This window comes from Anopheles merus, chromosome 2R (genome assembly GCF_017562075.2).
Source record: "Anopheles merus strain MAF chromosome 2R, AmerM5.1, whole genome shotgun sequence".
Lineage (NCBI taxonomy): Eukaryota > Metazoa > Arthropoda > Insecta > Diptera > Culicidae > Anopheles > Anopheles merus.
Window position 1 is genome coordinate 24,338,144 of NC_054082.1, and position 60,948 is coordinate 24,399,091.

Below are 60,948 nucleotides of genomic sequence, written 5' to 3' on the forward strand. Positions count from 1 at the left end.
ACGTTGTGCAGCCCCGCAGCAGCGGCCAACCTACCAAACATGCTCAACAACTCCGTGATCCGGGAGCCAAATAATTTAATAATAGTTAATAAACTTACCCCCACTTTACCTACTCTTCCGCTCCTACCATCCGGGTGGGTTGGTGGACGCCAACTGTTGAATCGGTGGAGGTCAGCCTGCGTACGGGTCTCTGCCGCGTTCTATTATTAATCATCGGGAGAATTATATAATCATTACCCGTTGCAGCAGCAGCAGCAGCAGCAACAGCGGGTTCCGTTTCCGTTCGGTCCAGTTGGTCCAAGACAGGGGCACCCCAAGCCCCTGTGACTAATGAAGAACGAAACGCTCAACCAAACGCGAGTCATACAGTAGGCGAGCGAGAATCAACCATCAACCAGAAAGGAGCGAGAAGGAGATGAAGAACAACAACAACAAAATCGTCGACCATGCACAGACGCAAGTCCAGTGGCGGGAAGATGTCGGCAAAAATCATCAAAGGTGGCCGTGTATGTCTCACACATGTTTGCCGCCGCACTATTCATTAGCGTCCCGTACGCATTGCGTACAACTGGCGTACGTTTTGGAGGCAAGAAGGAAAGGAATGCGCAGAAGCTACCCAACAGGAAGATTATTGTAATGATCGATTATGCTGAAAGCATGAAGGAATCGACACACCCGCCACGATTTCCATTCGGGGAGTGATTTCATTCTTAACTCGGTCCGGTTCATTCATCACGCAGCAAGTGTTGATGCGGAAGGTGTTAATTCGGCCCATTGATTGAAATCCTTTTTGGAAGTACATTAAGAAATGTTGTTTAGTTGAAGAAGATCTCTGATTGTAGAACGATCAATGCCATGCGTTCTTCTCAAACCATTTCACTTCAAACATCGGTGACAACTCTAGAGATCTCTCTCTCTCTCTCTCCTTCCACCCCAGAAAACAATGCAGTTCTAATGATGCGATGACGCCTCAACTTCTACAGCCCAACCTTCTGAAAAGCAATCTTCCCCAGTAACAGTAAACTTCATCAAATGGGCAAACGGCACAACAAAAAACCTGCCCGCCCAGTACCGCTATCAATCTGCATAACTTGCCAATCTGCATTTTGGATTTTGCGATTGCACTGAACACATTTCGCTGGTCGATGGTCGATGACAGCCGGCCTTAATGGACGATAAGATGCCGGCCGGCCTGGTCGCCGCTTTATACGGTTTGCCAGTGCCAAATTTCACATTCGCTTCACGCCACCCGCTTCATCCCCGTTAGATGGGTGTGGTGGGTTGTGGTGAGAGCTCCCTCCCCATCACCAAACTCCCCCGACCGCTCCTTCCCGGCGAAGAAATGGGTCCCAACGCGGGTCTTTAGCTGGGTCGGGCGGGTGCGCACCCGCCCGGTTAGATTTTTCTGGCGCATAGTTTGATTTGAAAGTAGTTTCGTACCCGAAGAAGTGCATTGACCTCGATAGCGCGACGCTTTTTGCCACCGCGGCACAGGCACAGACGTCTTCGGGCTCTCGCACCCAACCACGGGCCATGGGGATCCGGATTAACTATTTCTTCTCGCCCGGTTGTCTTTTTCGCTTGCGCCCCGATGAGTCTATTTTGTGTTTGCGAATTTTCGACATTTGCCATTTTTTGGTCCTTCTACCTCGGGGTGGGACCCTACCCGTAGTCTTCATGCAGTTCGGCGAGACCTGTTTGCCCAGCGGTGTCTTTGCGTTTTGATACCCTTTTGTGCAGGAGGGTGATGATGATGGAGGGAGGGGGGCAGGGTTCGTTGTTTGCAGTTTTGTTTTCCTGTTCGCCCCATCACCGTGGCACCACTCGAACCAAGCAAGGTTTGCAAAATCTCGTCCCATCATCTAGCTAGCCCAACTGCAGGAACCAGCTTTGTGGCCGTGCGCGTTGGGCGAGCTTTTACGACCCTCTGCTACGAGGGTCCCGGGACCGTTTTGATGAGGATGGGACAGCCGGTCCCTCGCGCACTGGCTGGCAGCCTTTCTAGCCAATCCTTCCGCTTATCGCACCAGTGGGTCCAGCCCGCGCGTAGAGAGTTCGCATTTGAAAGAAGAACCAGAGACGGCACCACGCGCCTATCGCCACGATATCTTACCGATCCTATCGTCCGTTCTGACGCGCCGAGCAGGATACCGCTATGATTATAATTTATCGTTTTCGATTCCGAGACCCCCTTGCCGGTGGTTTCGATTGTGCGGCTACAACCAAGCCTTCTTTAAAAAGGACTGCTCAATCCGCATGCGCACTTACTGGGTGCGCAGGTAGAAGAAATTGGCAAATCGGGCGTTTGGCCGCATGCAAGCGTGAAGTTCCGAGAAGTGCTGGCTAGTTTTGCAACAACAAACCACCCTTAAGTTTAATCGATCTAGTTTGGTAGGGTTCGGTGGGTTTGCATGGAGGCGTTGTAAGCTTCGAATGTGAAGGAAATCGGATATGTTTTATGTCTTTTTACGCCTTAAACTTATGGAGTCTCCATTTCCAATGTGCCCATTACTTTATAGTGGCTACACTGACTATTCTTATTTTGTAGACTCTGAGACAGGAGATATCTTCAAAATGCCCTCAGAAGCGTTACACTCTTGCCAAAATAAAACTAACAAATGGACTGTAAAATACGTCAAACAAAGATGTTTATCTACTATCTTCTATGATGGATATGTAGTCATTTTTCTAGGCTCTAAGAAGACTTCATAATTTCTCTCAACAACCTACTGTAAGGAAACACCCAATAGCTCTTTTGTCCCATTCTTTTGTAATCATTTTAAATGCGCTCTAAATCTAATAACTTCTGACATAAATAAGCCTTTATTCACATGACAAATCGCAACAATAACTCCTTTCATGCTTGCGATATAAAAAGGAGCGACGGATGTGTTGTCCCCCGTATCAACTAGCTAATTGCAACTGACGACGGTGCGAAAACATCCCAAAACGGGAAAAAACCACACCAGAACAAAGAAATTGGTGATTTCCTATGACATATATGTACTGCCTTTTTCCACAAAAAATAAGACCTAACCTAACCGCACCGTCTCGTATCTCCGGATGGCTTTACATCACCATCCAGTGCGCGTGTGTAGCCCCTTCCTTGCCTGTTCAAGCTTACCCCTATCGGATCCGGAAAGATTAGCCCGAAGAATTATCCTTTCTTTCCATCGACGGCGCGCCATCCACAATGTAGACCATGTGCCACCGCCAATGCAGGCCATTGTGGTGCTACCTTCGATTAAGGATCAATCGGTCCTGCCCATGGGATGTAGGGTTTGCTGTGAGGCTTGCCTTTCTCGCACTCGCAGCCCAAAATGAGGTGACGGTGAGCCACACATCCCGGTGCCGCAGGAACAAACGATTGAAAAGAAATTAGCAAATGAAAAAAAAGGATAACTAACGGAAAACGGGAGCACAACAATATACCATGCCTCGTGCACGTAAACGGAGAACGGTTTGACTTTTTATTTTTTCACCCTTTTGTGTGCTGTTGCTTCCACCTATTGCCCCGATAAAAGCCCGATAGGTGGATTATTGGTTGATCGATATTGAACGGGTTCGATTCGGGAAGAATACGAAACACTGAACACTCCCCTTTTTGCTTGAATCTTGTCCCGATCTGGTGCAAGGGAACGGATTTAGGGCCTGGTGTGAGTGTGTCGTAAAGAATAGCGACCGCAACCACAAACCCCATTGTGTTGTGATTTTTCATAACATTTTTAATAATTTGACAATCGCATAAAAGGTAACAAAGAGAGAGAGAGAGACAAAGAGTATCGTTTGTGTATCGCTTGATAAAAGCGCAACATCCGAAAGTGGTTCAATAGAGGCGTGCGGTGCGCGTGCGGGGACGATTGCTGATTTGTTTGTACGGTCAGGCACGTGGATGGAATTGTTCCATTTCACTATTGAAGATCATTATTGAATTGATTTATGCTTTTTAATTTTAACAGAAAACGATAAAGATAAAAACGAACAGCAAAAAGATGAATTTCACAGCACACATGCGGAAGCATCTTTTGCTGTCACTAAACAAACGCCAGCTTGTTTATTATCATCTGTCCGTTTTGCTTGTCCATTCCATTCCGAGCAGCCTCTTAACAAAACTAAAAAAAAAGCAACCCCCAAAACAGTACTTCACGAGCGTACTCTCATTACTAAACAAACTCTTCGCCACGTCCTCGTCCACGCGTCCAGTGACTCCGGCAACACCACAGCAATCACCCCAACAAACTAATTTGCATAAATTTGCCTACGAGCTATTGACAAAACCAAAGCGCAAACAAAGCAGCGCTGAAACGATGGAAGCACGCCACAAGCGATCAAGCAGGAGCAGTAGGCGGTGGATAATGTTTTCGGCCCGAGATCTCGAAAGCCACTCGTCCTCAGTGTGTGGACGCTACTTTGGACGCGATTGTGGCGCGTGGGTCGGACCTCCGGCCACTTGACTTGACCCCTAGGTGGCACAGATGGGGTTTTTTTTGCAGGAACTGTTGCCGGTTCGAAGCGTGCACGGTCAAAGCATTTGCAAACTGTTGCTGCACTTTTCCTTTCGATTTTGTGTCTGCTTTCTTTCACTTCCAACAAATCTTCCGTACTTTGGCTAACAACTTTTCCTGTGCGCCATCTTCGTTTTGCACAAGAAAGGATGTGCCGTACAGAATCCTCCCACGATCGGACTTGCTTCCTTCGCGCGGCATTCTCTCACTTGCAATCTGATCCTCTTCTCGCAACTCGCTTCGTTGCATTGCTAACAATCAGAGATTAGTTTGCCCTAATCTCGTTACCGTCTGTGTGTGTGTGTGTGTTTGTGCGGGTGGAGGGTAACGCCGCTCAGGTGGAACGAGTGTTGTGCAACAATGGCAAATCTCAGAAGGTACCCGGGATGGTGATGATTTTTTTTCCCACCGAGACAATGCAAAATTTTGGAACAGATTTTGGACGAATGGGAAAAAAAGGTGAAGGTGAATCCATTTAGAAAATCATCCACACACACACACACACACACACACACACACACACACACACACACACACACACACACACACAAAACCTGATCTTGTTTCGAAAGTGAAAATTGAACAGAAACACGAGAGGAGCGTGTATTTTTTTTTATTGTAGGGAAAGCGAATTTGAGAGAAATGCAATTTTTGTGCAACAGAAAGCCAGCTTGCGGAAGCGAAGACTTCGTTAAACGGATCTGGTAGCTTAGAGAGGATCATTTCATTATGTTGAACAAAACAAAGTCCACTTCAAACCTTTTGGTGGATTTTTGTAAGCGTCGAAAGGGGAAATCAAATCTGAAGTTGATTTTGAAGGGTAATTTTTGGGTAATTTTAGTCCAAAAAACTATTCGCAAAAATGTACGCAAAAATCCATCCCTAACCAGCACAGAGATGCCAAACGATCCACGATCGTGCAGATCGCGCGTCTTTGCCATCACGTTTTACATACCCCAAACGGGTTCGCAGCGACAAACGTGCACCTGCCTGGCAGCGATATGCAGCAAACCCCGGCACAGTTGCTCGAACCACCCGAAACAACGCTCCGCAACAGCAGCAACAGCAGCAGCAGCAGTACCACCACAAAACCAGTTCCAGTCCGCACTCGATCGTCAAATCACGATAGCGACGCTCATAAGCGTTTAATTAAAACATTCTACCACCGCTACCGGGGGGCGCTGGGTGGCGGTGTGTGCGTATATTAAAACATTTCCATCCCGTCGACGGTGGGTTCCCCGTTCGACACCCCATTCGATTGGATCTTTATTAATTCACTTAATGGAAGCATGCGTAACGAACGCGAACGCGGAGGTAGAATTGCGAGCGCGAAAAACGCGCAGAAGAACCATTCTTCTTCTCTCCGTTGCGCCACTGTTTCGCCACGCGTGCGTTTTGCTGTTTCCCTTTTTCTTAACCCATCTTTGCCTTTTCGCATAGAACGCTCTACTTTCTTTCGCCGACACACAGCGCATCGATGCAATCCTGCCCAACTTTCATTTCCTGCACAGCTTCGGGCAATTGAGGTGCATTTCCCGTGAAATGGTCGAGCACACTGCTATGCTCTCGCTGTTGCCGCGATCCCGCAGATCATCCCTGCACGCCCCTGTTAGTGCGGTTAATCTTCGCCCACGGTCGTAACGAGATCTCCCGCAAACCGAAAGGAAGAAAGTTCCGGGGATCGAGGTACCGAGCCCGATTTCCGATACTGTACGCTCATCGGGGTCAGGAGCGGGAGCAGTTCGCGCAATCGCCGGAAACACCTTACGATCTGGACGAGGAGGATCGGAGGCAGTGTAGAAAAAAAGGTCTTGAAAGGAGATTGGACTACGTTACCGCAGGCTTCAGGATGTAGAATCGTGGGAAAGCAGCAGCAGCAGCACCGAATCTTTAGGAGGAATTCATTCCATTGAAATGATATTATTAATGATATCGAGCTCGATAGAAGGGAAGGGAAATTTACATCTGCAAGGATGAAATGGCAGGAAGTGTGATCAATATGATTGAGCTAGAAAAATGCTTTGAGTTTTGTTGCAAAGGATGCTCGGAGGGTGAAGAAGTTAAGAACTCTATCGTTAAAAAGAAGATCCAATATCTCTGGATTTAGATGACTAGAACAACGAAGTTCAACGTTACACTTGGTATATCAAGAGTTTCAAACAATTTTAAACCCAAGCTGATCATCACTTCGACCTGTATAGCTCAATACTGTATGACACCTTCAAAAACGATCAGCTTCCCTCTTCAAATCTTCAACTCTCCACCGAAAAGACTGATCAAATCAAACTCACTTGACTATGAACCCTTTCTCCCGGCCCTTGGGCTTCTTTGATCACGACGACCTAACCTGATTGTACAGTCCACCGACATCATCGGACATTTCGGACAATCGCATCAGCTATCAACTCCAGATGCTGACGAACCTAAGGACCTAAGGGCTATGGACAAGAGAACACCAGCGCATGCAACGACCCCGTACACACAAAAATCGATGCCAACATAATGCGCACAAATACGTAGGCACACAAAAAAGCAGGCTCAACGAGATTGTGTCCGTGCGTGCGCACATGGACGAGCACACGTATCGCGCCACTGCCACCAGAAGTTGCCTACTTCTGTGCTGGACCGGTTTTTTTTATTGTTATTGCTGCTGGGTCCTTTTTTCTCGTTTTCGGGAGTGTGTATTTTTTCGTTCAAATCTTCTTCTGCCCAACACACACACACGCACACGCACAGTCCATCACTCCGGGAGCGCTTCATGGTGAGTTTTTCTTCTGCTGCTGCAGACTACTACTGGCTGTACTGGCCCTACTGATGATGCAAAAATTCCGGCAGCAAATGTTCAAGGGCCCCGAACGCAGAGCAGGTAGGGCGAAAGGTTGCCAGTGGTCTGCTGGATGGCTGGCTGGCTCAGTAGAGACGGAAGAGAAAGGGTCCAGAGAGTGAGCGAAGGGAGGACGAAAAAAACGTGGGAAAATCAGAATGGCACGAAGCGCAGAACAATCGAAACGCGTCGAGGGAACCCGTAGCAATGAGCAGCAGCAGCAGCAGCAGCAGCACGCAGGTAGATAGCGCACCCCGGCCGAAGGGACGTTGCCTTCTTTTGCTTTCCCAATTCCAGGACTCGGTCTCCACGCTATTCCTTCCCTTTGCTGCGCTGCTGAAGATCCTTTTGCTGCGAAGATCTCCGACGTCCGATTATGTTATTACGGTCGTATTGAGCAATGTTGAACGCGGCCGATCGTGCGTCCAGTGCATCACGTGTACTTGTAACTGAGATGTAAAACGATTTGCAAAACGTACGAAATCAACCAACATGGGATGAATGGGAGCATTCACGATATGATGCGGGCTGTCAGCCCGCAACAGCAACGAGCATCCTACTTCATGAGCGAGGTATCGCATTCGTAGTAGGCCGTTTTGTGGCGCAACATTCCGTTACTTCCTCGCCAGATGATCGATCGACCCGGTCCTTCCAGAAACGGAGAAAACGTCGGTTGGCGACCTCTGTGACCCCCAAAAATGACGCTCCCTTAGGATTCGTTCGCCCAACAGCATCATCCCCTATCATCCCAGCTCGGGATGCAGCCGCACAAACGAAGTGATGCAGCATCTTCTTCCCCCTGCGGTGCTGGACGCAGCCTGTTCTTAGAAAACAAAACACTTCCACAGCGCAGAACCCTCGCGTAACGGACGCAATCCAAAAGCAAGAAATCTGGACGTTCCTAGTGCTGCAGTTTCGCTCGTTGTTCGCTTTGCCGCGTTCATCCGGGATGGTCATAATTTGCAAACGAAGAGAAAAGGGGCAGCCAAAGATTCGCAAAACGCCCCGAGACGAACGCTGCGCTCGTAATCACACGTCTGTCACAGTCCTTTCCTGGGGTCCTTTCTGGTACGAGCGTTTTGCATACTGCGATGAAGGAGGCGACCCCTTCCAAAGCCGACCGTGTCTCGGGGAAGGGTCTCCGCGTAGAATCTGCGCTTTAGTGCCATTTAGCGACGGAATGCCCGCTTTGTGTGTCGTTCACCGCACAATGGTCGACGGCGTTTGTGTGCTCCTTTTGGTTAGCAAATTTGCAGAATTTGAACCTTTAATATCGGCAAACATGCGCACCGCTAGGGATGAGCTAAGGATAGGGAAATGGCAATTTATCTTCCAGCAACCGATCCTCCTATTTAATTAACGAATAAATCGATCTTTTAACGTTAGAATTACCACGACGACGAGGCGTACGATTAAGAGAACAGAGTTCTGCATGCGCATCTCACATAATTATGTTTTGTTTTTGATAAACATGATAAACCTTTCATTTTAACTTCAAAAAAACACGGACTCCACGGGCAACGGTATAGCACTTGAAACCCTTATTTCGGTGCTGCCCCATCTGCCCTTGACTTGGCTACACTTTCTCCTCGCAACCCGTGGTAGCTCTCTCGTCCCGAAAAGTCCCGTTAGCGAAAAGGATCGGCGTGCTGCCTACCAAACCCATGCGAGATATGTTACATTCGTCCCGGGCCAAGAAGGAAGCCAAGAAGATGAGGAGAAAAAAAACGCCACACACTTTGGCAGCAGCATCCACCCGGTTGCACAGCGTTGTGGCCCGATCGGCGCGTGCTATCGATCTCGGTTAACTCGGCAGTAGAAGGGCTTTCGCCACTGATGTTGATGGCGTTTTTTTTTTTTTTTGTGTGTGCAAGTTACAGTTTTTTTCTGTCCACTTACTATACCGGGATCCTTGTAGTCCGTTCGTTTTTTTTCTGTTTGGTTGTTCTGTTTTGGTTTGTATGTCTCGCACACTCCAAAACATCGCTGCACGAGCTGCATAAACCAGCAAACGGACCAGAAAGGAGAGATCGACAGCAGGAAAAAAAAGAACATTCCCTGTGCCTCTGAGTCTGTCCCTCCTCCGAGATGCACTTTTTTGTGACCAACTTTTCGGAAGTTGAATCGACGTTTTTTTGTTCTCTCATATGTGTGCAATGTTGGGAGGATTGTTGATAAAAAATGGGGATTTTTTTTTGGTGATGATGTTACCGGCGGCATCCCAGCTCAGCTGTCGCGTAAGCATCATTACAATTTGTTTGTTTTTATTTTTTGTATTTATTGTCACACCAAACAAGTGCACCGCAAAGTGTTCTGAGGGTGTCGATGAAAGGGCTTGTGGATAAATGGGTAAATAATGTAAAAAAAAGTAATTCAAGTATAGTTTGTTCCATTTAACCTTTGCCTAAAGCCATTAACTGTTGGGCCGGTCCTGAGGTACAGTCGTCAACTTGCTCGTCCCGTACTCTCCACACTGACTATCCTGCTTTGGGTTATCAATAAGTCACTGATATCAGTGGCTCAGCCAGACCTAGACCAACGACAGTCGGACGCGCCATATAAGAAGATAAAGCAGTTGGCGCAAACATCCATTTCATGCAACCCGTTAACCCGCTAATTCATGCGTACTACTGACAGGATGTTATCAAACCTGTGCCATTGAGCGGTTCAGTTTCACAAAAAATAGACATGTTCATTCAGAAACATATGCACCAAACAGACACACACACACAAACAAAACCTTGTTGTCCCTCTCTCCCATCGTCGTGGAATTATATCAGCTTCCCCTTGTCTCAGGTTAGTGGCCTAGAGCGATGCATGATGCAACGAGCAAACTGTAACGGGGCATTACCGCAAAAGCACCGCAAACTCACGTCCCAACCAGAAGATGTGACCCCATTGGTTAGGCGGTGTGCCTCTGCCTTCCTTTTTTTTTTTTTTTTTTGCTCCATTCATTTTTAGATAACGGAAACGGTATCCAAAATCCAAGCCTGAAAGAAAAAAGCTCACACGAAAAGCTCACCCAAAAACGGACATGTTCACAGCCGATAACGTTTCGGGCAGGCGTCGGTCGGTCGAGTGGCCATTTTCCCAGAGCTGGTGGCAAGTTAGGATTTGTTTTGGGAGAAATAATCACAAGCACCACAGGGCACAGAAGCCCCGAACCGACCTGAACCTCCGTCTGGCTGAGCGATTCCCTGCAATTTCCAAAACTGCCACCGACTCAAACGTTGCCGGCAAGCGTCAAAACAGCATGGGATTGTATAGTTTGATTTGCAATTTTCATACCGCAATTGGCATCGACAATCAAACACCAGCGCGCGTACGACAATGTAGCTGGAAGGTGCCACACAATAGCTTTTTGCACCCACTAATTGACACAGGCGTTTAAGCTGTCCTTTCTGAGCTTCCCTTGCTTTCTTGCTTTCATTTTCAGAAAGGTTGTGGGGGGAAAAAACAGCAACAACAGCCTGGCAAAATTCTGTAAGCCATTGCCGAAAGTTCAAAACGACAAAAAACGCCAACCTCCTCCCCACCCGGCAGTGGACGGGATTCGGTCAAGAATCAAGATCTATTTTCAGACCCCCTGTTCGTGGTCGAATGGGGCAAAAACCCGACCCCAGAAGTCACCACAAACAAGCCACCGGCCAAGACAAAGTGGACAGGTAAGCAGTTAAAATAAAATACCAAAAAAAAAGAAACAGACACACACACACGTACAAGACACCTTCTCTGGTACAATTTAATTCATAATTTAACACAACGTTACCGGCGCGAACGTGTGTTAGCAACAGTGGCCGGGCGTCTCGCCCGCGGAACGGAACCGATGAGGCCAGCAGAACCGCACCAGCACGTCCCTTGGTGCGTTCATTCACACATTTCCTGCCCGCGCAAGGGGGGGGGGGGGGGGGGGGAGGTGTTTCGGGGTGGGTAGGTTCTGGCACAGCCCTAATCCACCCCTCCGGTACATGGCGTGGATGACGGAGCGTGAGCGCGATGAGGGTGGGCCACCCGGCAGGCGCTGGGTTTCAGGGCTACATGGGCTGCTTCATGGGACGGCGCGATCGCGGGGTCGTGTTATGTACCCACTGTAAACAACGGTGTTGTACGCGGTGGAGGACGCATCCCATCCCTGCTCCGCTGACCGGGTGACAGGAAGTGGACAATGGAAAACAATAACACTTCTTGTTAAAAAAAAACGTGATTCTTCTTGAAAAAGAGATACAGCGCTCCAGCGTGGAATCAAAATGTGCATCCCTTAATGTCTTCATTTCGGAACCGTACGTTTCATTGTGGTATCTCTTTCTCCCTTACCTCTGCATTCCCGATCGATCCACCAACATCGATTGTGGTGTGTGTTTGTGTGATTGTAAATCACTTAAACCCACCACCCCCCCCCCCCCCCCTGTTTTGCGCTGAACCACGCACAAATGGGCTGTTTTCGCTTTCGGATGCACTTTCGGTGCCTCGGTTTGCGATTCCGGCTGTCGCAGCATTATTGGTGTTCTTCTTTCTTTTCTTTTTAGTTCCCAGTTAGCGCGAGTGGCCAGTGGCCGGCGAGTCAATGGTCCGAAAAAAAACCCGGGCTTGTTTTGATCGTACGACAGTGTGGGGTGCGCTGACTCGAACATTTAACATGCTGCTGTACGAGTGTTTTTGTGGCATTTATGTTTATTTAATTTACTTGCAATGATCAGTGTTGCTTTTTCTGTTTTTTTTTTGTTTTGCTTCGGTTTCTAAAAAAGAGCATAATAGTGATTTTATTATATAATAATCAACAACAATGAAGGTGGATTAAAAAAAAAAGCATCGTTTAATTCATTGACCGTAAAAGGTTGTTCAACTGTTGAAGCCTCTTTGGTCGGCGTTTAAAAGATATAATAACGTATCTACAAATCGAAACCAAGGCTTCATCTTTAGATTGAACCCGACAAAGGGTCGTTTTCTAATCGTTTAGTATCTTTTAAAAAAACATCTAAAATCAACCATTATGGTGTTTAACGGTAAAAGCAAACTCTCAAAATGTCTGAAGATGAGTTTGTAAGATATGCAATCAACCTTCTTATTGTTCTACAAGACGCCATTGCGCTGCTAAATCGACAGTCGACTCGCGTACCCACCGTTGAATTGAGCCAACGATCGGAATTCACTTCTGCCCGCGACAACTGACATCTTCGTCCATCCTTCTGCACCCTTTCTCCCCAGCGCGCAGAGCGCAGTTCGAGTTCGATTAGAGGGCTGCATGTGCACGGTGGGGGAGGGGGGGGGGCTGCTCAGGATGGTACCGCACCAACCAAACAAAAGAAAAAGAAAAGGAAAAGAACAAAAAATTGCCTCCAAAGCCCATTTAACGCGGGCAAACATTAAATTTTCATTTCTATGGCGAAATTTAATAACCCTTCCGCTGCGTGCTGAACCGATCCCGGTACAACACCACCACCTCCCCACCGCTCCGGAACCCAGGAGCAGCTCCGGGCCCACGCCCGTCAAAGCCAAGCGCCATCTTTCTTCGGATCCTTTTTCAAAGGCGAAATGAGGACTGAAATTGAAAGCAAAAGAAGTACAGCGAAAGAAAAAAAAACCCACACACACACCTAAATGAAAGCCTTTCCCGAAGGGTGCGAGATGGGAAGAAGGGTGGGTGGACAATTTAGTGTGTGCAGGCGATGGGGGAGAGGAGGAGGCGAGAGAGAGAGAAAAAAAACCCCTAAATTAATCTCCAAAAAATGTAATCAGTTTTCCACCGCCGTTTCCTTATCTTGCACCCCCACCCCCCGCTTCCCACCCCTCTTGTGCTTGCTTCAATATCGGACAGCGCGAACCCTTCATCCTCAGACCACCGCCAGCACCATCACACTGCACACCCTTTCCACTGCGTTGGGCTATCTGTTTAAACTTTTCTTCTCCAACAACCCACACATACACACGTACACTTAGAATCCTCCAAAGAATTCGCCCCCATTCTTTTTTCGCCGAAAAAAGGATGCTGCTCGTGGCCGGCAACAGCGCAATCCAGCAAGAAAGCCGGCCGAGGCAGAAGAAGCGTTAAAAAAAACTTCCTCCCATCTCCACCCACCAAAAAAAAACGTTCGAAACTCATCGTCAGCTTCAGCTTGGTGGGGAGGTGTGTGGTAGGGGGGGGGGGGGAGGTCGTGAAAAACGGAAAGACCACAGTTGATCAACGACATAAATTCGACCAGCATGCTTTCCATGGGAGAACAAGGGGCTAACGGGGGGGGGGGGGGGGAGAGAGAGAGATGGAGACAGAGAGAGGGAAAGGGGTGAAGGACATGAAGGGTTCCTTGCAGGATGCAAACGATTGGTGGATGGAACGATGAAGGATGCAAATGAGAGGAGAGCGAGAGAAGATGAAAAAAAAAATAAGGAGACGGGGAAAACCGACGGGGAAAAACCAACACCACGCGAACTGTTAACGAATTAAAAGCAACAAACGCGAACTGAAAAAGAAAAAAACGGTGTGTCCTACCATCCCTCTCCACGGGCGCGTTGCTAAGAAACTCACCCCGCCCCGGGCCTCCTTGGATGGGTCTTGAAGAAAACACCAACAGGGCTGTTCGGTTCTATTTGCTTCGATCAGCCAGCCAGTCAACACGGCCACTGCACTAGGAGTAGGTTGTTACTCGTTGCCTTTTTTAATTTCTTCTTTTTCTCCTTCTTTCCAAACCCAGCCAAACCCTTCCACTGGGGAAAAGTGGAAGAGGAAAACGCAGGGAGGGAGAAAAAATTAAAATCTTTAAAAAAGACTCGCCCATCAACTCTCGCTCCCCGGCAAGTGAAAAAGGGTTCTTTCTAGACAAGCCAACTAAAGAGTGTGTGTGAGAGAGAAGGAAAAGGACTGAAAAAAAGTGTTCGCGACGACGCAGAATTATGCGTAAATTTTTCGCTTACGCACTCGGCAGGATCGCTCGCTCTCTTTCTATCGCCATCCCTTTTTTCTCATTTGGTCTATGCAAGATACTTTTTTTTCTTCTTCGGCCACCCCTTCGCCAAAATCGATTGTGGAAAGGGGATGGAAATTAAAACACCCAGCCTCAGCGCCATCAACCACAAAGGGAAAAAGTTTTTCCTCTCCTTGCCTAAAAGGGGCGTAAAAAGAAAATTTTGAGAAAAACTTCATCTGATCACTTTTTGATACACTAAATACTTTTCTCTACTTCCCAGCACGAAACTTCTCAAACACTGCACACACATGCAGTCCATGTGTCCAGTTGCCCAACTCACACGTTTGCAACGGCCACGAAAGGCATTCGCGGCGTTTGGCGCGCTTCCGACTGCAATCATTCCCCAGTGCCGCGTTTCATCATCCATCATTTAGCGCCGGCTCGAAGCAACGCCAGAGCTCGGCACCGACACGCCAAACCCTGATCTCCTAGCGCGTTCTCTTGCGCGTGAAGGTATGCAGCATGAATGCTTCGAACGAAGGGGAAGTAATGACGATGGCAACGATGATGATGATGATGGTGATGACGGTACAAGCATGCGGTTGAAATCGATTGCGTCTGTGTACGGGGCAGGGGTGCACGATCGGGCGCTGGCGTGTGTGTTTGTGTGTTGGTAAGCAGTGAAGGAGAGGGAGAGACAGTTGCGCTCACCAACCCAAGGAAACATTTTGGACCTAGCTTGAACAAAAACTGGGCTGTCTTGCTCTATCTTCTATACCGCACCTGCTTGCACTCATTTGCAAGCGTTAAAATATACTCTCCCGATTTCATGTTCTCGCGAATTGCCAGCTGCTGTAAGAATGTATGAGTGAATGTGCAGCGTTTTTCTCTGTGCTTCCTCTTCTCCTCCCTCTTTCGTACCCCCTTCTTCCATCGATCCGATGCGCGATTCCTGATTCGACCGCGCAATAACATTTGTAAGGTTCCGCCGCAATGAGATACTGTACGAAAATATATACAACGATTTCATTTCGCATCAGTGGTCCACACGGAACGCCGATACCCCAAACACCACCGGCCAAAGTCAAATTCTCGATATTGGCGGTGACTGATGAATGCGTCCCTCCCCACTCCTTGTCAACTTTAATTCACATGCTACATCTCCTCCCCTCTCCCCTTCACTTAGCACTCATACATATGAAATTCTAGAGAGTGGGAGACCAGGGAGAGGGAGAAGATCAGCTTTTTCGCTCTCTCAAAAAATAAGTCCAAAATTGTCTGCCTTTGGGTACCAGTTTGGGTACTGAGATAGGGCCCCATCTCAAGTCCATAGTTTTACCCATTCATCGCGTTTTGGTCGTTTGGGAATGTGCCAATGTCAAGGAGAGGAGAACGCAAAGAGAGAAAAAAATGCGGCTGAGCGAGAGAGAAGCTAACGTGCCAGCGGTGGATAAAAAAGCCGAAAAAAGGCCTGCAGTGCATTTGTATGGGCAAACTTTTTTATCGATGCACCAGCATGTAAACGGGTAGGCAAGGGTGTCTTCTACTGGGAAATTTGTGTGTTTTTTATTGATTTGTTTCTATCGAATCTGCAAATTGTGGAAAGCTTGTTTGTAGGAGCAGACCATAACTCACTGAAATGAATGATTTTAAACAAAAGAAACAGATTCTTCATCAATGAAAAGAACCAGGACACTAACATTATTGTAGTATAGTTTATTTTTACACTTGATCCTTACAATTTTATTGATTGGACAACTTTTGTTTAAAGTCAGCTCAATACTGCTTCAATTGCCAAGGGGTTTTAATTTTACCCTCAACAGAACAGCTGGGTGTTTTAGAAGCGCTTTTCGCACCAAATAAAACATAAACAAAATGAATTATAGATAATTTGAAAAAAATCAATCAAATAAGACACAAAAGAGGAGCTTTAACGTATCATCACAACCATGAGAAAAAACATATAAATGTAAATTTCAAAAATAACTAAAGCTTCATTCAGCACTGACAAAAAAATACACTCTCATAGGACTATTAAATCAATCCAATGCAGACAATTACCATCGAAAAGCCACACCAAAGAAAAGGTAAATAAAAATGTAGCAAAAAAAACTAATCACACTTGTTAACATCACTTGCAAACAAATTGTTCTTTTCAATTGTTTTTTTTATAAAATAAACAACAAAAAACTTCACAAAAACAGATAGTTACAAAAAAGTGAATCTTTTTTTTAACAAAAAAAAGTATCAAAACATTGTAAGTAAGGTGCCACTAGAGCGGATTAGAAGATGTTTTGGTTTTTTTGAGTACGCACGTTATTCCCCTTTTTTAGGACTGCCGAGTAGTGCCAGCCCTTGCAACGATCGTCATCGGTTCCACTCTCTCTCTCTCTCTCCCTTTCATATTCCCCCTCTCTAATTACCACACTATTAAGCGAGAGATTTGCTCTCAAAAATGCACGTAAAATTAAAAATAGAGTGAAAGAGAGCAAAAAGGCACATTTTTTACTCTCTTCTTCGAAGTGTTTTCTCGGCAAATGAGCACTCACACAGCCAGTAAAAAAATGTCAGCTTTCTCTTTCGCTCTCGCTCGCACCTAACACATTTCTAACCAGCATGCTAACTCGCTCACTCACTCATAGCCATGCCGATAGAGAAAGAAAAAAAAAACACCACACCAGCAAAACAATTCGTTCCCTCACACACGCGCTCTCTCTCTCTCTCTCCCGTGCTCGACAGCTTTACACATACACACAGCGACCAGAGATTCCTGAAACGTGATGCGAGATTAAAAATGTGCGTGAATCGTGAACCGAAAAAAAAACGGAGAGCGGACCCCTGCTACCGACCGAACGAGCGAGAAAGACAGAGCATACGTGTGTGAGAGAGAGCGCGCGAGCACGACCAAAAAAGAGAGAGGCCCAAAACGCTAGCCGAATTTTTTCCAAACCTTTTGCCCTCACACACGCGCGTACACTAGAGCACGGTGCGGTGCGAGCACGCTCTAAACGCACACTCACACCGTACCTTAGGCCAGCAGCAGCAGCAGCAGCAGCACCAGTGGCAGTAGCAGCTTGCGCCGATCCCAACACCGGGAGAGCCCGTTTGTTGAACAACAACTGTGCGATTCGCAGCACGCACCACCTCTGCACGGAGCGAAGCCGTCGTCATCGTCGTTGCCGTTTTACCCGCGCCGCCAATCATCGTCGTCATCATCGTCGTCAGCCGGGACGGCGCGAGTTCAGCTTCATTTCGATGTAACTTTCCGACTTTCATGGACGTGCGTGTCGTCGTCGTTCCGGTACCGGTGTGCTTTGCGGGAAGCTGCAGTGTTTAGTGTCTAAAATTGGTGGTGTGCAGCGCGTTTCTACTGTTTTTTTTACTTTCGTTCAGTTTAGTTCCCAAAACATTTGGCCATATTTTGGCCCTCGCTCGGAAAAAAAGGCAGAGCAGTTTTTATTTTTCGCCCTCTGTTTTGGGTAGCAGTTTTTCGTCGTTTTTCGTCGTTTTTTTGGGTTTCGTTTTGATTTTGATTTTCCCCCGCGTGTGCTATGTGAGTGGTCGTGAACGGTGTAAAGAGTGTTTTTTTTTTGTTGCTTTCGCCCATCGAAGCATACCTTTTGCTGCATTTAAGGGCCATTTCTGTCAATCGATCGAAGCACACGGTGAGTTATGGGTGGTGATGTGTGGGTTTATTTTTTTAAAGCAGTGCGTGTGACAGTTCTTCACCTCACCTTAGCGCGTTTTCCCAACCAAAAAAAAACAATCGAGAGAGAGAGAGAGAGAGAGAGAGAGCGAAAAAAACCCTCCGATAGGCAACAGTGAAACTACGAATAGAGCACTAGGGAAATGAAAACAAAAAAGACGGACAGAGCGCGGCAGCGCAGGCCACGATGGACACGAGGGAAGGCTTTGGATTTTCGGCCAGCGCTCAGCGGTCAGCAGAACCAAGTGCTTTACGCTTGCGTGAGTGCAAAGCGTTCACCGTTTTACACAAAGTGACATTTCGTGCGCGCATCCCCCTGCGTGCTCGTGTGCGTACGTGCGTGCGTGTGTGACTAAAAATCCGAGTGAAAATGCATTGCTAACGGCACAGTGCGTTATGTAGTTCACTTTTTTTTGGTGTCAGAAGACAATAACAACAACAAAGAAAACCCCAAACACGTGTATGTGTATGACTTTTTGAATTGCGGAAGCTATGTGCGTGTATGGGTGTATGGGTGTCAAAAATTTCGGGGCAAAAAGTTTTTCCCATTTTTTCCACCCACCTTAAAAAAAAGAAGAAAAAAAAATCCCCCGTTTTTGCTCCCCGCGTCCCGGGGACCATTTCGAAACTCGGGCTCCTCGAAGGGGGTGTGTGTGTGTTGCATCGGAAGTGTACCGTGACTGATAATAGAAGAGTGGGGGAGGCCGTTCGTTGGGTGGGTGGTGGTGAGGGCCGTTTTTTCCGCCATCTATCCATTTCGTTTCCCTGGCGCTCTTTTTTTTTCATTTTCGTTCGCTCTTCTCTTCATCCCGAGTCATCGCCAGCGGCTTTGTTAGTTTTTGGCAGGTTTTTTCGCCGCTTGTCAGTGGGTGGGCCAATGGATGGGGGAGGAGGAAGGGTGGGTTAGATTTTCTGCGTGGAAGTGAGCGGGGAGAAAGGGGGGTTTAGATGAAGCGACTTGCACACACACACATACATATACACACAGCCAGCGCACCCCCGCAAGCCTCTGTGTGTATGTGTGCATCGTGTCGTTTTTTTTCTGTGCAAACTATGTTTATGTGTATGTGTGTGTGTGTGTGCATGGGATTTTTTAAATGCTGCCCGTGCACCGCGGTGGAAAATTCGGGCCCGAAAACGTGCCTCCCGGCTGCCCCTTTTTCCGTCCCTCTCCGCGGCGCACGCACTTGTCGACCTTCCCGCTCTAACACCCAACCCAATCTCAGGCACGTCTTGTAGAGTAGTTGTAGCAAACTCTTTCTTTCCCTCTTTCTCTTACTCACGTTCGGAAAATACCTTTTGGTAGAAAAAAAAAATACGCTGGTCGCCGTTGACGCCGTCAGTGCCAAGCTGTGCGGGCATTTTCGGATATGTCATTCGAGGTTTCATCATCATCGTCATCATCTTCGGCGTCCGTTTGCTCGTCCAATTCCACAACGTCCCGGGCGAAAAAAAAGGTTGGGGAAAAGGATTTTCCGCAAAACCACCCAGCAACCAACAAAAAAAAAATGAAAAGTCGCCGAACACACGATCGGACACACTTTATGTGCAACTCCTCGTCGTCACATAGGTTTCCCCGTCCGCGTTTCAAATTTGCCTCAAGCATCCGCTTTACCGTTTCCTGGGGGGGGGGGGCGACCCAGGTAACGGACGGCATAGTAGGCTCTGCTTTTTAGCACCCTTTTGCTTCGTTTGCTTGCCCAATGGATGAGGTAGAGCGCTGAAGAGGGGGGCCGTTTCTGCTGGACCGGTTTTTTGACAATTTTCGGTACGGGCTAGGGCTGGCTATGGCCCGTCCGATCAACGCGGGAGTCTCGACTCCCCCCCCCCCCCGCGACCCCGTCGATTGCTTCCGGAAAGTCAAACTTTTTGCGCGCGCGACCGAAAAAAAAGAAGAGAAAACCCTCTTCAAAAAACCCCCCCGACCACACCACCCACTCAATACACACACACACACACTCACCAATTTGCACACTCCAGCATCGTGCACACACAGAGAAGGCAGGGAAGAGAGAGAGAGAGAAAGAGAGGAGCATGCAGCGGCTGCTGCTGCTGCTATCTGTATGTGTGTGTGTGCGTGTATTTTAGACACCGCGTTTTTTCGATTTTTTGGAAACTCCACCAGATCTAGCAACCAACGGTGTGAGGGCCCTCCGCTCCCTCCCCCATCTAGCGCGAACGAACGAAAGATAGAGAGGGGGGGGTGGCATCGCACCTGCCAAAGTGGGATGGCAACAAACACTTGGGCACACGGGAGGAGGGTCTAGGTCGTCGCGCGGGGTGAAAAAAGGGTCTGCCCCCAGGAAGGAGAAGGGAAAAGGAAGGGAGGGCGGGGGTGAAGAAATAAAAACCCAAAATTCACGCAACCCACGCGAACGACCCATCTCCTCACGGGTTGGCGCGTGCATTTTTTTTCGGTCGTTTGGCTCTCTCTTTGCCTCTCTCTCTCTCTCTCTCATGCTCTCTCTCTCTCTCTCTCTCTCTCTCTCTCTCTCATGCTCGCTCTCGTGTGTTTAAAAAAAAAGGGAAATAAGGGATGGGTACCAGGTAGGATGGGGTTAGACGCGCCAAAAAAAAAAACACGCAACAGCAGCAATGGTTAACGCGCGCGCAGAGGGTGACGTCGTGACAACGCGCGTTTTTTTTTTCTTCTTTCCTGTACGCGCTATGAAAGAGGCAGGCCAGTAGGGCACGGGGGGGATGGGGAGCAGGTTCTCCTTCGACAATTTCCGATAACACACACACACACACGTATCCCCCTGTCTCAAAATAACGCCACTTTCTTCTCTTTCTCCCCCTTGCAGACGTTTGATGAAGAGACGCAACGCCGAACATCATCGACACACCCGCGCTGGCAAATAGCCGAAAAAAGAAACATTCGTTTTGAAGAAAACGAAGAAAAAGAAAAACGTCCTCCTCCTCACTACACTCCGCCGGAAAGTAGTGAGACGTACGTTGTGTGTGAATTTGTGTGTGTGTGTACGTATGTGACAAGTTAGTGACAAGAGGTAAAAAACCCCGTTGTGCCGCGGAAAGAAAGTTTGATGCGCCGAAGACAAATCACGTAGCAAAGGTGCAACAACAACACTAAAAAAAACCAATTCATAGCGGAATATCATCCCTCGAAGGGGGTGGAAGTAAGAAAACAAAAGGCCGGAAAAATTGACATTTTTGTTTTTGGAAACGTTCCTTGACAAGCGCGCGCGTGCGAGACGTTAACCGTTTGCACAAAACATTCAGACAAATTGCAGGGAAGGAAATTGTAGTGAGTTTTGTGCGATTTTCCTCATTTTGTATGTGTTTATGTGTGTGTGTGTGTGCGTGTAGTGTGAAGTAGTGCTTTGCGCTTGGTGGTGAAAAGGTGCGTGCGGTGAAAACAAACCCCGGTGGGAGCGGTAGCGGTTTTTTTTTTGGCGACACCACGGATCCACGCAACGGCTCCAAGATTCTCTCGCTACAGCATCCCTACCACCACCATCATCCGAACGCGGGCAGCACGCTGGAGGGCAGAACGATCGAGTACCGGCCCGGTGGCGGGCTGGACTACCACAACTCGCCCCTGATGGCGGAGATACCGACCGGGGACTACAGCCACATCCACCGGTCGATCGATCAGCTCCGCTCGATGAACGAGCGGGGCGTGCTGGGGCAGCTGAACGCGCTGCAGCACGCGGCCGCCGCCGTCGGCAACGGGACCGACCTGCGGTCCGCGCTCGTCCACGACTACAAACCGTACATTAGCGATCTGCGCGCGAACGCCGCCAACGATCGGCTGATCGACTATGCCGTCGTCCAGAAGCACCATCACCACCATCAGCAGCAGCAGCAGCAGCAGCAGCAGCAACAGCAGCAACATCAGCAGCAACATCAGCAGCAGCAGCAGCAGCAGCAGCATCCTCACCAGCAGCAGCAACAGCACCATCAGCACGCTCCGCCACATCTGCTGGACGATCGAACGGGCAACAACAACAACAACAACAACCATGAAACCGATCTGCGCATGGTGGAGGACCACAAGCCTCCGCACTACAGTGCCCCGTCCACGCCGCCCACACCGCTAGCGATCGTCGAGACGCAGATGGCAGAGCCGGTGAAGGTAAGAAGCATCTCCTTATTGCGTTTCCTCCAGTGAAGAATCCTTCCAGCAACTTTTCAAACGCCAATTTGAGGTCCCCCCGGGAGTGGCGGATGTGTGGATTACTCTCAGCGCGCCCAAAACTCTAAACTCTCCCCTCCCCCCATTCTGTCGCAAGCGAAACGTGTCGTTTGCGTAATTAACACCATCTCAGCGATGGGCCAGTTGGAAGGCATCAGTAATATAGATGCCTCCATCACCAGCTCGTACCTCAATTAAGCGGAATAATCTCCTAAGAGAGGAAAGCCGAGCTCCGTGTCGTTGCTGAATCGATGCTTTTTAATAGGGTGTGTGCACAAGTGATCTACTTCTTAGTGGGACAATCTGAAAAATGATCACTCCACAGAAGTACATTCATTAGCGGGCACTGAAGCAACCGCGGCTGACCCATTGAGCAGCAGCAGCAGCAGCGGCAGCAGTTGGTTTTGATTAATTAACATTCACCCAACTGTCCGATTAAAAGAGTTTGGGGAATGTGTTTTTTTTTTCGGAAATAATTACCCATCGCACATTCGTTATCATTCCTCTTACCGTGGTGTAGTAGTAGTGCTGCCCCCCCCGATCATGATGGGATGAGCCTTTTTGCTGACGTATGTGTTGCTTGTTTTGCTCTGTCCGCTTGCGTAGTTTTGCTGTGTGATGCTTCACTCGTGCAATTGCGTGAGTGTTGATTGATTTTTTTTCTTCTGTGTTTGTGTTTTTTTTGGCCGGGTTCATTTTTCATCGAACCCACGAACATTAGTTATCAAAAACCCCCGGAAAGAATGAGTGTGCGGATTCGGTTGGATGCTCAGCAGCGCATCACGTGCACGTGCGGTGACAAACGATCGGAGACAGTGCATACGGCCTTTTTCTATCAAAACCACGGCCAGTCCCGTACCCTTGCAGCCTAGTGTATGACGCAAACTGGCGGGCAATTGAGCCCGAACCTTTCTTGTGACGGGTGACTTGTTGTGCGGCTCCGGGCCGCGGGTGTGTTTGGAAAGAGCTAGGGAGCAGCAGCGCCAAAGATCTAAGGCCCCAATACTCACCCCCAAAAATGCGTGCTGTTGATAATGAGTTGAGTACAACTGTCCCCGGTTCAAATGGATCAAACCGGATCGCGCTGAACCACAACTTGCAACGGCCCTCAAAAACAGTCCCCGGGGGGTGGGAAAATGCCGCCCGATAAAGTGATTAGCAGCGCTCGCAAACCGGGCCGTGGAAAATCCATGCATGGCGGCCACAGTAGCTCCTCCTACAAACGCTCCACACGAGCAGGCTGCGTATTGTGGTCGTATGCCAAGCGCGCCCAACCGCGCGCCATATTTGCAACCAATGCACCCCGATGCTGTTTGCTGCGCTTTGCGCGCGCCTGTGTAATGTTATGCACTTCCCCCCTCCCTCCCTTACTCTTTCGGGGTGAGAAAACAGGAGGGACTGACCATCATTGCGCAGTGTAGCAGACGCACGTATTAAGACGTACTTATTGTAAGAAATAGGGGAATGTTGTTGTTGTTTTTTTTGTTTGCTTGCCTTGCAGCCTGCACTTCAATGTATGCTTTATCGATTTTCATGCTAATGGAAGCCGAAGCATGCTGACTCGAACTGTTCTAGCAATAGTGCCCCACACACACACACACACAGCAAGGGGGGAAGGCCTAGGCCTAGCTTTAGTGCGGTGATCGTGCAGCGGTAAAAGCGATAATTAGCATATTTTAATTATAATTACCTACAGCGCCAATTCGCAACAAACGCTCACACACACACAAACAAATGGAGGGAGGGGGTTCTGTTTCACAGTCTGCTTTCTTCTCACAGGCCCAGGCCTAGCGAATGAAACAATGAGTGAGAGTTTGTGCGCATGAAAAGTGCAGGCGCCCGCGCGATAGAGCGGGAAGGGCAACGCAACAATGCGCAGCGCCCTGCCACAATGCTTGGAGCCATTGCATCGGAGGGCACTTGTTGTTGGGGGGAGAAAAACAACAATGGGCGGAGTTCCTAATCCTGTGGTCCAACAACAACAAAAAACCGCTTCCTGCCCCTACTGCGTGGAAGGACACGCATTGCTCTGCTTTGCGTTTTAACTGGCGCTTTAATCGGTGGCTGGTGGGCCCAACTCGGGCACAGCATTTTTTCTCCGCCCACTGGGAAAAACGGGCTGGGAAATGCTGCCTTTTGGAGCACAAAACAAAACAAAACAAAAAACAAACCATTTGAAATTTCCCATCCCAGAAGCCTGCACGAGCCTATTGTATACTTAACCGAGCCATGCTTGGAGAGGTCCTTCGGTGCCCGCTCTCTGACGCCACCAGAGCCGCCCGCTGAGATCCATCCATGCGATGCGGGGCTGCGGATCTCTCCCCCCCCCCCCCTTCCCCAACGGGGCACAGGGATGGGGAAGGGCGGAGTCCGATGATTTGCACGCTAATTAATAATCCAAATCCCGATATCATGCAATCGGCCATAAATCTTTGCCGGCCGAGTGTGTTCCGTCTTTCCGTTTGGGCGGCCGTTCTTTCGCCGTCACGAAACCGACTGCGCCAAATCACGCGTTACTCGCTAGGCTGGAGCCTTGGTGGTGTTGTGCTTGGCTGAATTAATTAGCTTAAAACGCCTGGTTAAAACAGAAATGAGCTTCTCCAGCCCATTCCAGGGTGGCGCTCCTCTAGGGGAAACGTACTGGCGTGGGGTGTGGTTGCTTTGTAATGGCCATTGCGTGTGCCCCCGATGCGTCAGAAATGCGTGCATCTTCCGATAGAGAGTACCTTCACCCCCCCCCCCCCCCTCTCACCGGGGGCAGTGTAAATCTTCATGCCGGAGATCGTGGTGTGGTGATGGTGTGTGCGAACGCACGTTTCGACCAATCTGCATATTACGATCCCTGGTCATGACATTTCCCCCCGCTCGTGACATCGAGGAACTCTATGTCGAGCGCACGCTTTTTGGGGGGTCCTTCCAGCACACGATGGAGCCGATGACGACGGAACACCCCGACCAGGCAAAAGAGAAGGGACGCTTCTCGGTGCGATGATGTGTACATCCCCACGACCGGCACACAACCCGTCCCCGTCCAATGCCAACTACGGCTAGGAAGTGAAGTTACGGGTGCCGAACGCACGAACGCCGCGAAACCCACTCGACCAAACACTCCTAATCAACGTCAATTTTCGGTGGGAGAGAGGTAGGGGATGATCGTGTAGATCTCTAGATCTCCCCGGCACAGTGTCACAGCCAGCGCTCGACAAAACCCGGTCATTAATGGATTTTGTGGATCTCTAGGTCACGGCGAATTGGAGGGTTTGGAAGTCGCAAGCCGTCGTCCCCCCGAATGCAGAGAACGACACGACGCCGTCTGACCTCGCCGTTTGGCGCGGATTTTTGGAGATCGTTTGCAACACGCGATCGGCGTTAACGTTGTGCGCACCCGTGAACGCATGCGGAAGTGTGAACTTGGAGACTTGGGGCGGGGGGGACTAATTTAGCGCCAAAGGTTAGCGCAGCCGCGCTGCATGCTGTGCGCGAATGCTCTGCTTTTGGCAGGTTTTTGGGGAATTTGATGTAACCTTGAGATGGACTTGAGCCGCCTCATCCAGACGCCGATCCCTTACGCAACGGAGGCACAGTAGCATCACTGTCTTCCCTCCGTTTGAAGCAACACTATCGCACCCTTTTTTAACTGTGTTTTTACCGAACCGAAAGAAGCAAACAAAATCCGGCCCTTTTCAGCAAATCGTGCCCAAGCAGACTTCAGGCGACACGGCTTCGTTTTCCACGCCTTTGCGTCCCTCCGATCCGGTCTGCTCCAACGTCTGCTCTAATGCCACCGAAAAGTGAGCGCACAAAAAAAATAAAAAAACGAAGAAACAAAACCCTAACACACACACATCTACAAACAGAACCTCCGAAAACCTTCTCCACAGTCAAAAGGGAATTGGGCATGGCGGCTTGCCGGCAGTGAACCGGTCCTTTCAGGGTCAAGATGTTGGGATCACAGCGCTGCCGCCGCCGCCGCCACGGCGAATTCCGCTGCTTAGCCGAGGTGTCACGCTCGTGCGCAGTAGTTTCGGGGTGCGTATAACTGTGACGCTGACCGTCGGTGTGCGCGCGAACATCGGGCCCAATTCGTTCTAATCGTTGTTTCGTTTGAGGTTTGAAGAAGTAGTAAATTCGGTTTGGTTGACGTTGTTTTAAAGATCCGCGTAAAGACACTTTTTTCCGCACGACTGTCCACCGTTACGTGCCAATGCTCTTCTACTCGAGCTTTCTAACGTGTTCCAGGAATTGGTTTACAGAGAATAAAAAGATTACTGTAGATTACAACCCCGTCAAACAATGGTCCTCCGACATGATCGCTCCCTCCCCACACCAAGTGCTTCAGGGTGCCCCCGGTTGCATCATCGCATGCACCCGAGCAGGGCAAACCTTGAACCCCCCGCCCATCTTCAGCTGCTGCACTTTTCGGGGTTGCTCGCTGCACGCTCGACCGGAAATTGCGCACTGATTTGGTGACAACAATCTGTGCAAGAGCGTAGCAGTGGGTGCTGCTGGCCAGCTCATTAAACGCTAAAAGCCGCTGCAGAGGCACGAGGGAAAGAAAAAAAACCCCGACACACACACACAGATTAAATAAATTTCGCGACAAACGGTGACATTGTTTCGGTTGACTGATAGCGTTGTGCATTTCTTTGGGTTTCTTTGGGTGGAAGATGGTAAAGGAGTCGGGTTTTTTGTTGGACATTTTTAGAAATCGGACCCTTTTTTTTGCAACGCTCATCCGGAACTCTATCAGCTGCAGGTTCAACACTCGCGGGTTTATTAACTTCGGAAGTTTCTTGCGTTCTTTTGCGATCAGAGGGCAAAAAAAACGAGAAGTTGTACACGCCGGTGTCGGTCCCTTTTGTGCCAATATAATTAAGGCCTCACTTGTGCCAGCGTGTTTGTTTTATGTGCTTCCACTGTACACATATTAAAGTGCAGCTTTAACAAATCGATGGTTCTGTGTGTGAGTTTGTGATTATCGCTTTAGAGTGAGCGCTTTCCTTCTTTTTTTTGTGTCACATTTTGCTTCTGTTGTTCAACCGCTCCATCAACAACCACTGGCGATTTTCAATCAACCAGAAAGCCTAATCAGCTTTGTTCTGGTAACCACATGCACACACACACACGGACACACACGGAAAACGCGCAACAAACTACAAATGCGCGCTGTGGGTTGGCTGCACCCCGGGGGCGGTGTCCCCGGAGACCCCGGATATTTGATTTTTATTTTTAATGTTTTATAATTTACAATTTTTGCTCGGCCCAAAACCACGGGGAAGAATGCGCGCCGGGGTCGGGTGGTTGGTTTTGTGTTGCCGCATGAACGGGTGAATGCATAAAATTTTAATTTCCCGCAATCACAATCGCATGAAAAATCACATGCTCCACCGAGCTCTCTCTCTCTCTGGCTCGGGTGCGTGCTGGCCAGGCGACGACATTTGGCTGCGGTTTTAGGACCCCGTTCGGGCATGACATATCGGTTTTCCCTGGTGGTGGTGGTGGTGGTGCTGGCGAGGAAGAACAAATGATGTTATTAATAAATGTAGTGTTCTCTACGCCCCATGTCCGGCTGCTGCCCCAGGCTTTGCCGCGTGCTGAAAATGAAGCTATATGTTATTATTATAATTTTTTTTTCTTTGTGTGTGTACCTCCCGATCTCCATTTTCTCTATATGTTTACGCGTGGTTTGCGGTCATAATCGGGGTGCTCCCCCGCCCCCAATTCTAAGCTTTTTAATTAAATCAATTATGAAGCTGGCTGGGTTGTTCGTATCGATATTTATTGTTCCGATTGATGATCGGCAACCAACCGGGCGAGCGAGTGGGTTGACTTTTTGTGGTACAGTGTGGGGCTTGCTAAAAATGCATCCAACTTTTTTTTCCTTTTTTTCTAATTGCTTGACTAGCATTGTGGTTTAAAACAGCAACGAAATGCGCAACGTGTCGGAAAACAACTGAACCATCATCGGAACCAATCGCCAAACGTGAGCAAAATGCAACATTCAGTGTTGCCCACGGTAGGATGCGTAGGAAAAGGGACCAAATAAAGAAGTAGAAAAAAACACACACAAAACCACCACCATCACCACACTTTGATGCACACGTGCAAAACACGTTCCCGGGCCGGAAACGAAACCAACCGGAGCCAATCTGCGGTCGAAAAAATGCACCCACAGGTCAAAGGTTGCATTGCTGCATGCGGTGGTGAGCAGCATGGGAGGTTGATGAGCAAACACAGAAAAAACAAAACAGGATTCTGCATAAAAGTGCGCTGAGGTGTGGTGCGTGTGGTGGTTAAATGCATCAGGTAGTGAGGTAAAAATACTATGTGTGTGTGTGTGTGTGTGTGGTTTGGCGAGTTTGATTCCGATCCCGGTGATCGGTGGAAGGAGGGAAAAATCACACTCATCACCATTTTTATTATGTCGCTCTAGCCCGTCAGCAGCAGCAGCAGCAATCACAGCAGCAGATTTCAGAGGGTGTTGTGTGGTGGAAAATGGAAAACAAAACAGACAAAACAGACCAATTGCGAAAAATAACTCCACAGATGCCAATGGTGGTGATGACCAGTGTGCGGTGTGTGTGTGTACATCATTATTGTGTTTTAGCATCATCAACCGCGATACAAACATTTTGTGATTTTATAACACAACACAAAGCAAAAAAAAAAAAAAGTATGACAGCCCAGGGTGGACAGGACACACCATCTATCACACCTGCCTGGGATGATTGTCCCCCCCAGGCGTGAAGCGAGAAGGCATAATTGTGATCTCTTCTTGTGAGCAAAATATGGAAAAATCGTATGAAAAATGATCACCATCAACATAATGGTCTGATTCTTCACATTAAATTGCTTGATATTTCGCATTCCAATGCAATTGAACATTTTCTCTTCTATTTGCAACAAAACACTGCTGCACACACACAGTTTGGGCTGTATTTTTTTTAGCAAAAAAGCGACTGCCCGCGATGGGCCTGATTAAACTACGCGAGCCGGGGGGAAAAATGGTGGTTCTACTCCTCTAACCCCACACCACACCAAACCATAAACGAATAATAGAAAAATCTATCATTTAAAAATGCACCCCAGCCGCCAGCCAGCCTCTCGGCTTGCATATCGCCATGCAGCGAATGCAAAAATACAAATCAAATAACACAGAATATAACTAGTCACACACACAGGAGGCTGCATAAAAAAGGGAGGAATCACAGCAGCATAAATGCATTCATTTCTAGTAGTTTTTTTTTTCCTTTTTTTTGTTTCCGCCATATTCACGCAACCGAACTGATTGAACACATATCACAAACCAGGCGTTAGTAAAGGTTTACTTTTTTTTTAATTGTTCCGCCGCTTCATGTGGTTAGCGACAACAAAATACTGACGAGCGTGTGTTTTTTTGCACGTTTGGCTTGCGCAAACAACAAAAGACAAAAAAGTGCAATCTTCAAACATTTTTGCCCACCGTGCGGGAGGGAAAGGGGATGAGCATAAAAGGGGGGGGGGGGAAAGAGCGGAAGGAGCAGTGTGTTGTGGTGAGTGATAATGTGCTTTTATGTTTGATGGTTTAGCAAATGCTGTATGTAATCGATTACTGGGTATTGGGGCGGGTGCTTGTGCAATAATTGATTCTGGGGGAGATTGTTATGCAAAAAAAACCTCTCTACCACAAACACACACACGCACAAACGACTATTGTATGATTTTATCCAGTAGCGGGGGGGGGGGGGGGGGGGTTTGATAAACAATTGCTTAATATTATCATGTTGTGATTGAGCGGTTCGTTTGTTTGCCTTTTTTTTCCTTCTAATTTCGCTTCAATCGTGTTCTAATGTTTGTTTTTTTTCTCTATTTCATTTTTTTTTGCAGAGATACGGAAAAGGTCGTAAAAAGGTATGTACATGATGGTTAGCAAATCGTTTGCTGCTCTTAAATTATAACTCCTCAAATTACCGCAAGCCGCCGGCCTGCACCCTAGCAAATGCACCTACTGAGCAGCCCGTCGTCGAATTCAAATAGGATGTAAAACAAATCGTCAGCGTTACAGTTTCGCATCCAAATTATACCTTTTAGCTGATAATCTAATTGAATCGACCCCACACCAAACGCCAAACCCAAACTCAAACTCGAAAGCCATCTCCTTTCCCTCGATCCGGTCCTGGTCCTTTCCTGGCTGACATATTTATGACGCGCCCTCTGATGGGTCCCCGCCGTGTCTGCTTAGCATATTGCTGTTGCTGTACATCTTTTCGCAATTAGTCGTACCTGCCCTGCCTGTGTGTTCGCTGCTCGCGCCGGGGATCCCTCTCCTCACACAAACAGGTGATTGGCGCTACTTTGGACAGCGTGGTGTGTCCTGAACCGCTCGCCGATAATAAATGATGATAGAGGCACCTGAGCAAAGTTTCGCCCGCCAAAAGCACACACACTCACAGGACGATTCACCACATTTCTGGGGCGATGAATCTGCTCAGAAAACCCGTAGCTTCCATCTGCCCCTTTCCCTTTCCCCCTTTGCCAGTGTGTGTGCTGATTGACAGTCAGCTGGTCCGGTGCAGCCCGGTCGCGAGGACACCGCCCATTAAGCTTTCTCCTTCTGGTGGAGCCTTTTTCTTTTTTTTGTGCAACCAACACCCTTACCCAAAGGACGGGTGAAAGGCTCACGAGTAGAAAAGCGGCAGCGATCAGCGCGATAACACGTGATACGCAAATTGTACGCTATCAAAAGACGATAATTCTTGCTCACCACCAACCATCCAGCAGTTTTCTTCCGCTTTTGCGCACACCAATTCCGTCCTGTTTTGGTGTCTATCTTTTTTGGGTTTTCCTTCTTCCTTGCTGTCTTTGCCTTTTTCCCACACGCAAAAAGGAAGCTTCTACTGTTGCGCCTCTTGCGCATGTGTTACTTTAGTGATATTGCGCACTTGTTTGCGCTTTTTAATGAGGTTCGTAATTTTTCATCATAATCATCGTCGTTCGTCCACTGGCTTCGCTGGAAAAATTTAACATTAGTTTGCTCGAGAACAACACGGGTGCAGCAGGGACATGGGAGCAATCGAGCCCCGGCAAACGGTGAATCTAACAGCAACGATCAACCGAACCGGGGAAAAAGAAGTTGTCAGCGAACTAATGTTTATGATTTCATCGCCCAAATGTTCCGAGTCGATGTCGATTGTTGGGTCCCTATCGTACGTGTGCACCCTTTAGCGCTATCGGTGATGTGTTCCCCCGCCGAACGCGCAACCAGATCGGATGGGAAGCATTTTAGGGGCTTTAAAACTTAATTACCTTCACGCACTCAATTTGCACTCATCGGCAAGATCGGTGTTAGACATCGGATGCGTATCGGTTTGATTTCCACAGTTTCAACGCTCTGTCCCCGCTTGACACTCCGCTATTGCCCGTTCGCCGTCAGAGCCGATCGATGCAAGAGCCGTCAGAGCCGATCGAGCAACAGCGGCGGGGATCCATGGCGTGTGTGTGTGTGATGGTGGGTATGATTTATGGGGTGCACTGTTTGCTGTTTTTCTCCTTTCCTTTAGCATGCACGCAGCGAAGGCAGATGCAAAAGGGCTACCACCGTGACCGGTGGCTTTCAAGATCACACACTCACGCGGGTAATTGCAATGGCGGCCTCCCCGGTGGTAGCCGGCCTCCCCGGTGGTAGCCGGCCTCCCCGTTTCGCTGGACATGTTTATGACCATGGGTGCGCGTGTGTGTCCCTTCAGTTTTTTTTCTCGCTCGTTTTTGCTTGCTGTCGGGGACTTCAGTCCCAAAACACACGAGAACCCATGCTGATCTTCATTTGGGTTTTTTTGCTTGATTTATGCATTTTGGGGGCAGTTTTTTTTTGTTGCTTACCACGCGGTAGCCACGCTTTCGGTTCGTTCGGTTCGTTCGGGTGGAGCAGTAAGGCAATGTTCCCTTTTTCGTCCTGCCTGTGTGCCGCTGGAACGAAACGAAACACGACACGCAAGGAAAAACAGGGATGACCGAAAATGTGATCCGCCATTTGACACGTGTTTTCAAGCTAACGGATGCATCGCACGTGAGAAAGCGTTTACGGCACGAAGGCGCGCTCAGGGAAGAATAGGCGGCCACAAAACGCTTATCCTAACTTTGGCTTGTTCTGGTGGTACTAATTGCCTGCCCAGAAAGAAATGCAGAAATTGCACACTTGATATCATTTTCGAAATCTTGTTCCATCCTTTTTGGATGAACTTTCGTGACGTATTCAGGTTCGTGTCCTGATGCCACTCTCCGCCAGTAACGATCGCCAAATCTCATTAAGGCCAATGGCGTACCCGCAACCACGCAACGCGCGGACTTTTGTGTACAAAGATCATTAACTCCCGATCAGCACACACAATACACACACACACACACACCCGATACAACCACAAAAAACATATGTTCTCTACCCCCCCTCCCCCCTGGAAGGAGGACGTACGCCTCTTCCCCCCTTGTTGTCGCCCCGGAAACGAGCTGACGTGTGTATCATTAGCTGTTGTACGTACGCCGCCGATATGTTTGTGTTATAATTCAATTTACGCTTTCGGTAGTGTGTCTTGCGTGTGTTGTTTTTCGGCAGTAAAGCAGCGACAAATGATAATCGCTGCCCGCGTTGTTGTCAGTAGTGTAGATGCAGCAGAAGCGAAAAACGGCGCATTATGATGGCATTGGCAATTTTCACTCCCATTCGCCGCGGCCCAATCGGAGCGTGTGTATGTGTGTGTGTTGTCTTTTGCTGCTGATGCAGCACTCGAATAGGCGAGGTAAGGGTGCTAATAACTTCCAACACAATCGATTTGCACAAAACAAACGTAACACGCGGGGCGCGAACACTCAATGGCGCCAGCAAGTCAAGCAACAAGTGAATGAACCCCACCAGCCTGCGTCCCTCCGGACCGTGGCCGCTTGGATGACACTCTGGGGAGGGGGGTGGGGGGGGAGAGCGCGAGGGGGTTGCGAAGGAATTGGGGAACCATTGCGGGGTTCTGTGAATACATTATCCGCCTGCTTGTTGACTTGTTGAAAAATGTACGTCAATCGGTCTCCTTCAAGATTATCCCTTCGAGGGAACAGGGAGCTCTTGGGCAGAAGCTGCTTTGCGTTACTTGTACATTTGCTTAATGAATCATACTACTATCCCGCGGGTCTCGGCGCGTCGCCAAAAGAGCGCGTGCACACATGCTGCCACATGCCACTGGTGGACACACAACAACACACATTTTGTTCTAGCCGGAGCTGGTTTAGGGGATGGCAATTTACACATTTTCCTGCCAAGTGTGCCAATTGCAAAAAAAAAAGGGATAAAGAAAACGACACACACTCGCAGACAAGTTTTGCCTACTTCCGTCACTCCGGGGTATTATGGTTAATTGCTTTACGGCCGGCTTAATAGAGGAGGGCTGCTGCCGCGACATAATTCCGCCCGGCAAAGGAGACTTCATCGTGCCCCATGCGCATGAGCTCTCGCAGAAGAGACGGTATGAATGGTGTGCTTTCTTGCTGGTGGAAGATCTCCATCGCGTTAATGGAAAGCGTTTTGTGGAGGCGCTATGGAGCGTTTGTTTGTTTGTATTTTTTTGTTTTTTTTTTTTTTTGTCACTTGTCAATGTGATACAAAATTGGCATTCTAAGAACGTTTGTGGAAGGTGTGTTTTTGTAGTCTGATCTATGCTAGCAAGATAAGAAGAAGGCATTTATTGTAGGACGTTTTAGGTGAATTTTTGAAATAGAATAGAACACGTAAAACATGGAAATTGTAAAAGTAAACACACAAGAAGATGAACAGGATTAGTAAGTGTTAAAAGTAGCTCTATAATAATGATAAACATCAACGGATTAACAAAAACATGCACAAATCGAGAAGAAAAAAGCAAACAAAAAGCTGTAAATTATACAAACAAAATAATAATACTTCCACTGCAACCGTTTCAGCCAGCTTAGGCTTCCAGTATTTGTTGCAAATGACATAATAACATGCTTTCAATCATTAAAAGAGGTTTTAAAAGTCTGTTTTACAATCAATCCTTCCCAAACCACGATCCAAAAACTCTTTCCACCGCCAAGTCAAGCGAGAACGAGACGGGAGAACCGTACGTGTGCTGAACCTCGACAGAGAACCGCCGATCGCAGCATGCGGTGATGTTGTTCCCCCCCAATATGCGCATTCACAATTCCCATGCCTGCCCATGTTGCGCCGGGGCTCTCCGCTTCACGTGTGTGCATCGACCGTCTGGGAGTGTACGGGCCGGTGCCATCACCCCCCCCCCCCCTCAACCAAGATATCCCACCGAAAACCACGCACATTACGTCAGCCACACGCTCTCTTTGTCGGTCAGTGGCGGTGATTCTATCTCTGCTTCTTCTTTTTATTGCCGTTTGTGGTTCGGCCCCAAAAAACGCTCCCGCGCGCTCGTGTATGTGTGTGTGTGTGTGCGGAAGAACCTTCCCCGCTGATGGATGGATGGATCGGGGTGGGCTGTTTTGTGGGGGGAACGGTGGGGTTGCCTCACTCGATCACCTGCACTCCCCCCCCCCTGCTCCCTCACCCCCTCAACGCACAACGCGCAACATTGTAGCGTGTATCAAAATCTGATGGTGACAAAGAATCGCTTTATTTTTTTGTTTGGCGCTCCTCGCTGGTGGTGGTAAAAATGCAATTTTCGGCAGGGGTTGTGCATGTGTGTGTACACGCGCTTGATAGTGCACAGGCAGGTTGGGAAGGGAAGGAGAGGGACACACACAAAAAAAAGAGAGAGAAAGAACACAAAATAGCCAAAACTATCAAAGCAGGCAGCGCAGCAGCTCCGCTTTTATTTTTTTTGGTTATGTGTGTGCGTCTGGGATGGGTGAATGCGTTTTTTGGTAATCTAGCCGCGACCTCCTCCTCCCTCCCCAACCCGTAACTCACCCCCTCTCTCTCTCTCTCGCTCGCCCATAATCGTTCTCTCGTTTTACCTTGTTGTGTATCAGCTCTCTCTCTGCATTGACTGTGTGTGGTTGTGTATGTGTTTGTGTATGCGTTTGATGAGATTTTTCTCCAACCCCGCGTTTTGCGACGGGAGCAAAAAGGTACATAAAAGTGCGGGTTTGCCGTTTTTTTTTATTTGTTTGGCACGCCGTTTTAGGTGCTGCACGATGATGACGATGATGATGATGACGGGTGAGACGTTACGAGGGTTTTACCGCTAGGGGTGGGCAGCGCTGCCACGCACGCATATTGCAATTTTGGGAAATGCAGTTTTTTGGGGTGTTTTCAGCGATTGGAACCGTTCGTGCAATGGTAAACCCAAAAATTGCATTTCCTTTTAAGGGGGATGCACGTGTGCACCCGGGGGGGAGGGAGGTACGTTTTTGGGCAGAAGCTAACAACAGAAGGAAAAAAAAACCGAAATCTCATCTCACCCCCTGCGTTTTTTTTATTTTTTGGGTTCGTTTTCGGTTTTTTGAGCTACAAGTGACAGTGTATGTGCGCGCGCGCGCGCACACGCATACACACATACACACACACATTCGCTTGCCTTACCTTTCGACTAACGGCAGCAGCAGCATTAGCATCACCGACCAGCAGCAGCAACCATAGAGCGCGCCAGCAAGAGAGAAAGAAAGAGAGTCAGAGCGACAGAGCGTGGGACAGAGAAACAGACATACACGCGGGCGGGGGGTCCACCACTACAAGCGTATGTTGTGGGGTGGTTGGTAGTGTTTATGGGAAGAATGAAACGGGTTCACAAGAGAAAAAAAAAACCGCACACACATTTTTTGGCAGTTTTTCCTTTTTTTCTCTCTCTCTCTCTAGGCGCTTGCTTTCGTTGTGTTTTTTGTCTCGCTGGGTTGCATTTGTTCGGGGCGCCGCTGTCGCGCATGAATGATGCGTTGGTGTTTAGGGCCGCTTTCGTTGGGGATGTGAGGTGGGATTTTTTTCAAGTTTCGCCTACCTTTTTCCGAAACATGGGGGGGGTGGGTGGAGTGGGAAGGCGAGGGCGCACGTTGACAAGCGCGGCGGTGGTGCGGATGAAAAGCTTCGAAACGACGAGACACATTCGCGCGACACGCAAGTAGTAACGCCAAGCATTAACAGCAGCAACAACCAAAAAAAAAGGGCAAACGAGTCAGAAGACGAACAAGAAGTAGAAGCAGAAGAGGAAACACAACATCAAAACGAAAGTGGAGGAGATTCGCTCTTGTCGATTGGGAGTGTGCGTTTTTTTTTCTTCTTTTCTCGCGAGGCTTTTGCTGCCGTCGTCTTTTTTCTTTCTTTCTTTTTTCGCTGTGTTTGGGAATGGTTTCTTTTTCTTCTCGTCGCGCTTTTTTTTTCATTAGTTCGCGCTCGCGGGTCTGCGGGCGGTGTGTCCGTATACGCGTGTGTGTGTGTGTGTGTGCCTGTATATATATTTATGGAGCGAAAAGCACGTGTGCGTGTGTGCAGATTTTCGCGGTTTTATGCATTTTTTGAAAGGGAGCGAAAGAGAGCGTGAGAAAGGGTGATGGGAGGGGGAAGGGAGTGGTGAGGCACACAGAAGGGCAGTGAGGGTTGTTCCGTAGCGCGTTTTTTAAGACTTGATGATGGAAGGGGGGGAAACAGAGGAAAACCTTCAACGTGGAAGTTTGAGCATTTCTTTTTATTTTTTCGCTGCTTTTGGTCGGGGGAAAGAATTTTTGGAGATTTTTTTTTTTGAGGGGGCACTGCTGGTTGGGGTTGGGTTCTGGCATTATCGTTCGTTGCCCTGCGGGAAATATGGTGGTGCGCGCTGTTTTTGGCGTGCTGCAACGAACTGCAGTATGTAAATTTTTGGTCCTTTTTTCATCCATTTTCCATTTTCTTACTTTTTCGTGTGGTGATTTGGAGAAACTCATCGAAAGAGTGTCAAACTTTGCAATGCTTTTATGCTGCTAGAATGTGTGTCAAACACAAACACACACACTTTTACAGCGAGAAACATGGTGGCTAAATAATTCAGTTTCCAGCGAGGAGATGAAAAATTTAGGGAAATTCCCCCATTTTCACCGCAAAACTCGGCCCCGACAAACGTGTACCGAACTAAACCCGTCCGTCCTCCCGTCTGCACCACCCCTCCCTTTCAACACACATAAAAAGCGTAGCCCTTCTTCCCTGTTTGTGTGTGTGTGTGTGTGTGTCCAAGTCCCTTCAAAACCTTAACGGTCGAATTTTTTTCCCCCGGTTCGGTCGGTCCGTTCCGTCCCTCTCGGACTATTTTGCAAACATTCCGTTGTCCTGCAGCACCCCGAACAGTGGCGTCCTTTTTCCCTCCCGCTCGGCTCTCCCCTCACTTGACCATCCCCTCAGTGCCGACGAGGTCCGGTAGTGTTGCGTTCGGGCTGAATACCCTCTCCGCGCCATTCGCTGCCCCCTGCGCGCCACCGGTATATGTGTTGGCTTGGCTGTCCCTTTTTTAATGTAAGGGCGAGAAAACAAAAAAAAAATACACACACTCATCTAACGCAGGGCGCCCTGAAGAGAAAAGGGAAAATTCATCCCTCGATATATTGCCAAAAGGTTTTTCCCCGGCACCCGGGTTGTGGCCGGTTTTTTCGTTTCCTTTTTTTTAAAGGTGAGTTTTTGTACATCTGGCCACGGGTACGGGAGGTGGCAATGAGAGAGAGAGAGAGAGAGAGTATTGTACATAATATGCTACAAAACCCGCACACACGCACGGACACGACGCGCGCGCGCGCGCCCTTCTTGTTGCTCATGCTTGACCCGGCGTGTTTGTATGATGCGTGGCGAGAGGGAAGGCGTGTGAGGTGCCCTCTGGAATCGATAAAAAAATCTTTAAAAAAGGAGGAGATGGTCGATTAAAGAATCTGCTAAAAGCGGCCCTGCTCGTCGTTTATCCGCCCCCACGCGCGCGCGCTTTTGGGGAAAGTGATGAGAAAAATGACGTTTTTGAGTGTGTGTTTGTGTATGTGTGTAGGTGTGTTACATGTGGAGTAAATTGGAATGTTAGGGGGGGGGGGGGAGAAATTGAAAAGTAATAAAAAAATGAATACAGTAAAACGAATTTTTAACCGATTTTAATTTTTTGTTTCGGTCGATGTAAAGGAGAAGACAGTTATTGTTCCATTCCTTTATTTGTTCAATTTTATAGAAAAATTTATATATTTCATTTGCGTAATTTTTCATAAAACAATTTCATAATTTTTAAGTAAAATTTCAATTTTCGACACACTCCAAAACACGTCGAATTATGCGAAGAACTGCGCCAATTGCAGAAATCCCTCCACATAGCACGTACACTGGTGTCTCATGCTGTCTCTTATCTCATCTCACCAAACGCACGCGGCACAGCTCACCGCCCCATAGTGAGCAAAGTGTAACGCGTGAGCGGGCGTGTGAGTTACGCGCAATTCGAGCACCAGCATCGCTCACCGCACAGTGAGACGTGCCATCGTAAACTGGACAACATTGCTCGCATTCAGTGTAACACACCCGTTCGAGCTGTGCGCGACCAGTGCAGCAGTAGTTGTGTGCGGTCTCGCTTTCGCTTGCTTTGTGTTACGGCCTCATGTTCCTTCTGAGCGCAAAGCTACATGTGTGTGCGTTTTGCCAGCAGGCACCAGCGCAAAAACTGTGCACACACATTGAGAGAGCGAGATGTTCGACCATCTCGCTCCGTGCTCGCTCTCTCTCTCTTTCCCGTGCGCGGCGTGTTGCGCTTCTAGCCGTCGTCTTGGGCGAGGTAACGCCTTGTAACGCATCTCTTTTTTTCTTACCATTCGAAGCGTGCGGATGTGTTTTTGCTCGGCTGTGCTCGCGTCAAGTGTTTTTTTGAGTGCAAAATGCGACGTTACGCAAAAAAATGATCCCGCGGCAAATGTAATCAAAAGTGCAGTTTGTAATTGCGTTTGTGTGGCATCGGGGTGTTGCGTTTTTTCCGCTTTATTGTTTATCTCGCTGTGTGCTGTGATACTGCCTTGTGCCGTTCTTTGGGGGGGCCCTCTCGGTGACGCTGTGTGTGACGTTCGTGATATGTTGGTTGGTTAGGAGGTGGGAGGAGGAAGTGGGGGTGGGGGAGATTTTTTTTGCAAAACCTGCGAATACTTTTTGTGAGCGCTCTCTCTCTCTCCAGCGTGTGTGGATTAGCTTGGAAGAGCCAGGTAGCGGGAGGATAAAAACTTTTCCACCGCTTTGTATTCGGCAGAAAAATGCATTTTTCTTTCCCAACTCTAAGTGAGTGTCGGTGGCGACGGGTGTCGCTCCCCGCCGTTGTTGAGGCAAAAAATAGCCACAAGTAAGAGGTAAAAAAATGTTGAAATGACACACACACTGATATCCTCCCGATTGGTCTCCCGCGCTCAGCAGTAGGCGAGAAACGACACAAGAGCCGAGAAGATGCGAGAGAGCGAGAAAGAGAGAGAGAGTGAAAAAATCGCGCCGCACTTGAGGAAGATGAAAAAAGTGTTTTCCTTTTTTTTGCCTGCCCATTTTTTCGGTGTCCATGCGCGCGCGTGTGTGTGTTGGTGTTGGTGCGTTAGTTTTGTTTAGTTTTAAGCGGCAATCATTTCCATGGAAATGATCCCGTGCAGTCGGGAGGCAGAGAGGAGGGAATTCGAGTGGCGTTAATTTTTCGACCATCGCGGCAGTTTTTTTTATTCCCTCTTAGCAGGCCCATCACCCTTTCCCTTGACCGTGTGTGTGTGCGCGATGCGTACGAGTGTGTGACTGTGTGCGTGCAGCGCAGTACTGTGTAGGCCGTGTGTGGTTCTGTGTGTGTGTGTGTGTGTGTGTGTGTGGTTTTTTGTTCACGCGAAACGAGCGACGACTCTCGTCGTTCCATGCGTGTGTGGTGGCGGCGGCGGCGGCGACGGATGCAGGAATGTGTGTGCGCTCGTTTGAATTTGGCAGAATTTTGTCGCGTGTGTTTACTTAGCAAGAGGCTTATTTTTTGTTTTTGCTCTTCTTCTCCCCCGAGGTGCGTGTGTGTGTGTGTGATGTGTGTCGTACGAATGTGTGCGCGCGACTGTGCGAACAATTCCCCCGTCCTTGTGTGTGCTGCTCTCCGTGTGGGCACGCTCGCACACACTACACTTGTTTGCCGCGTACGGAGCAAAGTGGATGGTCGGTCGGTCGACCGAAAAAAACAGCAGCCAGTCCTCCCGCGTTAAAAGTGCCCTTTTCCTTCCCTATTATTGGTGTATGTGTGTGTGTGTTTGTGTGTGTGCTTTATTGTTATTCTTAACCTCATCGTGGAGAAGCGCGCGCGCGATGTCGTTCAAACTAGATCTCGTTTTAATTTGTGGCTCACCAAAAAAATAGTATTAACCTGTGTGTTTATTCTATAAAACCGCTGCCTGTGGCTGTGTGTGTGTGGGTACCAAAATCTGTCCTTCTGGCAAATTGTTATTGTTGCATTTGCATACATTTTGGGAGGCAAAACTGTGTGATTCCACGTGCCAGAGCAAATATATTGGTTTGGTGTCCACTTTTTCTCGACAGTTCTGTTGTGGCAAACAAAACATTCACTCCCTCGGAAAAAGTTCCCTTAAAAAAGCCAGTAAAAATGTGTGTGAGCATTTGAAGAAAAAAAAATCAAGATGGGCCAAAGAAGTGTGTGCGTTCTGGGCACAAAAAACTCAAATGGCGTACACACGCGTGTACACGAGCGAGATATCCCCCCTCGTGCGCTGCTAGTTGTGTGCGAGAGCGTGCGGCAAAGCGCGTGAGTTATACCCCCCCAGTCCCTTCTTGCGCGTTACTGTCGCTCTCCCCCCGCGCCACCCACAAACAACGGTCACAAAAGAAGGTAACACACACACACACGCACAGACAGTCCGTAGAAGAGAACGAACAAAAAAACCGTCTGCCGTCGTGTTCGCCTTTCGATTTGTGGTGCGCGCGCTGTGTGTTGTTACAAGAGAGCCAGCCAGCCAGCGCCACAAAAAATCGTCTCCGGGAAGCCAAAATTAAAACACCCGCGAGAGAGAGAGAGAGAGAGAGAGAGAGAGAGAGAGAGAGAGAGAGAGAGCACGCACTAAAACCCCCACAAAAAGTGATATCGAAATCAGATCTGTCCCCCCGTGTGTGTGTGTGTGTGTGTGTCGGGTTTTCGCACGTGAGAGTTTTTCCTGCCGGGGAGAGAGAACAAGCCAGCCAAAAAGGGATGCTCATCTCGCGTCTCCTCCTTGGCAACTCCCCCCAAAAACGGCGGACACCACCCCCAAGGACAGAGGTGGCCGCCAGCAGCAGCAGCAGCAGCACACACGGTCCAACACCGAACCGACACGCCACACACACACATTGGCCTGCTACGGTTCGCTTTGTTCGGGTGTGCGTTGTCGTCGTCGGCGCTTGCTGCGATTTTTGACAGAGCGAGCGAGTTTTCCCAGTCCATTTTTTCTTCCCTCCGCGATTAAGGAATACATCCTTCGCTTTTTCCTTTACGTTAGAGTAATGTGGAAGTGAACAGTTTTTTATTGTTGTTGGCGGTGTGCATTTTCTAATGTTTTTTTCCACCCCCGAATAGCTGCTTACTTCGGTCGTCGGTATAGGTTAAAACATGCCAGTGTGCCAGTGTGCTCCTGTGTGTGCAGCAATTCCCGCCTAGTGAGATGAAGACACACACACGGGGGTGTATGCGCATCTCATTTTCCTTTAAAACACACACACACACACACAGACACGCAGACACGCACACTCATTGGAGAAACAATAACAAACCGTGCTTTTCCCTTCTCCCCTGTGGTTGGTGTAGTACGAACGCCGGGCAATAATGAAGCTGCAGTGGCCGTCGCGGCAAAGTTGAGCGGCTAACGAGAAGAACGAGGGCGTGGTGGTGTACGTGATAAGCAAAAGTGCAATAATTTAAAAATTTAAACAAAAAATTAGTAAAAATCATATAGATCAATAATAGATTGTGACAGTGTTAGTGGGTGCGCGAAGCAGGAGGTATTCCTTTATCGCGGTTCCGTAAGGAATATATTACCAGTGCATTTACACATCCAGTTGACGGTTCACTACCGTTCCCTCCTGCCCCAGTCATGATGGCACCAGTGTTTGGGCAGCTTTTGCTTGCCAGCGAGGAGGGCAAGATTAATCCGGCCTCCATACCGGTGAAGCGGGAAAAGAGCGAAGAGTCGGACGATCTCGATGTGAAGGTGAGCACCCGCTTTTATTCAAACGCGAACGCGACCCCCGCGAAAAGGATGAAGAAGCAGAGTTATTTTGTATCCTTTTATCTTTTCATTTTAAATCACACACGAACACAAACACACACATACTCAAGTACACATATGCATAATTCCACCCACATTGCATTCTGCCAATGAAGTGTGGGAGGGGGAACAATCTTAAGCCTTTCCCACCCCGAGGTTTGAGACTAACATGTTTTTCACCGCGAACCATTTTCCACTCCGCTGGTAATCCTGTGCAGAAAAGGGCAAGCCGAGGGTAGAAGAGGATGCTTCCGGGAGGAGAGGGGGTGGGGATGCATTTTGCATACATACATCCGTTTCCACTGTGTGAGCAACTGCACTGCATGCAATTCTCGAGCACACGATGCTCTTCTTTTTCCCCTTTTTCACCTTCCTTTCCTCTTTTGTGTGTTGTGTTGCTGGAGAATGGTGCATACACGGTGCTGCATGCTGCAGTTCTGGAGAATGCAATTCATTTTTTAGCATGATTTACGCACACCCCCTCTCTCTCCCACCCCATGTGCTTGAACGGGCGGGAGTTTTACGCACACGCAAAAAAAACCCGCTCTCTCTCACACACACACACACACACACACACACACACACACACACACACACACACACACACAAAGCTCGTTTTGTTTCCGTTTCTGTCTGTTTCGATCTCCCTTTTTCAAACGACCGAAAAGGTAAAGAAGAAGAAAAAAGTGTGCAACCCAAAATCCACTTTTGCACACACCTACAAACAAACACACACACACAGTTGGGCAGTTGGCATGGACTGGAATGTGAGCGAGACGGTAAAGTGGAAAGGCAAAAAAGAAGCATTAAAATAAAATAAAAATAAATGTAAAACAACTCAAGCTTCCACCGTCCCCTCCCGCTCTTGTCCTTCCACACACACACACGCACACGCAAACACAAAAACACAAGCGAGAATGATTCTCGCGCGAATCGCAGTAACCCGTGTGATGTGAAGGGATGAGAGCGAGAGCGAGAGCGAGAGAGAACGCCACCAAATATAAACGAAACGAAACGAAACGAAAAAAAAACACACAATCAAAACAACAGCAAAATCAACAGAAAAACCAAAAACAACACATCAGCCAAGTGACAATAAAGGGGTTGGTGGAAGCACCAGGAAGAATGATAGATGGTGCGCCGGGTGGGCGGAAATGTAGAACGGCAAAATGTGAAGAAAACACCCGACACTCTGCTGCTGCTGCTGTCGAATGTGTTTTTTTTTTTGTCGAGCAGCAAAAGAAAATGAAAGAATAACAAAAACAAAACACGAGTGGTGTGGGCGGGTGGGCAGGAGTGAGAAGCGGTGAAGGTGAAGGAAGGACTAGGAGCAACAGCGCATCAGCAGTGGCCAATATATCCCACTCGTCGTCGTCCTCCACCAGCGCATCATCCCTCAGTCACCTGTTCCGTTGCGGTCCTTTTCCGTGTGTGAGAGAAAGAGAGAGATAGAGAGAGAGTGTATGCCGTTGGGTGTTTTGATTTTTGGCTCTTTTTTCCCCCGCCCTGTGCCTTTCCATATTATCACAGACCGGGGCAGGATGGATGGGGCAGTAGTGGTGGCGAAGGTACTCCACTAGAAATTGATAGAATTGACTACGATCCTCCATGCCTCTTCGACAGCAAAAGGAATGGACCCGAATGGGTGGATGGATGGGAAAGGGAATAAAAATAATAAACGATACGAAAACACATCGTCGTGTCGTCATCGTCGGTCGTTCAACGATTCTTCTCTCCTGTCAGAATGGCATCGAAGAAGGCGCTGCTGCTGCTGGCTGGCTGGATTTACCGTTCCTTTATCGTGCAAAAGGAAAGCAAACGACGTCCTTTACACCGACACATACACACCTCCTTGCCCCCAACTCTCTGTCTCGCGATTGGAACGGAAAATGTAGCCCCACTAGGGGGGGGATGATGTTTTCTTTTGCACATTCCTTTCCAGTGCCCAACGAGAAAGAAGCTGCTGGCAGCTCTGTCGTGTCGACCGGGTTTGCTCGAGACGATCTTTTATGGACGGCGCACACGATCGAGGGAGGGAGTTTGGAAAGGAGAGAGAGGTTGGGAAAAGGATAAAAGTGTACACTCTCCTGCTCGTTAAAAGGGGGGGGAAAGTATTTCAATTTTCAATCAGCAATGATACCGTCGTCACTACAATGGAAAATCCACTCCTACCTCTCATGCTCAGCAGTTTTGTGATAAGGTTTTAGCTTTGTCATTTTCCAACCCAGGGGGTTCAAATTTCTGTTCATGTATCTCTTTCCTGAACATTCCTGTACTTCAATATTGTACCAAATTCAGCTTCACTTAAACATTTAACATTATTTTACAGTTTATTTTAAAGTATTTTCTAAATTAATCAATACTCTGCTATACATTACAATGTCCCGCCAATTTCTTCCAATAATTGTTATGTATTAGACATATTGTTGTCTACTCGAGAACACCACACGTCCTCGTTTAGGGTACTCGAACTTGAACTACACGGCTGTCTTGGTGGTGTGTCACTCCATTTGAGCCACCGTTCATCAGTCGCGCCCAGCCCGATTTGGGTCGACAATGAGAGGAAGAATTATTTGTCAAATCTCTCCGAGCCTCTGTGTGTGTGTGTGACGAAACTCCAAACTAAACATGACTCTAAAGCTCCGCAAAAGGAGCATTACTGTGTTTACTTTTTCTGCATTCTTGCCCCATCAGGTTATGCTACCGAGAGAGAGAGAGAGAGAGACAGAGGGAACTTGCTATCTACTACAGCACTCCCATTTTCTGCCTCCCCCAAGTAAGGAAAGAAGCGGGGGGGGGGGGTGACAGCTGCGGGGAGAGCTCTTCATTCGAGTCTCTCCACTTTGTTTATGTTTGATTTTACAAATTTGACCAAACGCCGAACGTGTGCCACCGAGCGATCGGTTCCTCCTCAGCCAAAAAGGAGATGGGGGAGGCACTCATTCAAAGAACCACTAGAGAGAACATATTAGACGGGAAGAGCCAACCGCTCGCCGTCTCTAAAACACGGAGTACGATGCTTCGATCGAGCCAGGGGGTTTTAGCAATGCTGGCAATGCTTCTCTCTAATAAACTTTCCTCTCTTTTTCTCTCTGTCTGTCTGGATAATGAAGAGGGAAGGCCACCGATAGTCTGGCACCTTCTGCTGGACACTCTTATCCCCTATCCCGGACATACACACCCCATCTCCAAACACAGCTCAAGCTCCTCATCCTCCCATTCTTCTCAAGAGCTAAATGGATATTTGATGGGCGCGCACAACGCCGACGATGCTGGTGGTGATGTTGTTGTGACGCACAATTTAGCATTTATTTGCCCTACGTGTGTGTGTGTTGCGGAGTGCGTAATGGGTATGTTTTTCTTTTGCACCTCTTCACGACCAATTGAAGTTCTGCGCGGGAAACGGCAGACGCGCGCGGAAGAGTTGGTGTTTGTTAGCAAACGAACGAACGATCAGTGTTACGCGATCGAGAACGGGTACGGGTTAGGGGAGGAGCAATGTACACAAGCAGCTCCACAACCCACTAGGAGAGATCGCAAAACAAATGTTAGAAATTATGTGCAAAAAAAGGGTAGCTTTTGACGTAAAAGGGATGCTTTGGGAGTTATTCCGCGATCTCTTCGCCTCATGTTGTAGACGAATGCTTGCGATCTTTATGCACGCTTTTATTAAAAATACCCATGCCTTAACCTCCCTGAAACAGCTGATGCTACTCCATCTTCTTTTGTGTGTTTAAAATATATAAAAAAATTTACCAGAAAAATGTAAACCATGACGGAGAGGAGGACTTGGATGATGAGAAGATCAGCCTCAGCTCTTGCCTGCCGGAACAGCATAAGCTTGTTCTGCCCCCGTTTGGCACCATAATTATAGCTTCTGGGGCGCCTTGGCCTGCAGTAGTACATCGATCGGCCTTGAAGCGAATGGCGCGTGCGGGTTTGGGAGTTTTGGTAGGTTCCTTTCCGTGCTCGCTAAGACCACAAGCCACAAAACTCCACGCGTCAGTAGTGGTGTGGCAAAAGAGATGACTTGCTAGTTTCCACAACAACAAAAAAAAAACTTCACGCACACGTTGCGATTTGGCGTGATCATGTGTTTGTACCCCTTCTTGTAATTAGAGAGTAACTTTCGGTCGAAAAGAAGTTGCCTATTTGCAGGTAATTTTAATACAATTTTCAAAAAGATCACCTCGTCCACGTATCTTCAAAACCGAAACGTTCAAAACATAGCAACACACGAGACGTTGTTGTCGTCGTGCCGGTTCCACACCTCCTCGGAATGTGCCCCGTACTACGCCTTTAGCAGCTCCCCCCCTCCGCTTACAGTTTGAATGAAGCAATTCAGAGCACGCTGGATTTTTGTTTTGTTCTATTTCGCCCCGCATCACCGCGCCACCATCTTGACCTTGACCGCTACTGAGTTCCGTTTTGTGTGCGCGCGCGCGTGTGTGTGTGTGTGTGTGTGTGTGGTACGTAGAGTCAGTGCTGCAAAATTTCACTGTCAATGTCATAAAAAAAAATCTGACTGAAACAAAATCCATGTCAGCTTCACGTACTCAATTGTGATAATCAGAGGTGATGATACTCAAAACGATTGGTGTGACCAATGCATACCAGTGCTTGGTCAGTCACTGTGTCATGATTTTTTTTACTGTCACTGGCATAGTCATGACAAATTCCGTCTGAAACAAAAAAAAATGTCAGCATTATGAGTTCTACTGTGATGATCAGAGGTGAGACTCAAACGGTTGTTGCGATCATCACATGTCCGGAGACATTGGGGCAGTCACTTGGTCGCGACATTTTTCCTTTCGGTGATCATCTCGTTAGTCATTGGTAATATACGATGCGTGAGAGTGGTTCTAAGAAACAAAATGAGCTTGGTTTATCGCTCTGTTTGACCCCAGACAGACAATCAAAGCAGAGAGAGCGAGAAAGAATGCTCATTTTGTTGTTTAGGACCACACATGCCAAGTATATTCCAAGAATGTCGTGATTATCATCGATAGATAAGGTCGTGACCAGGTGAGTGACCAAAAGTTGGGTGCTCAACAAAATGTCACCAAGCATGTGATTGGTCGACCAACTGTTCAGAGTCTCACCTCTGATCATCTCAGTGGTGTACGTGTACTGATTTGAGCTTCGATTCAGTCATGAGTGTTGGTGACTGAAACAGTGGCATTTGGCAGCACTGTTCACAGCCAGAAAACCCCCTGATTATGTTTGCGCCGGCATTAAGCTTAGCTTGTCAGTCAGAGTCACTTTCATTGAGCGTCAGCAATGACGAACGGATATGTTAATTTTTTTCTTTGGTGAATATCTCGTGATGCTCATGACATTTTGCAGCACTGCGTATAGTTGCCGGTGAAGGAAACCAACACTACACAACAGCGCCCTGGACCCAGACGCTCAGAGCAAAGTGTTGGTGAAGTGTGAGATCGGTCGGGGTTTGTAGCTGGGGGAGCAACATTTTTTTCGGCAACGCAATCGCATGGAGAGCATGTGGCGAATGTGCTGCGGGTTTATGCAAACTGCTTCCCCTACAACCGCACCACGCAAAACGAACGACCCCTTAATTGACTAATTACGACTGCTTCTCCTCAAGACTAACCCACTTCAATCACTTGTGCCAGTTGATTAATGATCGATCGCCAAAGCCGCCAGCTCTCGGTGTTGTGCCAACATAATTAAGGCACTTGTCCTCGTGGTGGTGGTGATGAGGAGGACATTCATTCAAATGTTTGAACAGCTTTGCGAGGATCACACTTACACACACCGCCCCGGTAAGATGCAACACGCCTTCTTGGATGCGTTTTCGAGAGGCCGTGGAGCACAGCAGCACTCTTCCGTGGTTCCGAAGCCGCGTGTAAACACCACTTAAGCTCCAATCGCCCATTCCATCTTTGAAGGGCAAGGTCGTCAACCACAGTAGGCCCCGAAACCACAGTTTCGATTTGCGCTCCGCTCGGTGCTTTGCTGGTGCTTCATCAACAACAACAACAAACACTCTCTTATTGCCGTAATGTCCTTCGCTAATTAAAAAATGTGTTCTTTCTCTCCCCCGAAAACAACAGATCTTCTCCGCGAAGGCGAACCTGGAGCTGCACGGCGGCACGCTGCAGATGCGCGAAACCAAACCGTACAAATGCACCCAGTGCACGAAATCGTTCGCCAACTCGAGCTACCTGTCGCAGCACACGCGGATACATCTCGGCATCAAGCCGTACCGGTGCGAGATCTGCCAGCGCAAGTTCACCCAGCTATCGCATCTGCAGCAGCACATCCGGACGCACACCGGCGACAAGCCGTACAAGTGTCGCCATCCGGGCTGCCCGAAAGCGTTCTCCCAGCTGTCCAACCTGCAGTCCCACTCGCGGTGCCATCAGACGGACAAACCGTTCAAGTGCAACTCGTGCTACAAGTGCTTCACCGACGAGGCGTCCCTGCTCGAGCACATCCCCAAGCACAAGGACTCGAAGCATCTGAAGACGCACATCTGCCAGCTGTGCGGCAAATCGTACACGCAGGAAACGTACCTGGCGAAGCACATGCAGAAGCACGCGGAAAAGGAGGAAAAGCGCCGCAACAGGGCCGCCGGTGGCGGCGGCGGTGGTGGCGGTGGAGGCAGTGGCGGTAGCGGTGGGGGTGCCGGCGCAGCGGCAGCGAGTGGCGCCAACGCTTCGGCCGGTTCCGGAGCGGCAAACGGTGGCAGCAATAACGCTAGCAGTAACGCTAACAACAGTAACGCTAACAACAACAGTGGCGCCGGCAGCCCCAATGGGGGTGGCGCAGGTGGTGGTGCTGCGACGGCGGCCAATGCGGCGGCAGTGGCGGCGGCAGCAGTGGCCGATGCGGCTGCCGTCGGGCTGGCCGGGCTGGCCGGGCTCGGCCTGAATCGGATGGGCGGCATGGTGGTCGGTAATGCGGCGGCCGCAGCGGCAGCCGTCGGGCTGGAGCATCCCTACTGGCCGAAGGTGAGTCCGGATTCGGCCGCCAGCCTAGCGGAAGCAATGCAACAGCAGCAGCAGCAGCAACAGCAGCAACAGCAACAGCAGCAACAGCAGCAGCAGCAACAACAACAGTACGATTTCAGCAGCAACGGGGGCAGCGGAGCGGGCGGTAACGCCGCCAACGGTAAGGCATCGCGGTGGAAGTGTGTCGAGCGCCCGGTTTTCCAATTCCAACGGAACAACAGTGCGGTGCGATAGCGCCTGATGGTAGCTTCTTATCTGTTCCATCTTTCCAGATCCGCAGCATCATCGTAACTTGAACGGGAGCAGCAGCTCCGCCAACTCGGCGGACGAGGTCGGCGAAGATCTGGTCGTCATCCGGCACAACAACTCCCAGCAGCAGCAGCAGCAGCAGCACGTTAACAACCAATCGAACTCCTCATCCGCCGCCTCGAACACGTCCGCCTTTACGCCGATCAACGTGATGCCGCCGCACCTGAACAGTCTGGCGGCGGCCCACCAGCACCACCAGCAGCAGCTGGTTGCGGCGGCCCAACAGCGGGCGGCGGCGGCGCCACCCTCGTACCTGTACGACGCGATCAGCTTCCAGAACCAGAAGGCGATCAACCAGAACGCGGCAGCGGTGGCGGCGGCCGCCGCCAACGGCTTCCCGAACCAGCTCATCTCCCTGCACCAGATCCGCAACTACGCGCACCAGCCGGGCGGTGGTGGCGGTGGTGGTGGAGGTGGCCTGCTGTCCGGCGAACATTTGCTGATGGGTGGCGGCGTCGGGAAGGTGGAGAAATAGTAGCTCGCGGCTCGGACGCAGCAACAGCATCCGGGCAGGATTGTTGTTGGTGGTGGTAGCGGCGGTGTGTTGTGTGTTGTTGGGGCGTGATCGGGCGGGTTCAAGCGGTCCTTTTTTGTATTTAGTATGTGTGTGTGTATATGAGTATGTGTGTGAGGCAAGGATGTAATTATAGGGCGAAAGTGCGCGCACACACACACACACACACAGGTATACCATACTAACACACGTACGATCGTGTGACCCGAGATTTTTACGTCCAAGTAGGCGACTTTTTGGGTTTATATTGCAATTTCTTTGATTTGATACCTCCGCCAAGGACGCGCTGAATGGTCGCTCAAAAGAGGGGGGGGGGGTTAGGAAAAGGGAACAAGGGAGTGTGCCCTTGCATTCTTCTTCTCTTTCTTCCTCCCTTTCGGCACCCTCTCAGTAACACCCAGCACCGTAGGCTTGATTTTAATGTGATTTTTTTCTGAACATCTTCAGACTCTCTCATGGTGGAGTGGGGTTGAAACCCTCGTTCTCTTTTGCCCATTGGTACACACGCACACCCCGCCGGTCTCATGGTACAGTCGTCAACTCGTACGACTTAACAACATGCCCGTCATGGGTTCAAGCCCCAAATAGACCGTGCCGCCATACGTAGGACTGACTATCCTGCTATGGGGGGAAATCAATAAGTCACTGAAAGCCAACCCCACAAGTGGGTTGGCAGGCCTTGACCGGCATCGGTTGTTGAGCCAAAGAAGAAGAAGAAGACACACGCACACAAATACACATACGTGCACACACACTTATTCAATTCGAGAGAGAAAGAGAGAGAGAGAGAGAGAAATTTGTGCACGATGAGAGTGGTGGGGAACAAAAGGATCTCGGTGATTTTATTTTATAGTACGCATTGGTTGAACGGCAAAACGTTTGAAGAAAGTGTTAAACAAGTGTGTGTGTGTGCGTGTATGTATGTGCGTGAAGGGGACAAAATTGTAGACAAAGAAACAAGTGAATTCTTAATTTTTAGAAGCAAACGGCCCGACCTCCCCACCTACAATCACAAGCGCAACACATCCTTCCAGCACAACCCCGCCCACAAGCGCGCCCTAATTGTAAGTAATCGAACGATCGTGTTTGGACGATCGTGGAGCGATCGCGACAAGCAAAACAAAAAAAGAAGGTAAAAGTGGCGATCATGTAAATATAGGCAAAGGAAAACAAAGGGGAGTAGCTATAAATATTATATATATAGATACATACAAGAATATATGTATATGTAAAACATCTCTATCAATGTACTATCACTCGAAGTGTGTGTGCTCTCCTGGGTGTGTGTGTGTGTTACTACTACTCCTGTTGCGTTATTGTACAAATTAAAACAAAACAACACCCTCCCCAAGCTACCAAGGGTCTCTGCTTTTATGTCGACGCTTTCCCCCGTCGTTCTTCGCGCTTTCGCTTCTTCCAACTCAACTCACAGTGTATTGAAACAAACAAAAAAGATGCATTTAAAAACCCAAAAAAACACACAATCTTGTGTGGGTGAGAAGGACAGAGGAGAGAGAGAGAGAGAAAGAAGAGCGCGGAGTGGTTGGCGAAAGGGATAAAGAGCTTGATCGGACACGTGTCTTGGCTTGTGTCGGTGTGTGTGGGGGGGATAATAGTTTCCTTTCTTTTTTTTTTACTACATAAATTTTAGTTGCCTTACTGCTTAAGTTTCATTTGTACACGAGAGCAAACGTATCATTAGAAGCAAATGTTTGTGTATATCTGTGGGTGTGTGTGTGCGTGTGTGCACACTAAAACGTAAACTCCTGATCGTTCCGCAATGGGGTGGGGTGGGGTGGTAATGCTGCCACACCTCAAGAATTGTTTCCACTTTCTCGAAGAAAGTGCAAACCGGAACGATCGTTTGTCGCGCACACACACACACACACACATCCAAAGTGGAGGTTCGAGAGAAAAAGGGACACTGGGTGAGACAGATATTTACTTAAAAGGTGTAGCACAGCACGAGATTCGTATCTTCTTCAAATTATGAATAGCAACACAGGAAACATGCAACAAGAAACAGAGCAAAAATAAACAAACAAAACTCACTTCACCCACAACAAACATGGACAACAAAAAAAAATGGAAAAGAAAAGGGGGAGAGTAAGAAAAAGTGAACAACACAAAACGAATTGAGGGTGTACACAAAACACAGCAACAGAGCTAACTTAGCAGAAAGGTAGTAGAAGTAGTGGTAAGTGGATAAGGTACGTGCTCTAAAGCCGGTAGCAAACTGCGTATAAATTAAAAAGAAAAGAAGGAAAACGCGTTTAGATTTAGAGGCAAAGAAGAAGAGAGATGTGATGATGTGCCCCACACCACGCTAGGTATGGGCGTCGTGGTGTGTGTGAGAGTGTACCGGCGGTTTAATGTAGTAGCGAAGTGTGTTTAGCCGTAGTGTTGTGTTTGGTCGTCGGAAGAGTGTGTAGAAATTAAAGAAAGATACACGACGACAGAACAAACATGGAAAAAAGGTATGGTAAAAGAAAAACTCCCTCGAAGGAGTCCACAAGAGGAGGAGTAAGAGGAAGATAAGCAGCAGCAGCAGCAGCAGCAGTAGCCAGTAGCAAACAAAAACAAAACAAAAACAGTAGCGCGCCAGCTGATGCAAAACAAATCTTTTATGATTAAATAAAACAGAGTACCGAAAAAGAAAAACAACACACAACATAATTTAAAATAATTTCCCCGTTTTGTGTTTGTTTTTTGCTTTTATTTCAAGTCCGAAATGAAAATTTTCTCCCTTCTTTCATTAGCTATCGTGTTGTGTTGCACCACGATTCGGAATTGCATCGTTCTTAAGCGTCCATATGTACACTTGATGTTTAGTTTCATCGTTTTTATTCCCTCTTTTCGCTACACACAACAATAATATAATGTACTCTACACAATTACAGCCTCTCGCAGACGATTTGATCCTTTCGTCCTCCTTCCATCGGCACCAAAAAGGTGTTTCACCCTTCCCCACCCCTTTCAAGAAGCTTCAAAATATGGCCCAAAGCGAGAGAACAGCGCAAAAGCAAACGGAGGGAAAAGGAACACGTTGTTTTTAAGCACCTGATATGTGGGTCTACTCTATAACGCTTGTAAGAAAGTGTACCAACAAAGCAATGAAGAGAGGCGCTCGGCATCAAACAATACACTAAAACACCATTGCAATACCATAAAATGCCACCATAAACGACACGTATTAACGACATTAACAGTAAAAACGGCCCTAATGAAGGTCTAACTAATAAAACACAGCAAAAACACTAAATCAATACCAATCAATGTTGGAATGGCGCGATAAAAGCAATGCAAATCAAACATAGCATCTCAATTAATACAGTTTCGTTAAAAAAAAATAGGTTAGCTTCTGCCCACTTCTGCAAGCAACATCGCATACTGTTTCGTTTCGCTGTTTCGTTTGGAATGCTTTTGAAGAATTTACGAATATCTGGAAGGCTTCCGTGCACCGGACATTAGGCCCGCCGTTGCGCCGACGCGTATCGTTGCAGCAGTCGGTGCCCCCTCGTCCGTACCGTTCGTCGTCCCCCCGGCTCCCCCGGGCGTGTTCAGCAACAGCTGGGCGTGCTTGGTAACGCTCTCCGTCTGCAGGATCACCACCAGCAACCGGTTGAACAGGATGAGCAGTAGGCGTGTATTTAGCTTCTTGTTCTGCAGCATCTGGAAGAAGTTGAGCAGCCCGCTGTTGCACGTCACCGAACCGACCACATGCTTCAGATCGTCCGACAGGAGCGCAAATAGGGAAATCTTTGCCGCCAGCTTCGTGCGCAACCGGGTACTGTCTTCGCGCAGCGGTGTGGTTGGATTGAAGCGATCGCCCTCGGGCCACACGTTGTTGCTGAACAAAAGAAGGAGGAGATGTTGGTGTGTGCTTTTATAAAGCAAAAAAAAAAAACACTTACAGTATCGAGGAAAGGATCGCCTCCAGCTTGTCCGGTGCCAGCAGACTGCTAGCGCCCTGCACGATGCGCTTGTTCGTTGCGTGGCTAACCCACGGTGCACCGAGCAGCCGGTTAATCAGCCCGCGGCGCAACCATTGCGATTTGTTCTGCAAATCAAACACCTCGTCCAGCAGGTTGAGAGCGGAGGCGAGGGCCGGATACTCGGACTGCTTCAGCTCGAGCGTCGGTATGTCCTGGATGTCGTAGAAGCTGCGCTCCTTCAGCGCACTCTTGCCAACGAACATGCGCGAGATGCCGCCGACGAGCGTGTCGGGCATGTTGCGTATCTTGCTCATGCCCGACTTGAGACTCTCGATCTAAGCAGGCCCGTGCCGGGAAAGGAAAGCAAACGTTAGAGAGGGAGAGAGAAAGAGAGGCAAATATTACAAAACAACTGCCGTACCGTCTTTACCACCGGTCCACCGTGCATCTTCCGGTCGTCCGTGTCCGGCTCGAGAAAGTTCCGTATGATCGCCATCATCTCCTCGGACAGTTCGGCCTTCGCGCAGATTTCCGCCAAAAACCGGTTCAGTATCTCCATCCGGTGCTCCAGCACGGCGCGCTGCGTGTTCTGGAACGCTTTCTTCGCGGGGAACGGGACCCGGTCGAGGGCGGGAAACCGCTTCACCAGCAGCTTCTTCAGCTCGAGAAACTTCGAGTAGCGCCGGTAGATGTGCCAGCTCTTGTGGTGATTATCCTCGATCACGTGCACCTGGATCGCGTACACCGCATAGTGGCCCTCGCAGTGTATCGCCGTGTTGATGATGCGCGCGGACAGCTTATGCTTGTACTGATGATGGTGGTGGTGGTGGTGGTAATGATGGCCCTGCTGCTGATGATGATGGTTCGCTTCATGGACAGAGGACACGTCCGTCAGATGGGGTGCCGGGATGCGGCGGGGCGCAGACAACACGGCCGTTGCCTCACTGCCCGAATCGTTGCTGGAACAGTCGGACGATTGGCGCAGCTGCTCGATGTTGAGATCGTTGATCGCGGCAAACATCCCGGTACAGTCGCTGTGCGAGCGGGCGTGCTTGATCGTGTTGACGGTGGTCGGGAACAGGCTGGAAGGGGACGGTTTCTTCGCGACACTGGTGCCCGCCCGCACATCGTGCTCCTCCTTAATGTCCACCGTGATGGGCGGCGATAGCGTGGTGGTGGTAGCAGGTTGCGTGCCCGTCGTCGCACCGTCCTCATCGTCGTCCGTCTCGTCGAAGCGTATGTCGCCACTGTTCGTGTCGCTCGCACTGTCACTGTGGCCCGACAGTCCGCCCAGCACGGTCAGGTGGTCGAGCGACGGCATGTCCGGATCGTGCGCGTTGTGAAAGTCCAGCTCGCGCAGCAGCTGCTTGTAGGCCACACTCTGGTAGAAGTTGTTCAGGAACACTTCCTCGTTCTTCTGCTTCTCGTAGATGTACTTGCAGATCGAGTCGAACCAGGTGTTCTCCGGCTGGATGGTGGGATCGTTCAGCCGGAAGTTCAGCGCCTCTATCAGCCCGGGATCGATGTTCAGGTAGTTGGGCGAGGAGGGTTGCAGATACTGAAACAGGGGGAAAAGGGACCAGTTTAGGTACGGCAGGCCAGGCAGATGGACTGGCACTGATGAGACTGACCTCTTGGTACAGACTGCTCGCCTTGTCGCGAATGCTGCGGAGCAGTTCCTCCCGACTGAGCTTCGATTTATTCGTCTGCATCTCGGAGTAGCATTGGCTGGTACTAATTTTCCATTCTAAAACGGGCAAACACGACGAAAGCGCGGGTGAAGTAAGACTGAACAGCAACGCACCAAACCCTTCCCGATCGCTTACCTTGAGCGGTGAGATAAAATATCACATACTTTTGCAGATTTAATACACTAAGATAGTCCAGATAGTAGAACACGGCCAGCTCCTTCCGCAGTATATCGTCCAGCGTGAGCTGGGGCAGGCTGGTGGACGCTTTGTCGCGCTCCGTCTTGCCAAAGTCTTGCCGGGGAGAAAAGAAGTTCCAAATGAAAAGAACAAAAAGTGACATTCCCGCACAACCTATCTACACCACCTTACCATTCTTGTTGTTCTGCAGATGGCTGATGCGCAGATCGATCAGCTTCTGGGTGTACTTCAGACTGGCCAGCTCCGCACTGCAGCTGCTGTCCTTGTACTTCGCGTCCATCTCTTTGGTAATCAGCTGGCGGCAGGCGCGCAGCTCCGACAGATCCGTCGACTGGCGGATCATCTTCAGCAGAAACTCGCCCGCCGGCGGCTCCTTCGTGAACTGTTTCGCGATCTGCAGGTTGATAAAGTCCGGCTCGGCCAGCGTGCTGAACGCCGGCTTCAGCAAACTGTTCGCGAGCAGATTGCACAGCAGCGTGCGCAGCGCCAGACAGTTAAAGTCCTCCTCCGGCAGCACAAAGTACAGCACCGTCTCGGACACCCGCCGGAAGTACTCGTTCAGTGCGTCCGGCTCCAGGCACTCGCTGCGGTACTCGTCGCAGAAGCCGAAGAACGCGTTCAGCAGCATCGTTTCCGGATCGCCGAGCGATTGCTCATCCACCGGGACGTTGTAGAACCGCGAGTTGGCCACGTTCTTTTGCAGAGCGGCCTGGCCCAGCTGCCAGGTCAGGTCGGTTTCGCTCTTGTTGCGCCGGTGGCCCTCCACCTTCAGCGTGCGGCGCTGCGGCGACAGCTTCTCGTGCATCTTCAGCCGCTTCTGCTGGTCCAGGATGGTGGCGGTGGTGGCGTTAGTGGTGGAGGAGCTTTTGCTGTTGGCACTGTTTGTCACCTCCTGGGTGGCGAGCCGATAGAACCGTGTATGCTTGGCCAGATCGTCGATCAGTCGGGTCGTCATTAGCGGCAGCAGATCGACCGATCGCACGCGGTTGCATATTTGCAGGATGAGCGATTCGATGCTGGTGCGTATGTTGCACTCGGAAAACTCGCGATTGTCCGACACGATCGTGTACCAGGAGTCGATGAAATCGCGCACCACGTAGTCGAGGATGGTGTGGATCAGCTGATCGATCGGTTTGTTGCCGCTCAGGATCTTTTTCTTCTTCGGCGAGCCGGGCGGCGTTTCGTGCCGGTGCAGCAGAACCTCCGGATGGGTGAGGTACGATTTGAACGAGGAGAGTGGCGTTGAGGCGACGGACACTTCTTCGCCGATGGAAACGTTTCCTACTGCAGGGTGGAAAGAGCAAGGAAGATCATTAAGCAGTCGGACGGACGGAAAGCATACTGATCGAGACGAGATCGTTCGATGCTTTATACCCTTGGGAGTTCTAACCTTTCTACTAATGGGAAGTAATTTCTAGATAGAATCTCTAAGCTAGCACTAGCCTTAAATCCTGCTACTTCACCACTCAAGCCCGCCCAAACTAAAGCGCACATTGAACGAAAAAAAAAACACAAAACCATCCCTACACCTTCTTAAACGGTAAAACAATCAAAATAAGAGCCGCAGCGAGGAGCTTTTCCCTTTTCGAGGATGTGTGAGCATGTTTACCATCTTTCCTTCGATGCTTGTCCGATTCGTGGTCCGCTCCGCTAGACGACGCCGTCGACCCTGCTGCCGCCTGCCGCTTGTCCGTGTGTATCTTAATGCTCTCGAACGGTCTCCAGCCGCGGCCTCCCCGTTCCTCCCCGGGCGAGGGCTGCCGGTGCAGTGCTGGCGGCCGATCGGCGACCGGGCTCGTATCTAGAATGGTATGATGGTCCCGTTGGTGGAAGTGGTGCAAATGGTGGCCACGGTGCATTAGGTGGTCCGTGATTGCGTTCGCTTTTGCTGGCTGCTCGCCGACGCCGGTTCGTGGTTCGCGCTTCTTAAACAGCAGCTCGATTCCGGCATCGAGAAAGTTGCGCCGGCGGGTACCGTGGCCCCCGGCGGCGGCGCCGGACGGATCACCGGTACCGGGCGGCTGGTGGGGCGCTTTTGCCCCTCGACTCGATTCGGTTTGCACTTTGATGTTGGGCGAAATGAGTAGCAAATTACCGGGCTTAGGGTCACAGACTGTACACGGTGGGTGTGGGGCAATTGTTTGTTTGTTTTTGTTTTTTTTTTTTTTGTGGAGGCAAAGGCGTGGCAAAAATGCAGGGTTTTTGGTTTTCATCGGCAAGTACCACAGTACCGCCGAGGTTTGCCCAAGAGGTTATTAGCGTGTGCCGAGCGTGACGGATCGTAATCATTTTTGAGTTGGAATCCGAAACAGATTAGTAGCAACGGGATGGATGGTTGAATTTTCGTATGATTAGCATGGTGGTGCACGGGTGCATTGTATTGCATGGTAGCGGTTTTCGGGTTTAATTTCGTTTTCGTTTTTAGTTCGTGTATGTAATGGTATTGCACGGGGAAAGAGAAAAAGATAGTGTGAGAATATAAAGTGGGATTCCCGATGAGGCGATAGAACACTGCTTAGGAATGACTAAAAAGCACACCAAAAACGAACGAAATAATGAAGGAAATGAACGAAAACGACGGCAAATTGACTCCAATCGGGATGTGGTAGATATGTGAATGATTCAAACACATACAAAAAAAAAAAGAAGTTAACACACGAAACAAAAGCAACATCAACGGACAAAACAAAACAAACAGTCAGCCAATTCACAATTATAAGTAAATGTTACGGAACAAAAGCGGCCAGCAAATCAAAAGGGATCGCAACGACAGCACCGAATCGCATGCGTGTTTTGGGTTTCCAGCTTCCACCGCCTACTACATACCGATACTAAGTCCGAGCGATTTTGGTTCGTCCAGCGGATTCTCCAGTAGGCCACTGTCGAGGAATTTGTCCAGATCGCTATGTTGTAAGTACAGTATGGTAAGAAATCTGTGGGGGAGGGGACAAAAGGAAAGGACAAGTAGAGCATTGAGCAAAGGGTGACACAATGGGACCGAGCCACGCCTGATAAGGGACGATCAGCATACGGCTTACCCGAGCAGGAAGAGCACCAAACCGATAACCATGGTCGTGACCCAGAACACTCCGAACAGATTGATCGACACGGCGACGCTGAGCGCGATCCAGCTGGCGTACTTAAATTCCATCCTTGTGTTTGTTGTTTCCCGGAGAAGGGAGGGGAAGGGGAGGTTTTGTTTTTGTTCGGTCGTCCACTGCACTACGCCTTAGGTAGGTCACATTCTATAGCTCGTTGTCCTTAGATGATTCACAACCTGGTCTCGGTGGTGGTGGTGCTGTGGCAGCAAGTCCAGAACATCGTTGCAAGCAAGCTGAAAGATAATGAGAGGACCAGAGGAGGACCACTTTTCACGAAAACAATACGCAAGCGGATTTGTTGTTTTGCTTACATTCGTGTTGCGATGTTGACTGTCGAAATCGATAGCACGGCAGGTTACGCCATTTGTAGCTGTCAGCTACACCGTTGACAGATGACAGATGTGCGCTCGGTGCTTGCCCAAGCAACAAATTTAAAAGGCTTTCGGTTGAATACGAGAGCGAGTCAGCGAGCTAATTTTGCTGGGGGCGTAACCAATTATCGCCGTTTAAAATTAAATGACTGGAAAATTGAATGGCCAGAAAAAATGAGAGCTACAATGTTTATGTGATTTGGCCAATAGATGGATCCAAGCGCCACAAATCCGCTAAACGACTTCTAAACGGGGTCTAAACGGCTTATTAATGTGAAACCATCAGCACAAAAGTATGTGAGAAATGACGGACGGTCGATCCCGTGTATCAGACCACAAGACCATTCTTATTAATTTTTGCTCAGAAAGTTAGATGGGTATGGTAAGCGAAACAAAAACGCTATCTATAGAGCAAACCATAGAAGCTATGAAACTTCTCAAGCGCCACAGATTAAGCTTAAACGACTGGAAAATCAAATATTCATAGAAAAAAAAACGAAAGCTTCTTTGGTTTGCTCAATTGATGGCGTATCTTTATATTGCTGTCCTTTTCTTGCAATGTGTTTCGATAAGTTTCATCTAATTATGACCTATATGGCCTTCTAACTTTTTGAGCAAAAATCTATATTAATGGTCGTGTGGTCAGATACATGGGTATCAACACCAACGACCATTCCTCAAATCTCACTTGCTTTAGTGCGGGTGGTTTACATTGGAGTTTAGCTTCAAGCGAGGAAGCTCCACTGGTTGGGTTTCCTACCAACAGATGGTGCCACCAGCTTTTTTGCTATTTTTAGAATGCATGAGTCGTTCACCGTCTAGGACATATAGCCTTAGTAGCTGGTCCTAAACTTAAGAGGTTCGCAGTAAAACGCAATCACGGACTAGTGGCGGAGGGCCCAGGAAGCTGGACTCCGTGTACCGAACCGGGGTATAACCTCAAAAAGAGGAGAAAAAAAAAGTTCACCGTCTGCTAAACGCTCCGTCTGCTGCTTTCTATATTCCGTTTAGGTAGAGAGCTTGAGTCGTTTAGAACCCGTTTAGTGGTCGTTTAGTGGATTTGTGGCACTTGGATTCCTTATTATTTCAATGGATTTTTTTTAATTTTTCAGTCGTTTAAGCTTCATCTGTTGCGATTTGTCGACCTAGTAATTTGTTTCGTTGACCTAGTAATACTCATAGCCTAAATAGTCTTTTAACTTTCCGAGCAAACATTTATACGACACTATACAACAGTACAGAGAGAGGTTGAAAGCTATCAAAGCAATAAAAACTACACTGCCTGGCTATCCCACCAACAGATAGCGCCACAAACCTTTTTTTATATTAAAAAAATGCACCAGTCGTTTTCCATATGCTAAATGGAGCCTTTTTGGTTTCCTATTAGGTTAAGAGCTTGAGTCGTTTAGACCCCGCTTAGGATTCGTTTAGTGCATACATGGCGCTTGAGTAGTTCTAACGAAACTATGAACAAATATATCGCACAACGAACAAACTTTTAGCAAGTTAAAACAGCTAAAGTACTGGGTTTCGGACATAATTGAACGATTAAGCAATGATGTGGTTATTGATTGATTATTGATA

General features: G+C 48.8%; 2 protein-coding genes across 9 annotated transcripts; one reads left to right on the plus strand and one right to left on the minus strand.

The window, feature by feature from the left end:
- The first annotated feature begins 17,195 nt into the window (after positions 1–17,195).
- On the plus strand, positions 17,196–50,049 carry LOC121588011 (zinc finger protein squeeze). 2 transcript variants are annotated; one of them, XM_041905474.1, is made up of 5 exons: positions 17,196–17,896; positions 20,742–22,033; positions 29,960–29,983; positions 48,346–49,405; positions 49,518–50,049. In XM_041905474.1, exons 2-5 carry the CDS (start codon positions 21,500–21,502, stop codon positions 50,027–50,029), a joined length of 2,130 nt encoding a protein of 709 aa, XP_041761408.1. In that variant the 5' UTR covers positions 17,196–17,896; positions 20,742–21,499; the 3' UTR covers positions 50,030–50,049. The 2 variants fall into 2 exon arrangements, with proteins under 2 accessions (XP_041761408.1, XP_041761409.1); XM_041905475.1 differs by having other exon boundaries at positions 17,196–17,488.
- A 2,732-nt stretch (positions 50,050–52,781) lies between these two features.
- On the minus strand, positions 52,782–59,415 carry LOC121587997 (sorting nexin-13-like). Of its 7 annotated transcripts, XM_041905438.1 has the most exons (10): positions 59,305–59,415; positions 58,931–59,226; positions 58,719–58,825; positions 57,502–58,005; positions 56,064–57,176; positions 55,830–55,985; positions 55,635–55,750; positions 54,425–55,561; positions 53,983–54,338; positions 52,782–53,918 (listed from the first exon to the last, which is right to left on the minus strand). In XM_041905438.1, exons 2-10 carry the CDS (start codon positions 59,041–59,043, stop codon positions 53,501–53,503), a joined length of 4,020 nt encoding a protein of 1,339 aa, XP_041761372.1. In that variant the 5' UTR covers positions 59,044–59,226; positions 59,305–59,415; the 3' UTR covers positions 52,782–53,500. The 7 variants fall into 7 exon arrangements, with proteins under 7 accessions (XP_041761372.1, XP_041761373.1, XP_041761371.1 ...); XM_041905439.1 differs by lacking the exon at positions 59,305–59,415 and having other exon boundaries at positions 57,502–57,954; positions 58,931–59,298; XM_041905437.1 differs by lacking the exon at positions 59,305–59,415 and having other exon boundaries at positions 58,931–59,298.
- Positions 59,416–60,948: the final 1,533 nt, after the last annotated feature.

Bases quoted from the DNA above. Each gene is read 5' to 3' on its own strand.
- LOC121588011 (XM_041905474.1), top strand. From the start codon at position 21,500: ATGGCGGAGATACCGACCGGGGACTACAGCCACATCCACCGGTCGATC. The intron at 22,034-29,959 runs GTAAGAAGCATC...TTTTTTTTGCAG, and splicing joins AGATGGCAGAGCCGGTGAAG to AGATACGGAAAAGGTCGTAA. The intron at 29,984-48,345 runs GTATGTACATGA...CGAAAACAACAG, and splicing joins ACGGAAAAGGTCGTAAAAAG to ATCTTCTCCGCGAAGGCGAA.
- LOC121587997 (XM_041905438.1), bottom strand. From the start codon at position 59,043: ATGGAATTTAAGTACGCCAGCTGGATCGCGCTCAGCGTCGCCGTGTCG. The intron at 55,751-55,829 runs GTAAGCGATCGG...TGCCCGTTTTAG, and splicing joins ATTTTATCTCACCGCTCAAG to AATGGAAAATTAGTACCAGC. The intron at 53,919-53,982 runs GTAAGTGTTTTT...TCTTTTGTTCAG, and splicing joins GCGATCCTTTCCTCGATACT to CAACAACGTGTGGCCCGAGG.